This window comes from Cibotium barometz, chromosome 33 (genome assembly GCF_041138505.1).
Source record: "Cibotium barometz isolate CiBa-2024 chromosome 33, ASM4113850v1, whole genome shotgun sequence".
Taxonomy (NCBI): Eukaryota; Viridiplantae; Streptophyta; class Polypodiopsida; order Cyatheales; family Cibotiaceae; genus Cibotium; species Cibotium barometz.
The window spans coordinates 6,153,072-6,225,160 of NC_141078.1; the positions used below are offsets into that span (position 1 = coordinate 6,153,072).

General features: G+C 41.7%; 2 protein-coding genes across 4 annotated transcripts; both read left to right on the forward strand.

The window, feature by feature from the left end:
- Nucleotides 1–23,104: 23,104 nt before the first annotated feature.
- Nucleotides 23,105–24,599, forward strand: LOC147619228 (putative pectinesterase/pectinesterase inhibitor 51). Its single transcript, XM_086773411.1, has 2 exons — nucleotides 23,105–24,251; nucleotides 24,451–24,599. Exons 1-2 carry the CDS (start codon nucleotides 23,105–23,107, stop codon nucleotides 24,597–24,599), a joined length of 1,296 nt encoding a protein of 431 aa, XP_086629537.1.
- Nucleotides 24,600–29,436: 4,837 nt separating this feature from the next.
- LOC147619229 (pectinesterase-like) lies at nucleotides 29,437–32,158 on the forward strand. 3 transcript variants are annotated; one of them, XM_086772870.1, is made up of 3 exons: nucleotides 29,597–29,748; nucleotides 29,856–30,845; nucleotides 31,029–32,153. In XM_086772870.1, the coding sequence occupies exons 2-3, from the start codon at nucleotides 29,978–29,980 to the stop codon at nucleotides 31,856–31,858; spliced, it is 1,698 nt and encodes a 565-aa protein (XP_086628996.1). In that variant the 5' UTR covers nucleotides 29,597–29,748; nucleotides 29,856–29,977; the 3' UTR covers nucleotides 31,859–32,153. The 3 variants fall into 3 exon arrangements, with proteins under 3 accessions (XP_086628995.1, XP_086628996.1, XP_086628997.1); XM_086772871.1 differs by having other exon boundaries at nucleotides 29,622–29,748; nucleotides 29,898–30,845; nucleotides 31,029–32,154; XM_086772869.1 differs by having other exon boundaries at nucleotides 29,437–30,845; nucleotides 31,029–32,158.
- The last annotated feature ends 39,931 nt before the right edge of the window (nucleotides 32,159–72,089 follow it).

The following is a 72,089-nucleotide window of genomic DNA, read 5'->3' on the forward strand; positions in this document are numbered from 1 at the left end:
AGGAAGGTCATCTTACAACAGCATGTTGGTATAACCCTAATTATAGGGGTAAAGTTCCTCCAAATGTAGTTAATCGGGTGCCACAACAGCTAGTTGTTGAAGCTAATCCAGAAATACCTGCAAATCAAAATGCACCATATAATAGGCCGGCAAGACCATTTTTCCCAAGACAGAATTGGCAAGGTCAACAAGGGAATCAAAGGGGACCTCAGGGAGTCCTGCAATGTGATTACTGTAGCAAGGAGGGCCACATAATTGGGCTTGCTTGTGAATTATGGTGCAAACATAGAGAAGATAATATAATGAAGGTAATAGAGGCCAAGGACCCCAGCAAGGGTAGCAGCAGCAACCCCCAGCACAAGCCAATGCAATCTTGGTGGAAATGATACATAATCCAAAAACTGAAAGTAGGAGTAATGTTTTAATTCCAGGAGATAGGCAGCAGCACGAGCAACAAGAAGAGGATTCAGCATAAATAAACCTGGTAAGTCAAATATCTGAGGTGTATGATCTACAATGTGATTGTTCTAAATGTATGGTTGTTGAAGATTGTGAAAAAGGGGAAACAATAGAAGCTCTAGCAGTAACTAGATCGAAGGCTAAAGGGCCTATAAAGTGGGAAGACTAGGAAGTGGTAAGAAAGAAGGTGTCCAATCAGATTGATAAGCTGCAGAAAAAGAAGGTGATGGAAGATCAGGAAGTGAATGATCAGGTGTTCCAGCAACAAGTAGATTTAGTTTATGAATCACAACCAGATGAGGGAAAGGAGAAGGGGTCTAGTGAGTTGTTTAATGCATTGATTCACGCACCCATTTAGATTTCATTAAGTCGGTTGTTGAGCATGGTACCAGCCTTTAGGGAACAATTGTTGGTGAAGTTGCAGAAGACAGAAAAGAAGAAACCTGTGTCTCATATGTCCCCAGTGGTGGCAATCTCTCAAGCAGATCCTGCAGATGTAGACTTCACAGTTCCAGTTATAAAAGTGGGGTTTAATGGGACAAGTTTTGATGATGTTTTTCTTGATGGGGGATCTGGGGTTAATATACTACCAGAATCTACCTATCTGAGCATGCATTTGCAGGAGTTGGAACCTGCACCATTTCAGGTTAAAATGGCAGACCAAAGAAGGCTGCAACCCTTAGGACTATTGAAGCAATAGGAGATTGAAGTTGCAGGACTGTTATTTTGGGTGAACTTTGTGGTAATTCGTATGCTGGACACTGACTCTTCTTACACAATGTTGCTAGGCAGCCATGGTTTAGAATTGCTAAATTAAAACAGGATTGGGGGGACAATACAGTTATAATCAGGCAGGGCAAGAAAGCGGCAAAGTTGCCTCTGCTCTCAAAGAAGGTTCTCAAACAAGCTCAAAGGACATTATGGGCTCAAGGGATTAACTTGGCAGAAGAAGTGGAGGATGATGAGGAAGAAGAATACTTGAAAGCAAATCCCTCTGTGGTACCCGTCTTTGAAGTCGATGTTGCAGATATAGTGGAGAGATACCAAGAAAATGGAGGAACCACAATGCATATTCAGCAGCATGTGGAGAGTGAGTCAGAAAATCCGACAGGTGAGTTTAAAGAGGGACAAGCAGTAGAGGGTAAGGCATTGAACCAGATTATTGGAAAAGCCCTACAAAAGAAGGCAAAACAGGAAGATGCTGCTAATGAGCAGGAAGCTATAATTGCAGCAGAACATAATTATGAAAAGAACTTCAACAGATCCAATAGGGTACAGGAAGATGAGCTTCAGGATATGAACTTGGGGATTGAGGAAGACCCTAAGAAAATTAAAAATGATAAAAGTAACACTTTTGATATAAAAAATTTATCTTTTATGCATACTTCTATGCATGAAAATTAAAAATGCTAAAAGTAACACTTTTGATATTAAAAAAAATATCCTTTATGCATACTTCTATGCATAAAAATTAAAAATGATAAAAGTAACACTTTTGATATAAAAAAATTATCTTTTATGCTTACTTCTATGCATAAAAATTAAAAATGATAAAAGTAACACTTTTAATAAAAAAAATTATCTTTTATGCATACTTCTATGCATGAAAATTAAAAATGATAAAAGTAACACTTTTAATATAAAAAAAATTATCCTTTATGCATACTTCTATGCATGAAAATTAAAAATGATAAAAGTAACACTTTTAATATAAAAAAATTATCTTTTATGCATACTTCTATGCATGAAAATTAAAAATGATAAAAGTAACACTTTTAATATTAAAAAAATTATCCTTTATGCATACTTCTATGCATGAAAATTAAAAATGATGAAAGTAACACTTTTGATATAAAAAAATATCCTTTATGTATAATATAAAATTTAATTTCTCCATGATTACAATGAAATTCTTCCAATTAATCTAGGATGATAATTCCTAGAATATGGTAGGAAGTCCTCTTTTTATGCTTTGAAAGAAATTATTTTATGCGTAATTCTTTATAAAATTTTTGCCATAGCTCCGTTGCTATGACTGATAAATCTCAATTTTTCTAAGGGATAAAGCTTATCATTAATGAAATAATTAGAATGAACTCTAATTGGATCATTAATCCATAATGGATTGAATCATCAATATACATAAACTAAAAGCATAGAAAAAAGCCATTAATTTGGCCTCAAGCATAGCTTAATCTTGGATTAAGGAAAAGCTTTATGAAAAGCTTCATTTGGATTGAGAATGGGTCATGAGTATGACCATTTCTTGAGTGAGAGAGAGCATCTTACAATTTTCTTGATTCTTTGTTCACGGGTAGAGGCCCCCAACCAATCAATTGGTTTAGTATGTTGATGGAGCCACCAATGGGGATTGAAGAAAGCGGGAAGTGTCAAAAACTAATGAATTATTAATGAATTCATAGTTCTTGGTTTAGGTGGAGTAGAGTAACAATGCATAAACACTATATATTTTTCAACAAGGGGGAGGCTTCTATTTATAGGAAAAATTGAGCTCCTAACCAAACAAACTGATTCTAGAATTTTCTAAATCAGTTTGGTCAATTTTTGACCATTTTTAGGTCAGTTAAGCAACTTTTTGGAACTAGACTTGAATGAGGAGAGAGGAGAGATGAAATATCTCAATTTTTATGAGTTTAAAACTCATTCAAGCATGTGAAATATGCACCTCCTTTAAAGAATTCCCCTTCCTTACATATGTGTCAAAATGGAATCATTATACCCAAAATATCTCATATTTTTAATATTGCTCATAGTTTTTTTACTAATAAACCTTGTACATTTTTAACTCTTCATCTTATGTGAAATATGCACCTCCTTTAAAGAACTCCCCTTCCTTACATATGTGTCATTATACCCAGAATATCTCATATTTTTAATATTGCTCATAGTTTTTTACTAATAAACCTTGTACATTTTCAACTCTTCATCTTATGTGAAATATGCACCTCCTTTAAAGAAATCCCCTTTCCTTACATATGTGTCATTATACCCAAAATATCTCATATTTTTAATATTGCTCATAGTTTCTTACTAATAAACCTTGTACATAGTCAACTCTTCATCTTATGTGAGCATTTACTCATTTTTGGGTATCTTCTTTTACAAAATTGGATTTATCTACATGGATTGATCCAATTGGCCCATAGGAACCTTAATTGGACCATAATCTAATTTTTTTTGAAAATCTAGACCCTTAGGCTAAGGTCCTTTATACCCATTTCCAATTAATTCCAATTGCACATTGGAAAATTCTTTTTGAATTTCTGTTTCGGGGGAACTTATTTTAATAAGATGAGTTATTTTTCTATCCAAAAATATTCATAATCTGAATATTCTCTCTCTAGAATAATTTTCTCTCTCTCTAGGCTAAAACACTTAGAAATAAGATCTTTTATATTTCGGAAGAGGGATTTGATTACACGAGAAGATGCTGGACATCTTGAGAGGCTGGGGAGGAATCTTACAAAAATCTTTTGTACCAGTAGAAAAACACAAGCTAATGCCCACTGTATGGATAGAATTTACTCAAGATGATCACCAACTAGGAAAAAATAGAGCATGGGTAGAATCCAAGGAGAAAATCAGAGGGTTTAGATGAAAACCTCCCTATGAAGGTCAAACCACATAGAGGCAAGAAGCCTTGAGCCCCATACCTAACAAGTGTTGTCCTTTCAACAATGTAACAAAAAATAGACCAGAAAAAACATCATTTGTGGTGCATAGTTTCAAGTCAGAACCTTTGCTAGCCTGTAAACTAGTTCAAGAAAACCCTTCATTCAAGAACTCCTCAACATTTCTACTAGTGTATACAGACACCACGTAACACTGTTATCTCAAAAGGATACCATGTCCTGCAAAAAGACCACTCCAAAACTACATGCCAAAAAGCAATCAGGTCCCAAGTGGAGCTGGAACCCAAAAATGCAGTAAATACCCCGAAAACTAAACAGAGGACAGAAGGCATCCATACCTAACCAATACAGAAGTTGGAGAGAAGACTCAGAATCTCACAGATAGACAGAGCAAAGGAGAAGTGAATCTAATTCCCAAACATTACCAAGACTAGGTGAAAACAATAAAGGAAATTTTTCCAATACAATTAGTCAGAAAAAGTCATGATGTGTTCTCCCAAGACCAGTATAATTCAGGTTTTGATTAGAAGGGTAGGCATTCTATACCTTCCAAATTTATTAGTTAAGAAACCTACAATAGATGTAGAAACCTAAGACAAGCATAATACCTTACACCAAGAACCATTTACTTCACATTTTACAAATCTATAGGCAGTAAATGAAAACCATTGATGATCAGAAGGTGACCCGAACAAAAATAGAGCTTAGAGAACTGTAAAATCTCAAGCAAGCATCAAGCCCATGCACTAAATATCCTAACAACCAATATCCATCATGCTTCTATCAAACCCAACAGATCATTAGCATCTGCATAATACTGCATCAACTTGCAATGAACCATTTAAAAATGTAATCCAAGTTACATGAGAACAGTCTCCCACCGCATGCAAGGAGTAGAGTCATGACAGCAAGCCAAATGCAAACTAAGTGAATCACTCACCTTAACTTATATAGGAGATGAAGTTCTTTGAAAGGTTTCCCTCCAGAATGTATGGTAGCATGTATCTACTAAATGCACCAGTCCACAACCACCACAAAACAGGCCATATCAGCAAATCCAAAGCCTCAACCTTCAAGTCATGAAGTGCTAAACACCAAGCAGAGCCCCACCCAAGACAGGGTATTTGTAGAAAAACCAGATATGGTATCCCGACTCCAAAAAACAAGAGAGAAACAAAACCACTAGCACTCAGATAATAAATGACAATCCCAAAATGGTGTTCATATTGCCAACTATAATAGACCCCTCCATCAAGGCACTAAATAAGTCATCTCCCCCTTAGTTTGGAGGGAACTGAGTAAGCAATACACAAGTAGACTAGTGAGTGTTTGCCACTCACCTCAAATTTGTCTTAATTTATAGCCAATCCTTAGTCGAGGCATCTTCATGCATCAAGAGCCCATGTGGCCTCTCATCATTGTAGGCATATAGTGGAGCCTTAAATAGAGCAATCCAAAAGCAGAAACGGTGCCATCATCTTCTCTAACTAGTGTTACCCATCTCCTCATTGTAGAGCCAGAGTTAGGTTTAATATGATAACAATAGAGTTACTCAAATTGTGTGAACCAATAAGTTATATTTTGGGACTCCTCCAAGTTGAAGTATATAGCCTAGTGCCCACATTAAAGTAAAAAGGTTATCCCAAGCAATAAATAAAAAAGATTTGACATTATGAGAGGTATGATGTGTGTATTCTGTGTGTGTGTGTGTGTGTGTGTGTTCTATAGCACTAAAAAAACGAAATTCATTTATGGTCTCCAGATGAAAATCCAAGAGAAAATAAAAGAAATCTCAACTCATACCAGAAAATGAATGAAATAGAAATTCTAACCTTTAGTCATTAAGTGACCTGATATTGGGTTAAAGAACATGTTCAACATTGCCCACAAGTTCCCAAAATTCTCAGAGAAACAGGTTAGAAAATTCAAGGGTCCAATAAAAACCCTTAGTTTAGAAAAATTAGGTAGCAAAATTGTATAAGTTAAGAGAGATATGTGTGTGTGTGTGTGTGTGTGTGTGTATAATGTACATTTTATTATATATATATATATATATATATATATATATATATATATATATATATGTTTAACCCTTGATATATATATATATATATATATATATATATATATATATATGTATGTATGTATGTATGTATGTATGTATGTATTAATTATATTATAAATTATTATTTAAATAAAAGTACTTTTATGGAAAGTAATAAATCTAGAGTTTAGGGTCTTTTTAGTTAGGGCCTTTTTTGTTAAGGATATCAAATGATATGTTTTTTCTTATGATGTTAATTACACAGGTGGCTCAAAGATTAGAGAGGGGTTGGGTTGTAACTTGTGGGTTTCATTCATAATAAAAGGGAAGTGGAAAAAGGGATAGTTCTATAAATCGATCTAAGAAAATATTATGTTTATGGTGTCGCACTTGCTTTTACGATCATGTGGGTATTCTTGTAACTTATTGCGAGAAAAAAATGTGCTACTTCCATTTCCAATAGAAAATGGAGACATTGTTTATCTTCATGATGCAATGAAAAGCTTCATTATTTAGCCTATAAAAGATCTAGTAAGAATTCAATTTTCACTTCAATACTATATTATTTTACATTAAAATTATGATAAGTTGACATTTTATGACTTTTGCTTAGGTATTAATACAAGGATCGGGAGGCAAATGCAACGATTGCAAGAAATTTGGTCACTACATCAATGAGTGCAGGAAGCGGCTATAGAAGGAGAAAAATAAAGACTCAGGTATGGCTATAGTTAATGTGCCAACATCTAATGCAGAAAATAAAGAATCTATAAACTATGCACATGATGATTGGGCTTTCATTGTGCAATGTAGTTTTGACCCTTCACATAAGAATGTATACATGGTTGTTTTACAGATGTACATATTTGGTATTTTGACAGTGGTGCTAATAAGCACATTACTTCTCATTGTAGTTTTTTCTCATCACTTGAATGTGCTCCATAGGGAAACACTGTTACATATGCAAATAACTCCTCATATCATGTAAAAGGAGCTAGTAAAATTGTTCGCACTACTGCACATGGTGGCTCAGTGTGTGGATGACATATATATTGTTCATGATCACAATGATGGCAATACAATTCTATTGGGAAGAGCATTTGGCAAGTCCTTAATAGGAGTGAGATATGAATTGTTTATAGATTTGGAGAATTGTCAAATCTATATTAAACAATTGATCAAATCTAGTGAGAGGAGCATTAGAGTATGAATTGTATATAGATTTGGACAATTATCCAAATCTATATTGAATGGTTAGTCAAGTCTAAAGATTTAAGAGAGGAGCATTAGACAAATACCCAATAAGGGTTAGCCTTAGAAAAGTCTCCAATAGGGGTGAGGACTAGTGAGAGGAGCATTTTGGGAAGTCCCTAATAGAAGTGAGCTATAAATTGCAGTTAGATTTAGACAATTGTCCAAATCTATATCGAATGGTTGGCCAAATCTAGTGATCAGACCATTAGGCAAATCCCAAAAAGGGTTAGCCTTAGGCAAGTCTCCAAAAATAGGGGTAATGTGTAGTGAGAGGAGCATATTTGCCAATAGGAGTGAGCTATGAATTGTAGATAGATTTAGACAATTGTCCAAATCTATATTGAATGGTTGGCCTTATCTAGTGAGATGAACATTATAGGCAAGTCCCCAATTGGGATGAGCTATGAATTGAAAATAGGGAGAGAAGCGTTAGGGAAATCTCCAACAATAAGGGTTAGTGTTAGGCAAGTCCCCCAATAGGGACATGAGGTCTAGTGAGAGGAGCATTATAGGAATGAGCTATGAATTATAGATAGATTTGGATTGTCCAAATCTATATTAAATGGTTGGCCAAATATAGTGATAGGAGAATTATTAAGCAAGTCCCCAATAGAGGTGAGGTATGGATTATAGGTAGATTTAGATAATTGTCCAAATCTACATTTAATGGTTGGCCAAAACTATTGAGAAGAGCATTAGGCAAGTCCCTAATAAGAGTGAGCTATGAATCGTCTATAGATTGTAGGTAGATTTGGATAATTTTCTAAATCTACATTTAATGGCTGGCCAAAACTATTGAGAAGAGCATTAGGCAAGTCCCTAATAGAATTGTATATAGATTTAGACAATTGTCCAAATCTACATTAAGTGGCTAGTCAAATATAGTGAGAGGAGCATTAACCAAGTTTGTGATCAAGGTTAACATTAGGAAAGTCTCTAATAGGGGTGAGATGTAGTAAGAGGAGCATTAGGTAAGTCCCCAATAGGATTGAGGTATAGTAAGAGGAGAATTAGGCAAGTCCCCAATAGGAGTCAGCTATAAACTATAGATAAATTTGGACAATTATCCAAATCTATATTGAATGGTTGGCCAAATCCAGTGAGATGAGCATTAGTCAAGTCTAAGCTATAAATTGTAGATATATTTGGATTATCCAAATGGTTGGCCACATGTAGTGATAGGAGTAACGGGCAAGGCTCCAATAGAATTGAGGTATGGATTGTAGGAGATATAGACAATTATCAAAATCTACATTTAATGGTTTTGCCAAATCTACATTTAACGGAGAAGAGAATTAGGTAAGCAAGTCCCTACTAATAGGAATGAACTATGAATTAATTATAGATTTGGAGAATTGTCCAAATCTACATTGAGCGGTTGGCCAAATCTAGTGAGATGAGCATTAGTCAATTCCATGGTTAGGGTTAGCATTAGGAAAGTCTCCAGGTGAGGTGTAGTAAGAGAAGCATTAGGCCAATCCCATTAGGAGAGAGCTACAAACTATAAATAAATTTGGACAATTATCCAAATCTGTATATTGAATGGTTCCACCCGCGCCGCCGCCACTGCAGAGGGTGGACGTGAGCACTACTCATCGGACATTCCGACCGATGTGAGCTCATCTGAGCACCATCATCAAAGTAAACACCCAGCAATATATTCTAAATCAACACACCATACAAGCTTCTCCCGACACAGAAGCCTTACTCGCACTCATAAGTCTTCGTTTACAAACGTGGAAATGGATTCTTGAATTTGTGGCTCAAGTGTTGTCGAGGCAGTAGGCACAGCTATTGGTTGGTCACCATTGGGACAAGCTCTTGTGTAGTTGTTGAATGCACGAGAGGAGTTGAATGGTTTGCTTGGTTCTCCATTCTTGTCAAATCTTAGGTGAAGCTGTTGGGGTTGAAGTCGATGGTGAGGCTGTCTTCACTTTGTTCAATTTTGGCAACCATATGGAGGTATTGCCATAATAATACCCTTGTTGTTGAAGCACGTTCACAGGCACCCATCTTTGATGAACATTAGGAGCTTTTAGTTGATGTCTTTGGTGCTGAGGTTTCTTTCTTTGTGCAAGCTTAGGGGACTTTTTGATGCGCTTGGGAATCCAAGCTTTAGTATTTCCTTGGTAGTACCCTTATGCTTGCAGTAAGATTTCGGTGCCCACACTTGTTGAGATGTTGGAGTTCTTTGAGGCACTTGCATAGGCTTTTGTGGACGATGTTGTGGAGTACTTTTATTTTTTCTTAGCCTCTGAGTTTTGCATTGAGGAAGAGGCTTTGATGATCGAGGTATAACCAAATTGGATTGGTGCCTTCATAGTAGCTTGGAGCTACAAGTAGCTACTTCTCCACCCACATTTTGATACCATTTAGATATCTTGATCTTGGCTGCCTTGGTGGAGTTTTCTTTGTGGATGAAGTGGAAGGTTTTGGGCCCTCCTTGATGTTGGTTTACGTTGAGGTTACAGGTTTGAGACTCATGGGCGTTGTTGACGATGAGGGTAGAGTCTCTTGTTGGAGAGTGGCTGTCGATGATGATGACGCTCTTGAGCATGCAGCCTTCTCCTTTGGTGAGGTTGGTCGATGAAGAGGCATTGGCTATGGAGCTTTTCCCTTGAGTTCCTTGTTAGATGGATGCGCTTAGGGAACTTCTTCAGGAATTGATGTGGATTGCGCGATTGTGGCATTGGACTTTGTTGGTGAGGATGGAATTGAGGAGGTAGATGCTTTATATCGGAGTCGGTCGTTGATGAGGATGGTAGGTCATTGTGTGGAGGGGCTTCCGAGGAAGAGGCTTGTAACTTTTTGCATTGAACATCATAGAAATCCATTAGGGTTGGATCCTCTTCCTAGCAATATGGTATTGTCAACTTTGTGTCGTTGACCATCCCTAACGCTAGCAAAGCACAGTGGTGCTTGGGCAGCAATAGTCCATTTATGCCCCAAGATCAAATCTACTTCCAACACATAACCATAAAAAACTTACAAGTAAGGGGGTTAGTTTCAATATACATTGTATGTTCAAAGTACCCCAAACATGGCATGTTCAAATCTTGTGTAAATGGAATTCTTTTAGGATGAGCCAGAGTATTGGTTGACCTAACAAATCCCATAACTCGAGGGTCATGAGATTGTGCTCTTGTGCTGGATAAAGTTGTGCTTGAATTGTGGTGAGTGTAGTGAAAAGTTCTAATCCAACCATAATTCTTGGGATATTCTCAATAAGATATGTTGAAAGTTCCAGCTCCTCTAAGGTCTCTTCCTCCTGTAAGCAATTTCATAATGCCTGGAGTGTTCAAGGTGACTGTTTACATGGATTCATCAATTGAATACAACGAGTCACTTACCCAAGTCCCACAAAGGATGACATCATACTCAAGGGAATCTGGGGTAACATGGAATCTAAATTCCACATTTCCAATGATTGCACTAGTCGCATTGCTAAACTAACCTAGAACTTCAATGTTTTGTCCATTGGCACCTCTTGCAAGACCATTGTCCTTAGGGATTATTTTAGGTTGTCCTAATGACACCCAAGTGTCTATTGTCATGATGTTATGAGCTCAAGGGCTAATCAACGCGCGTTTGCGCTTAACATCATTTCCCGTAGGGAAATCCAACCATACCATGATAGAATCTTCAAAAGGAACCATGAATGTTTCAGTTTTTGTTTCAGTTTCAGATCCCGTTTCGGTCTCATATTCCCATTCACTTTCATCCTCTTCTTGGCTTTCAGCTTTTTCAAGAGTACCCAATGTCCTCTGACAATTCTAACTGAGATCTGTTTGGAAACTTGTGAATCCTCAGAGTCTTGTTCTATATAGCTCTTGATGTCTTGGTATAACTCATGTTTAGCCTTTAAAGGTGTGAGGGCTGAAGCTATGCTAGCTTCACCAGAGAAAAGCACTCCTCCAAATGAGGATTTGAGAGACTAATTTAATTTCGTAAGGGATTCATCGAATTTCTCATGTGTTTTTTCATTCGTGCAATCTGCCTCGTGCTGCAATCTGCCTCAAATGACTCTTCTTGGCTTATTGAGTTCATTTCTGTAGGAAGTGTATCTTCCTCTTGGAAGGGAAGCGATACTCCTCTGGTTCTTGTATTTTGGTTGCTTTTTTAGGTTTGACATTATGAGGTTCAATCACAACTGGTGATCCTGTATAACACTCACAATGCTAAGCATGCTCTCCTGAGCTTGCTTTTTTCTGTTATGCATATGTCATGTGATCATGATTTTCAGTTTGGGGTGGTTGGGCGGGTTCTAGTTTCTTGATTGGTCTATGAGGTGCATCTACTGATGAACCTGAACTTTTTTCATCCTCACTAAGTGACATAATAGAACTTATATCATCTTCTAACTTTCCTTGGATCGTCAGGTTTTTATTAGGTTTGCCTATGCGACGAGAACAAACTTTCTTTCAGCTTTTGTATCTTGTGTCGTGCATGTGGGTGTTGTGGTTTGTGTGGTAGCCTTTGAGGTGGATGCTTCTACATCATGTGTAGCTTTTTGCTCTATTAGGATTAGGTTCTCGAAAGACTCCTTTCCCTTGTCCTTTATTTCAACCTTGGTTTCGATAGTTTGTTACCCCTTGTTTTTCTTGGGTTTAGAAGGTTTTGCTTTCTCTTTTGGCTTCTGCTTTAAAGCATGCACTTCTACCCTTTTCGAAGTATTTTTTTTTGCATTCTTTTTACTGTAACTCGTACCTTGGCTTGTAAGTGTGTAAGCACATTCAAGGGTACCATGGACAATTGCCCGTTTTGTACACTTAAGATGTTAAGAGTCGTATTCTATGTGATAGGTTGCAGGAGGGAAGCAACTCGCCTTGGGCAATCTTGGAATATGTGATCGATGCCACATCGTTCACATATGGGTTGCAAGGTGTCAGTGACTGTAGGCATGGAAGTATTATAAACTGTGTAGACTGTCACCTTGTGAGGTCCACGACAATAGAAACACTAAAGTGTTTACTTTATTGCTTCCTAAGCAGTTTCTACCCTTTGGACTGTTTTTGCTTAGGGCATAGGAGATGGAGGTTTTGGGTTAATTGTAGATAAATTGGAACATCGGGGTGTGTCATGACCAAAGGTTTTATAATATATGCAGTATAGATAAATAGGCACCTTGTACAATGGGAATTGGGATGGATGTAGTGATTGCACTGAACACAAGGCATTTCGCCCATCACTTGGAGAGGCATTAAGGATGGTTCATTTTGAAGGATCTCATCCTCTCTTAGAGATGTCGGTTGTAAGCTTTTAAGCAAGGCTGCATAGAATTCGGGGAATGACAATTTCGAGATCAATTTTTATTACAGCCTCGGGAGGCTTGGCGTGTACTCATCGTTCGGTCAAACGAGTGTCTATTTGCCCTAATAAGCTTAGGCGCTACACGCATATGAACGACCTCTTAGAGATATTTTTTCAAAAAAAGTGCATGCCAGTAGTATCCCAGATGAAAGAGGAGGTCTCAAAACCTATTTTCCATCACTGTCTCAAGATTTAAAAAAAATTCGAAAAGATTTTTCCTGTTTCGCAGCCCATTTTTTAAGGTGTTCCAAAAGGAATTTGGAAAAACTCTGTATGAGAGAGTTGAAGTATTTTTGGAGTGATACAATTTTGGCTCTTTAAGTTTTTCGTGATTTTGTCGTTTAGACCCTCAAAAAGTAGCCCGAATATGGTTCGCAATCATTTTCGGGCTGTTTTGGGCGATTTTAAGGGCCGTTTTTTTCCTCTATTTTCAGGACGAATTTTGAGGCTGCTGGTCAGAAGCCATAATGATAGATTTTGCCCTCGGACGTTCAAGACCAATTTCGAAGAGCTCGATGCTGGCTTTCCGATGAACACTAGAGCGCATTCACCGAATTCACAGTTTAGGAAATACGAGCCTCCAAACAGGGCTTTTTTATAAAAAATTGACGGACCATCCTTCACGACGTGAACTAGCAGGATACAATTCACGGCGTAAAATGGACTTCACGAAAAAAAATAAATTTGATTTTTTTTTTTTTGCGTTGGGGCTGTTTCATAACGTGAAATAGTAGGTACGGTTCAGAACGTGAACCGCTTAAGGCGTGAAACGCCGATTTTTTTTTTTGGCACGAAACCTTAAGGCATGAACCGTAAATCACTTAAGGCATGAAACGTCGATTTTTATTTTTATTTTATTTTTGGGTGTGAGACCTTAAGGCGTGAATCGTGAACCACTTAAGACGTAAAACCTTAAGGCATGAAACATCTGATTTTTTTTTATTTTTTTCGTGGACTGTTTCACGACATGAAACAATAGGTACGGTTCACGATGTGAAACACATGGCTCACGGATTTTATTTTATTTTATTAGAGTCTAGAGGAAAATTTGAATTTCCTTTTTTGGGGGGAATATTTTTTTAAATTTTAAATTGGGAAGATATGGGCATTTTTCCAAAAAGGCAAGTGGGAATTAAAAAAGTCAACACTTTTATGACACTCCCTTACACCCTTCATAAATGACTCCCAAAATGGACAATTTGACAACTCATTGGCATCTTTTCATTCAATGCTCATTAGCCTTAATGAGTTATGTAAAAAAGTGATTAAAAATTAATCAAAAATTAATCCTTCCACTAATCTTTTTCTTTTTAGACTAATCAAGGACTCTACTAATTAATTCACACCATTGAGCACATCATTGAATAGAGCATGAAATTGCTAAGCTATGTGCATCAACTAATGTGTAAATTAATCTATAATTGGAGATTAATTGAACTCTTAAATCCTTAGGAACATTAAAAACCAAATTAACAATAAAAATAATGATTTAAGCTAAAAATTAGGTAAAAAAGAATTCTTTATAAAATAAAAAAGAGAGCTATTCTACACCAAATCACACACAAATCTCCATCAAAACCACATCTTTTTCATGGGAAACCATTAATCAAGACAATGGGCAACAACGAGTAATGCGTTAATTAGAGAAAAATGATGGAAAAAGCCAAGGGATGACTCCTTGGTAATTGCACCAAAAATGTTATGGCTCACCCTAACCCTCCTTAAAACACATCCAACAAGAGATTACCTAGTGAACTGCAACTATTGTGAGGATCTTTCTAATGGCCGAGCTTGTAACCCTTAAGGTCTCCAAGCTCTACAACTCCTTGATAAGCAATTCCACCGTGTCTCCCGCGAATTGTCACACCGCCGCATTGCACTACGTGTACTCGTCCCTCCTCTCACCTCACATCACTCACACACACTCACTAGTATGCATTAGAGAGAGAGATTAGCAAGAGCAAGACTCTTATTGCACAATGGGAGAGTTCTTGTATTATAAGAGATATTCACTTATATGCATGGCCATAAGTGTTCACACTCACTTAAACTGTGGCCAGCCAAGCACTTTAGGCTCATAAGAGGCCTAATGCTATTACAATAACTTCTCTCATAATATATCCATGAAGTACATCACTTGGGACTTCATCCTAACTTACTACCACACACTCTTGAAGCGGGAATTGCCATAGATATTACATTGGACCATTAAGGGCATTCGTCCAAATTATAGATTTGGACACCATTGCTTCATATCTTGAATGTATGACCTTTTGATGTATCCACCTTGACTCCTTGATATAAGATAATGGTAGTAGCTCTTGTTAACCCTAGGAATGGGTTAACAAAATTGCATAGATAAAACCATAGAGAATGAATCAGAGAATTGCCATCGTATTGCTATTGTGTTCATGCTCAAATACAAAGAAGATAATGGTGGTTATGCTTTATGCACGTATGTGGGAAAACAAAGAGGTGTGAGTGAATGCAAAACATGAAAAGTCGTTGGTTAAAGTGGGTTCACACACGAACATCTCTAAGAGTGCATACACATGGTATAATAAAAGTGCCCACTAACAAATTTTTAAGCAAGGTTTTATGTAATTTTTGCATGGTAAAACAAGCATTACATTGATGGGAGTGAATGCATAAAATCTTACTTTGATCAATGCCACTCAACTTAAGTGAGAGCTCAAGAAGATCGGATATGTGTATGCATTACAGCTTTGCAAGGATGAGAGCAATGATGCCATTAAGAAGGAATTGCACAAGGACATAAAAAAGTTGTTTGATGAATATAAGGACAACATGCCTAAATGTCTACCACCAAATAGAGATCATGGGATAGAGCTTGAGCCTAATGCTAGGCCTGTCAACAACAAGCCTCCATATATATTGTCCAAAGTGGAGAGACATGAGGTGGTCAAACAAGTGCAGGAACTGATGGACATGGGATGGATGGAGCCATCTCCTTTTGCATCTCTGATGCTTCTTGTGAAGAAGGAGGATGGAACCTTTAGAATGTGTGTGGATTACTGTGATTTGAACAAGGCTTTCATCAAGAATAGGTACCCTATATTGATGATCTTTTGGATGAGTTAAAGGGTGCACATTTCTTCACAAAGATTGACTTGAGGTCCGGCCACCAAATAAGGATGAAGAGTGGTAATGAGTATAAGACAACATTTAGGACCGAAAAGGGTCTCTATCACTACTTGGTTCTGCCATTTGGGTTATGCAACTTTTCAAGCCTCGATGAATCAAGTATAAGACGACATTTAGGACCGAGAGGCTGAGAGAGGTCTTTATCAATACTTGGTTATGCCATGAGGGTTATGCCACTTTTTAAGCCTTGATGATGAATCAAGTTCTTCAACCATTTCTCTACAAGTTTGTATTGGTCTTCTTTGACAACATTTTGGTGTATAATAGCAAGGTTGAAGAAGAGCATTTGAGGCATGTGCACATGGTTTTTAATGCCTTGCATGCCAATAAATTGTATACCAAGGAAAGAAAGTGCACATTCATGGCTAGTGAAGTGGAGTACCTTGGTCGCAAAGATGGCATAAGAGTGGATCCTGAGAAGGTGGAGTGTGTGAAAAAGTGGCCTATTCTAACCAATACAACACACTTGAGGGATTTCTTGGGACTTTCTTCATTTTACAAGAGATTAATTGAGAATTATGCGCACATAGACGCACCATCGACTTAACAAAAAATCTCAAGGAGACATTCTTTTGGGATACAATTGCAAATAAGAGTTTTGAAGAGCTCAAAATAATGCTTACATCAGCCCCTATTTTGGTGTGTCCTGACTTTTCAAAGCTATTCAATAAGGGTGGATGCATGTGGAAGAGGCATTGGGGCCATATTGTATCAAGATCATGCGGTAATTTCATATGAGAGCCACAAATTGGATTATAAGGAGATGGAATTGCATGTCTATGATTAAGAAATGATTTCCATCTTACATGCAATCAAGAAATGGCACCATTATCTCTATGGGAGACGTTTCTATCGAGAACTGATCATAAGGTGCCTAAATAATTTCTATCACAACCGACTCTAACTCCAAAGCAAAGAAGATGGTTGGTTGTTTTGCAAAACTATAATTTTAAGATCACTTATACAAAGGGAAAAGATAATGTAGTGGCCGATGATCTTTCATGAATGTGGGCTTGTTAATTAAATGCAATCTTAGAGCTACACAAAGATTGGATTATGGATATTCAAGAGGAATACCTCTTGGGATGAAGAGTTGTTACAGGTGGTGCGGAAATTACAGCAAGGCACCCATGAAGATTTGCCTCATTATTATGAGCTCAAGAATAGTATCTTGTACTATAAGGAAAATATTTATGTTGTGCCTAGTTCATCATATAAGAGCAAGGTGATTGAGGAAATGCATGCAACCCCTATGGTAGGTTATTTTGGTCTCTAAAAAACCTTCGGACAAGATAAGGAAGAGTTTCTTTTAGAAAGGGATGCGGAGAGATATGCATGCATATATCACAAGGTGTTTGTCGTGTTAATTAAACAAGGATCCAATACATAAGTAGGGAGGTTTGCTTTAGCCCTTACCTATTCCCAAGGGAAAGTGGACACATATTTCCATGGATTTCATCACGGGACTTCCTTGCACAAGGAAGGTTGGGAAAACATACTTGTAGTGGTGGACCGATTGATAAAGATGGCAAACTTTATTCCTACCAAGTTCATCCATTCGACATCTATGGTTGCAAGGCAATTTATGGAGTTTGTATTCGAGTTGCATGGAATGCCTTGTGAGTGATAGAGATGCCAAGTTTAGGGGTTCATTTTGGAGAAACGCTATTTGAGCTACCAAGTTGACTCCTAGCACTGCTTATCACCCAGAAACGGATGGGCAAATGAAGAGAGTCAAAAAGTGGGTGGAGACATATTTGAGACATTTTTGCCATGATACTCAACATGCTTGGGATGAGTCGTTACCTTTGGCGGAATTTGCTTACAATAGCACTAGTCATGTAAGCATTGGAATGTTGCCTTTTGAGACTACTTATGGGTACAAAGTGAATGTGCCAATGGTGATCAATAAGGAGAAGACTACAAATCAAAATGCAAAGGATGAGGTGGAAAGAATGCAAATCCTCATACAATAATGCAAGGATGGATACCAAGTTGACTTCTAGCACCTCCTATCACCCGGAAATGAATGGGCAAATGGAGAGAGTCAATAGGTGGGTGGAGACATATTTGAGACATTTTTGCCATGATAATCAACATGCTTGGGATGAGTGGTTGCCTTTGGTGGAATTTGCTTACAATAGCACAATTCATGTAAGCATTGGAATGTCGCCTTTTAAGACTACTTATGGGTACAAAGTGAATGTGCCAATGGTGATCAATAAGGATGAAATTGTAAATCAAAATGCAAAGGATGAGGTGGAAAGAATGCAAATCCTCATACAATAATGCAAGGATGGGAACCAAGTTGACTCGTAGCACCGCCTATCACCCGAAAACAGATGGGCAAATGGAGAGAGTCAATAAGTGGGTGGAGACGTATTTGAGACATTTTAGCCATGATACGCAACATACTTGGGATGAGTGGTTACCTTTGGTGGAATTTGCTTACAATAGCACAAGTCATGTAAGCATTGGAATGCCGCCTTTTGACCAATAAGGAGGAGATTACAAATCAAAATGCAAAGGATGAGGTGGAAAGAATGCAAATCCTCATACAACAATGCAAGGATAATTTGAAGAATGCTCAAAGGAGTATGAAGCAATATGCTCAAAGGAGTATGAAGCAATATGCCGATGCCCATAGGAGATTTGTGGATTTTTATATAGGAGATTGGGTGCTTTTATGCATACCAAAATCTAGATATTCATCTCTTAAGGATAATACAAACACCAAATTGGCTCATAGGTAAAAGAGTTGGGCAAGTAGCTTATAAGCTATTGCTACTGGTAACCACATATATACATGATGTGTTTCATGTCTCTCAATTGAAAGCTTATGTGGGACCAATAGTACCATACAAGATTGCGAAAAGAGTTGGGCAAGTAGCTTATAAGCTATTGCTATCGGAAACCACACGTATACATGATGTGTTTCATGTCTCTCAATTGAAGGCTTATGTGGGACCAATAGTAGTGGGAGTACAAGATGAGCTACCTCCAATGAATGAGGAAGGTATGATTGAATATATACCAAGAAAGGTGTTGGATACTAGAGAGGCAACCACTCTTTGGTGGAGTACCTCGTCAAATGGAGAGGTTTACCCAAACGATGAAGCTTCATGGCAACCGGCCTGAAGCTTGGAAGGTTATGAAGGCATTATGGGTACATTTGGTGGATCAAATGAAGAGGCATAACAATGGTTTTTCTTGTTGGACTTTCCTGTAAATCACTGTTAGAGAGCTTCATACTACTTGGAGATCATGGAACTTGCATTTGGAAATGTTGGCAAAGGAGGTATCATCATGGAGAGCAAGTTTGGGGCTATTTTACATGCTTAAGATGTAGTTTTTTGGCCATTGGAAGTAATTTACAGCCATGGATCATTCGGGAATGTTATCACATGAGTCATTATTTTCCGTATACTTGGTAGACATAGACTTGAGTACTTTTATGTGGATACCCAACCCATTTGGAAGCCTAAATGTTAAAAGGTTTTGAGGACGAAACCTATGGGTGGGGATGGTTTGTAATAAAGTGCTAAAGGACTATCGTCTTGGGCATGGCCCAATGTGGGTGCCAAGGTATTACTAAGTGTGAAAAGGGGCCAAGGTATATAAGACAATTATAAGGCCAAGCTGTAAATAATCACTTTTATCATCTTTACTCAATATTAATCAAGTCTTGCTCATGCAAGCTTACATGGTGACCTTCACCCATGTATTGGACTCCATGTAAACGATGTCCTGTGTTCCTGACTCCATGTTAACGAGTCATCTCCTTCCTCCCTTCTTTCATGTAAAACATTCTATTACACATTCTCAAGAGCAATATGTTAAGAAAGAAAACCTTAAATGTAAAGCTATATCTTTTGAAATTGGAGGTTATGTACTTTTGAGAATTGAGAAACGCAGTCTTAAGAGTGTAGAAAAATTCGAAGCTGTTAAGCTCACCCCAAGATTTTATAGACCTTTTAAGGTGATTCACAAAATTAATGATGTTACTTATAGACTTGAATTACCTTCTCATTGGGAGATTCACAATTCATTTCATGTGAGTTTGTCAAAAACTTTCAGGGGACCACTTCCACTCATCTTATGTATGAGGAACCAAGTCTTATTGAGACGATGAGGAAGAAGTTTTGATTTGAGATACTATCATTGAGACCAACATATTACATCGACTTGTACTGGAAATCAATATATCAAATACTTGGTAATTTTTCAAAATCATCCTCTCATGAAGATGTAAGATGGGTGCCTGAGAAATATTTTCGTGCCTTCCTGGAGATCCTTTGTTCTTTTCAATAACCTACAATTGAGGGCAATTGCAAACTCAAGTGAGAGGGAGTGTTATGAGAATATATTTTAAGCTCTCTTAAAAATATTATTCTACCCTCTTAGATAATTTGGGGATAATTGGATTATCTTTGCATCATGCCAAATCATGCTAATATCATGGCTGATGCCATTATAAATATTAATATGTTTGGTGTATATTGGCATATGATTGGGGCCTCCACCAATGTTTGTTATAGTTGGTTTGTATGAATGGAAGGGTGATTCCTAGGTTACTTACGCCTGGCAAACATGTGTGTGGTGATGGTTGTATACTTATGGAATGCTTGTTTACCAATTTACTGCTGCTGGTTATTTTACTTTTATTTTATGGGTGAAGAGGATTTAGAAGATTGAGAAGGATGCGCACAATATTATTTGTTGACACACACTTTTGTAAACAAGCTTTTTATATATATGTGCTAGCTTGTGCACATTTGGATTTATTTTTGAAGCTTAGACTTGAACTTTAATACTTTTGTAAAGCGTAATATGCTTTAACCCTAGCCTCAATTTATGGACACTTTATTTTAAGTATAAGAGAGTGCCCAATTAAAGGCACCTTTGTATTTTTGGAGGCTATGGCCTATTTTGAAATGGAAAAATTACGTAGATAATCATATGTGGGGAGAGGCCTATTTTGAAATGGAAAAATTACGTAAATACTCATATGTGGGGAGAGGCCACACATATGAGGGGGAAAGATTGCACCCAATATTGAGTCGTTTTCATGAGCTAAGTATTTTACAAGTTATTTATTCAATTCTTCAATATGTTGAACTTGTGGTTTTTGATGAGTTGATTGGGTTGAATAATATATTTTCATGCAAGTCTCTATTTTCTCTATTTTCCTAGGAGTGGATCCGTGTCATTTATCTTGCAAGTTGCAATCACATCCATAGTAGGTTGTGGCCATTTAAGACTTGATGGGAATTACATGGGCTGTAAGGAATCATACTTAATATTCCTTGATGGCACAACATACAAGAAATCATAGAAAAAGATACTTTTTGATGCTAAGAAGCTACCATTCTCTCCCTCATACAAGAAAATTTCAATTTTAGCATGAAAAACATCTAGCTTTTTCACATAAGCACTTTACTATCATTGTTCACCGCTGATAGATATAATGCTAAAAGACATACAAGACATACCATGTTTTTATCTAAAAAATTCAAATATAAAAACAACGTGCTAATTAATTAGGAAGTCAAATTCTTACCATTAGGCTCATGCTTTACAATTCAATTGTTTGGATGTAGGGAGATTTCTTGGTGTATATACACATGTTGGATTAATACCTCCATTATTGTACTCCCACCAATATTTATACTTTTAAAGTCTACTATTTTACCTTTTCAATGCTCTTTTCCAATCTCCTTTGTCCTTTGTCTTGACTTTGAAAAACCTTGGCTGCTGGGTACATTAGTACCCATTCAAACTTGTTGTATGTGTCGTTAATCCATCTTTCCTCATCATCTCTTCTGTTTTGGACCTCAATATAACGTATAGAACTTATAATCTTTATGGCATCTGCATGTACAAAAGGAAGAGAGTTTAGAGCTTCTTCCCCATCTAAAAATGAATATGCACATAATGGATATCACACCTAAAATAAGACTAGGAATTAAAGATATAAATAATGTAATATGTGTTGCCTTCTTACAGAAAGCCTAAAAAAACCCCTAAAAACTTCTCACTCCAAAAAAATTATACAAACATCATGGAAGATTTCTCCAAATCTAAATTCTAAACTTAATTAAAAACCTAAAGAGTGTTACTCTAAAAAACTTATGAGCACCAAAACTTCAAAATAAAAAGCTTAAACTTACAACATAGCACACATTATCAATAACTTGGAATCTACTAATCAAATAATGATATAAAAATCAATAAGGTGTAGATCAGACATAAAGACTTGAAGGTTAGTAGAAATCAACGTACTTATAAATGTTTCCTAACAAAAGAAGAAGAAAAGAAAAAGCTATAGTAGAGTTCAATTGGGAGTAGGAAAAAGGGAGGGCAGAATGGAAAAAGAGGAAATGTGGAAAGGGGGGAGGGAAACGAAAATGAGGAAGGTAAAAAAGAGAGACAAAATGTTTGATTTCTTTAGCAAAGTCGATGGAGGTGAGAAGAAGGGGATGGCACAAATGTTTAGTGTGATGACCAAAGAGACACGAGCATGGGATTGTTTTCTATAGAACGTAGTGGTAGACCACCAAGCGGCAATACTAGAGGTAGCGATAGAGGTTGAGAGGGGATGTGCTGGTGAGAAGAAGCCTTTTATGGAAATTCATCTTTTCATGAACACCACCATGAGTGACACAATAGGTTCACCATGCTGAAAATGTAGAAGAATAGGGAGTAGTGCATGGAGAGTAGCATTGATGGGGAGACATAACGAATTCATCACCCACACCCCCTTTTTTGACTTGATCACTTGACCAATTCTCTCTTTGCCTTCTTTGAGCATTTCGATGTTATCATTCAATAGTATAACAATCCATGTATTTTCATAATATTGTTATTTTAAAAAAACATGATAAGCTCTTCTTTAGGGTGGCTTCACAAACATTTATGGATGGTGAAGCCCCCCAAACAACATTATCTGGCATGGCCCATCTCCAAGCATCCACACTTGCTTGTTTGTTCTTGGCTTCATAAACCACACGGATGAACATAGTTTATCTATTTTGTCATTTATCAATTCTTTTAACAATTTGAAGTAAACCCCACGTGGTCAGTGAATCACTTTTTGTAATAACTCTCTAGGCCCCATTTTTTTTCATGGTCACATGATGATCGAGGGGTTCTTGTTGCCGGTCACACTTTTTGTTGAGCATGGCTATGACTGGGGTGAGAGGGTGCGGTGGTGGAAGGCATGCAGCTAGGGTTTTGGACGCACGGCAAGAGGAGGGATCCCATGTCTCTCATAAGCAGGTGCTTAAGCTTCCGCTTCCTTAAACTCTCAACCTTGTTAGTGATCTCTTTGATGACACTGATCACGTGCATTGCATTACTCCTTCCCACTTCCACAGTTAAGCATGCCACCCACTTGATCATCCTTGCTTGTAATGCTGCAAGCTTCCCTCAGGCTTGCCAGTCTTCTCTCAGCTTTAGCCGTTTGGCCCTCCAAGCCAAAACATCAACCCGCCTAGTAATGGTTTCCATTCAGCTGGCTGAGCAGCGCTTGCAACAATGCTATGCCCAATCCAAGAACCTCCTCCTCATGCCTGCTCAGAACCCAGACCTTGCCACTGCGGTGCGCAATTGCGAGTATCTTCTTCGCTGGGCTGGCCATATGCTCAGAAAATGCCAAGCAATGCCTGGCCTCACTAAAATCAAGAACATGGAAGCATGGATGAGTGCTGCTCTCACATGGGAGAATGATTGCTACTCTGCCCTCGGCCATGTGAATGGGACCTATCATCTCAGTCAAGCAACCCATCATGTCAGTCATGTAGCCTCTTATGCCAGTCAAGCAACCCATGATGCCAATCATCCGTCCCATTATGTCAGTCATGCAACTCATATTGTGAGTCGTGCAACCCGTGATGTTAGTCATGCAACCCATCCTGTTAATCATTTAATGCAACATGTCAACATTGCCATAACCCTTACTAGCAACGGCCTCAGTATGTTGGATGCCTATGATACCTATGGTCCGAACCCTAGCGCATGGAACCCTCCTTCCAAAAGTAGTATACCTGGCTCACAACATTTTCAACTTGCAGATAAGTGGGTATGGCACACCGATGGTGTTGGTAGTTTAAGTCCTGCAGTAACTGTTTCAAAAGATGGGCTTGGGGACTATACAAGCATTCAGGCGGCTGTGGATGGTGCCCCAGAGAATGCAAGTGAAAGGTATGTGATATACATCAAAGAAGGTGTGTACAATGAGACTGTGAGGATTCCCTACACTAAAACCTACTTGGCTTTTGTGGGAGATGGGATGAGCAAGACGGTCATCACAGGCAATAGAAATGCACAAATGCCAGGGGTAACTACTTATGATACTGCTACCGTGGGTAACTCTCTCTCTCTCTCTCTCTCTCACACACACACACACACACACACGCGCGCGCGCGCGCGCGCGCACGCGCACGCACGCGCACGCATGCATGTTTGCACGCACACATGTGCATGAGAAGCTGGAGTAATGTTTCATCTTTTACAGTGGTATTTCTGATCCATTGTTCATGCTTTGGGGTGCTTTTTGATGTGTAGCTGTAGATGGGGATGGATTCTTAGCTTGTGATTTGACTTTTGAAAACACGGCACATCCGGAATTGCATCAAGCGGTTGCATTGAGAGTGGGGTTGCGTTTCATGGCAATAGTATACGGCCTCTATGTGTCTGGGTCTTCATGTTCATGATTAGCATGATGAGGTCTCAGCAAGTTCATCCATAGATGATAGAGGAGACTAGAGCTTGACCAACATAAGGAGCATCATACAGAAATTCTGCAAGTCTCTATTGATCTGTTTGGAGGGGCAGCCACTTGGTGCGGTTTTGGATATTACACAACACTTTCTTCCACCTCACAACATTACCTCTCCAGAAGATAAATAAACGCATGAGGTTGATGAAAGTGTTGTTTGTGACTTCTGAGCCCTTCATGGGAGGAAAGTGTTGTGTACATTCTCAAAAAACTATGTGGCCTGCCCCTCTAAACAGAAAAATGCAGGCTTGCAGAACCTTTCTATGTGTTGGTCAACCTTCACTTTCTCTCTTCTCCATCATCTTAAACATGTAGTTGATGCATCAGAGCAACCATCAACTCATGTGTGGCCCGCATGCCACACATGAGAGAAAAGGAGCTCCTCAACAGCGAGAGATGCCTGGTTCTTGGCTTCCAAAGAGCCGAGTCCATAGGTGGACAGAAATGCTATGCAGTATACACCCAATTCAAATGGCAAGATCACTGCAAAAAAACTGCAGAAATGTTTGCAAACAGACATAACAGTCGGAGTAGAGAATATCACATTTGTAGCAACCTTCATAGGCTTGGAAATTGATGAGGCTCATCATCATTCTGCAAGACTGCTGATGCTTATGGTTCAAGCAGAAAAGTAATGCCAGCAGTCTTCTCATGCTAAAGCAAGAGCATGAGCTTGGAAAGCAATCAGTATACAAACACACAAAGAGACATGGTTGAGAGCAATGTGGTTAGAAATGATAGGTATAGTAGCTTTTAGGATTGCTGAGCAGGTATTGGATTTCCTTGAGGCCAACTAAAAAGAGCTCACTAGTACATACTGTCTCTGTCTGCGTGTGGAACAAGAGCAGAAAGTACTTATTGGGATAAGGTATGCTAGTTACATCACCTCTCTTTTTTCCGATAGAAATATATATTTATTCATTAGGAAAAAAATCTTAATTACATATCCTTTACTAAAATAAGAAATTACTTATCGGCCATCAGAGGCAATCCTGAAATTTGAAGCCTTCAAAGGGCATCAAAGCCCTTCAAACCCTCCAGAGAAGGCCGCTTTGAAAATAGGGTTGCAAAAGAAGGCCACTAGTTTGAAAATTTATCTGGATTTTACATATAAATATATATATCATGTGCAAGACATGTGCAGGCTAATTCTCAGGATTAATCTGAGTATCTGGTGGGCGATCGGGTGCCGGACATCTCTAGAAGCATGTAGAGAAGGGGCACAGCCCATAGGGCAGAGCCTAGAGCTCTTATTGTGTGCATGGGGGAGGTGTAGAACCACCCCCAAGGGGCCAGGAGGGCCCCAGGCTGTGCCCACCAGCCTTGGCTTGGGCTGGAGGGGATGTCGGCCAGTCCTATGGCCTCTGGACAATCAGCCGACCCGACTGGGCCCTAGGCCTTGGAGAGCCTATCGGCCAGCTGTGGGACAGCCCAAACAGCCAGCCCAGAGGCTGCCCAGCAACCAGCAGGTATGCTTGGGGTGGCCAGCCATGACAAGGTGTGGTGATGAGTTTTATTAGCATTTAATGCTATTTAAGGGTATTTAAAGCCCAACCAATATTCATGTTTGCTATCTCATAATTCACAAGGGATTGCTGCATTCCAAGGGCCAGGACAGCCAAGGGAAAAGCTTCAATCAAGGTGAAAAGTGCAGGTGAAGATTTTGTCTTTATTTTCTAATTTACATCATTCTAATAAAACAAATAGACCATTCGTGGTGGGGCCCTACAGAGGGTATTTGGGACCCGATACTGTGTCCTCTTCTCCCTCTCCCTCTCTCTCTCTCTCTCTCTCTTTTCTGCACATCTACTTCAGTTTTGTGCGTTATATTCGTCGTGAAAGATTTGTTGAATTCTGAGCATTGAAATTACCGATTTGACCACAAAGCTTCTGCATGTTACATTGGTATCAAAGCTTCCTTCAAGTGTGAAGATTTAGCTAGAAAAATTAAAAAAAAGAAAGAATTTTTTTTTCTCACTTGTGTGGTTGGTTTCTAGACTCCGGTGGACCACCCCTTTCGGTGTGACTCTTGTCCCTTGAAGGACGGTTGGTTTTCAACTTCTAGAAGCCTTCAGAAGTCTCCCACACGCATAGTGGATGGTCAAATTGCGCTCCGAAAGGAAGTGCATTTTTTTGCTATGGCGAGCCATGACGACGAGAGAGAACCATCACCTTGGGACCAAAGTGCACTAGGCAGTCCTTCGAGGGTGGCAGGCATGAGTGTACAGGAGATGTTCCAGCAGATGATGCAAGCAATCGCAGAACAGGGTACCAAATTGGAAGAGCAGAAGGTGGAGATCTTGGCAACAACGATTAATTAGAGAAAAATGATGGAAAAAGCCAAGGAATGACTCCTTGTAATTGCACCAAAAATGTTATGGCTCACCCTAACCCTCCTTAAAACAAATTCAACAAGAGATTACCTAGTGAACCGCAACTGTTGTGAGGATCTTTCCAATGGCCGAGCTTGTAACCCTTAAGGTCTCCAAGCTCTACAACTCCTTGATAAGCAATTCCACCGTGTCTCTCGCGAATTGTCACACCGCCGCATTGCACTACGTGTACTCGTCCCTCCTCTCACCTCACATCACTCACACACACTCACTAGTATGCATTAGAGAGAGATTAGTAAGAGCAAGACTCTTATTGCACAATGGGAGAGTTCTTGTATTATAAGAGATATTCACTTATATACATGGCCATAAGGGTTCACACTCACTTAAACTGTGGCCAGCCAAGCACTTTAGGCTCATAAGAGGCCTAATGCTATTACAATGACTTCTCTCATAATATATCCATGAAATACATCACTTGGGACTTCATCCTAACTTACTACCACACACCCTTGAAGCGGGAATTGCCATAGATATTACATTGGACCATTAAGGGCATTCGTCCAAATTATAGATTTGGACACCATTGCTTCATATCTTGAATGTATGACTTAATTAAAAACCTAAAGAGTGTTACTCTGAAAAACTTATGAGCACCAAAACTTCAAAATAAAAAGCTTAAACTTACAACATAGCACACATTATCAATAACTTGGAATCTACTAATCAAATAATGATATAAAAATCAATAAGGTGTAATAAAAGATCAGACATAAAGACTTGAAGGTTAGTAGAAATCAACGTACTTATAAATGTTTCCTAACAAAAGAAGAAGAAAAGAAAAAGCTATAGTAGAGTTCAATTGGGAGTAGGAAAAAGGGAGGGCAGAATGGAAAAAGAGGAAATGTGGAAAGGGGGGAGGGAAATGAAAATGAGGAAGGTAAAAGAGAGACAAAATGTTTGATTTCTTTAGCAAAGTCGATGGAGGTGAGAAGAAGGGGATGGCACAAATGTTTATGCAGTTAGTGTGATGACCAAAGAGACACGAGCATGGGATTGTTTTCTATAGAAAGTAGTGGTAGACCACCAAGCGGCAATACTAGAGGTACTGTTAGAGGTTGAGAGGGGATGTGCTGGTGAGAAGAAGCCTTTTATGGAAATTCATCTTTTCATGAACACCACCATGAGTGACACAATAGGTTCACCATGCTGAAAATGTAGAAGAATAGGGAGTAGTGCAAGGACAGTAGCATTGATGGGGAAACATAACGAATTCATCACCCACACCCCCTTTTTTGACTTGCTCACTTGACCAATTCTCTCTTTGCCTTCTTTGAGTATTTCGATGTTATCATTCAATAGTATAACATGCTACAAACAATCCATGTATTTTCATAATATTGTTATTTAAAAAAAATGATAAGCTCTTCTTTAGGGTGGCTTCACAAACATTTATGGATGGTGAAGCCCCCCAAACAACATTATCTGGCTTGGCCCATCTCCAAGCATCCACACTTGCTTGTTTGTTCTTGGCTTCATAAACCACACGGATGAACATAGTTTATCTATTTTGTCATTTATCAATTCTTTTAACAATTTGAAGTAAACCCCACGTGGTCAGTGAATCACTTTTTGTAATAACTCTCTAGGCCCCATTTTTTTTCATGGTCACATGATGATCGAGGGGTTCTTGTTGCCGGTCACACTTTTTGTTGAGCATGGCTATGACTAGAGTGTCACCTTGGATTTGTGTCTCATCCGTGTGATGGTTGCGAATGCATATTTGGCCAGACACCTACAAAAGAGTTAAGTTGATTGGATCCCTACATGTTTGAGTACTTGATGATGATGATTGACATTTGTGAAAGAGCTGTTAGATAATTGGACAGCTTAAGCACCGCTATACAAGGCTAATAAGTAGGCATTGAGTCACCTAGTTTATGGTTAAAAAACAAGGAAGGTGGTTACCCAACCATCCAATATGGCCACCATTAAAGAAGGAGATATGGTCAAGCGCATTGGATCTATTGTGGATGTTCTTGTAGGAAAGGCCATGCTAGGTTGTCTAGTTGACGTGTTGGAGTACCTATTGATGGGAAAGGTAGGGCAGCTGTTAGACATCTATGGTTGAAAGAGGCTTTTGGGGGGGTTACTCTATTAACCCCCTATGTAGCATGTGCATTCAAGGGGTATAAAAAAACCCCCTACTTTACGGATTTTTGAAATTAAAAAGTGCTCCTTCTATAACACTTTTTATAGAATCCCTTATGTAGTACCAAAATTTTTATCATTTCAATTAAAAATCCCTTTTCGTATGTAAATTTTCTGTAACTCTACAAGATGAAAATACCCCTTCTGTTGAACTCACGTGTTATCTTACATATTTTTGAGTGACGTGCCCCCCAGAAAGAGGCAAGGCTATAATTGCATACAAGCAAAGGGACTCACTAGAAAAGCTGCGAAGGTTGTAGGCATCCAATGGAAAATGTCAATAAATAGGTTACCTTAGTTTATGGTTGAAAAAAAGCAATGGAAAATGCACAAGTAGCCCAGACAAGCTCATGGGTCTTCACACGTTCGCCCACTGGCTGGACGTGTGAAGAGCTCTGAGACGGTCACTTCGCTTAGTATCATGAGGGCGTGCGCCCAGCCTTGGGTCGGATTGCTGTGAGAGGGTGCGGTGGTGGAAGGCATGCAGCTTGGGTTTTGGACGCACGGCAAGAGGAGGGATCCCATGTCTCTCATAAGCAGGTGCTTAAGCTTCCGCTTCCTTAAACTCTCAACCTTGTTAGTGGCATTATTGATCTCTTTGATGACACTGATCACGTGCATTGCATTACTCCTTCCCACTTCCACAGTTAAGCATGCCACCCACTTGATCATCCTTGCTTGTAATGCAGCAAGCTTCCCTCAGGCTTGCCAGTCTTCTCTCAGCTTTAGCCGTTTGGCGCTCCAAGCCAAAACATCAACCCGCCTAGTAATGGTTTCCATTCAGCTGGCTGAGCAACGCTTGCAACAATGCTATGCCCAATCCAAGAACCTCCTCCTCATGCCTGCTCAGAACCCAGACCTTGCCACTGCGGTGCGCAATTGCGAGTATCTTCTTCGCCGGGCTGGCCATATGCTCAGAAAATGCCAAGCAATGCCTGGCCTCACTAAAATCAAGAACATGGAAGCATGGATGAGTGCTGCTCTCACATGGGAGAATGATTGCTACTCTGCCCTCGGCCATGTGAATGGGACCTATCATCTCAGTCAAGCAACCCATCATGTCAGTCATGTAGCCTCTTATGCCAGTCAAGCAACCCATGATGCCAATCATCCGTCCCATTATGTCAGTCATGCAACTCATATTGTGAGTCGTGCAACCCGTGATGTTAGTCATGCAGCCCATCCTGTTAATCATTTAATGCAACATGTCAACATTGCCATAACCCTTACTAGCAACGGCCTCAGTATGTTGGATGCCTATGATACCTATGGTCCGAACCCTAGCGCATGGAACCCTCCTTCCAAAAGTAGTATACCTGGCTCACAACATTTTCAACTTGCAGATAAGTGGGTATGGCACACCGATGGTGTTGGTAGTTTAAGTCCTGCAGTAACTGTTTCAAAAGATGGGCTTGGGGACTATACAAGCATTCAGGCGGCTGTGGATGGTGCCCCAGAGAATGCAAGTGAAAGGTATGTGATATACATCAAAGAAGGTGTGTACAATGAGACTGTGAGGATTCCCTACACTAAAACCTACTTGGCTTTTGTGGGAGATGGGATGAGCAAGACGGTCATCACAGGCAATAGAAATGCACAAATGCCAGGGGTAACTACTTATGATACTGCTACCGTGGGTAACTCTCTCTCTCTCTCTCTCTCTCTCTCTCTCTCTCTCTCACACACACACACACACACACAAACACGCGCACGCACGCACGCGCGCACACATGTGCATGAGAAGCTGGAGTAATGTTTCATCTTTTACAGTGGTATTTCTGATCCATTGTTCATGCTTTGGGGTGCTTTTTGATGTGTAGCTGTAGATGGGGATGGATTCTTAGCTTGTGATTTGACTTTTGAAAACACGGCACATCCGGAATTGCATCAAGCGGTTGCATTGAGAGTGGACAGCGATCTTTCTGCATTTTATAACTGCTCCTTCCTGGGGCACCAAGACACTCTATATGTTCATTCTCTTCGCCAGTTCTACAGAAATTGCAGGATTGAAGGCACCATGGACTTTATCTTTGGAAATGCGGCTAGTGTTTTCCAAAACTGCCAAATCTTAGTCCGCCCTGGCAGGATCTCGTCAAGTGTAGTAACAGCACATGGGCGCACAGATCCAGCTGAAGTGACAGGTCTTGTATTCGAGGACTGCATTGTCAATGGGACAGAAGCGTTTATGATAAGCTTTCAATCCAATCCCAAAAAATACAAGGTTTATCTAGGGCGCCCATGGAAGATGTACGCGAGAACAATCTACATGAATTGTTTGATGGAGAGATTGATCAGTCCAGAAGGGTGGCGTCCATGGAGTGGAGCTTTTGCTCTTGATACACTTTTCTATGGTGAATACAACAGCTCAGGTTTAGGAGCTCATGCCATTGGTAGAGTCAAGTGGTCGGAACAAATCGCTCCCTCTGTGGCCATGCTTTTTACTGTTTCAAATTTTATCCAAGGGGATGAATGGCTTCCCAGTACCTCTGTCCCTTACAATCCCATGTTCAAAACAGAGAAAAATGCAGGCTTGCAGAACCTTTCTATGTGTTGGTCAACCTTCACTTTCTCTCTTCTCCATCATCTTAAACATGTAGTTGATGCATCAGAGCAACCATCAACTCATGTGTGGCCCGCATGCCACACATGAGAGAAAAGGAGCTCCTCAACAGCGAGAGATGCCTGGTTCTTGGCTTCCAAAGAGCCGAGTCCATAGGTTGACAGAAATGCTATGCAGTATACACCCAATTCAAATGGCAAGATCACTGCAAAAAAACTGCAGAAATGTTTGCAAACAGACATAACAGTCGGAGTAGAGAATATCACATTTGTAGCAACCTTCATAGGCTTGGAAATTGATGAGGCTCATCATCATTCTGCAAGACTGCTGATGCTTATGGTTCAAGCAGAAAAGTAATGCCAGCAGTCTTCTCATGCTAAAGCAAGAGCATGAGCTTGGAAAGCAATCAGTATAGAAACACACAAAGAGCTATGGTTGAGAGCAATGTGGTTAGAAATGATAGGTATAGTGGCTTTTAGGATTGCTGAGCAGGTATTGGATTTCCTTGAGGCCAACTAAAAAGAGCTCACTAGTTACATACTGTCTCTGTCTGCGTGTGGAACAAGAGCAGAAAGTACTTATTGGGATAAGGTATGCTAGTTACATCACCTCTCTTTTTTCCGATAGAAATATATATTTATTCATTAGGAAAAAAATCTTAATTACATATCCTTTACTAAAATAAGAAATTACTTATCGGCCATCAGAGGCAATCCTGAAATTTGAAGCCTTCAAAGGGCATCAAAGCCCTTCAAACCCTCCAGAGAAGGCCGCTTTGAAAATAGGGTTGCAAAAGAAGGCCACTAGTTTGAAAATTTATCTGGATTTTACATATAAATATATATATCATGTGCAAGACATGTGCAGGCTAATTCTCAGGATTAATCTGAGTATCTGGTGGGCGATCGGGTGCCGGACATCTCTAGAAGCATGTAGAGAAGGGGCACAGCCCATAGGGCAGAGCCTAGAGCTCTTATCGTGTGCATGGGGGAGGTGTAGAACCACCCCCAAGGGGCCAGGAGGGCCCCAGGCTGTGCCCACCAGCCTTGGCTTGGGCTGGAGGGGATGTCGGCTAGTCCTATGGCCTCTGGACAATCAGCCGACCCGCCTAGGCCTTGGAGAGCCTATCGGCCAGCTGTGGGACAGCCCAAACAGCCAGCCCAGAGGCTGCCCAGCAACCAGCAGGTATGCTTGGGGTGGCCAGCCATGACAAGGTGTGGTGATGAGTTTTATTAGCATTTAATGCTATTTAAGGGTATTTAAAGCCCAACCAATATTCATGTTTGCTATCTCATAATTCACAAGGGATTGCTGCATTCCAAGGGCCAGGACAGCCAAGGGAAAAGCTTCAATCAAGGTGAAAAGTGCAGGTCAAGATTCTGTCTTTATTTTCTAATTTACATCATTCTAATAAAACAAATAGACCATTCGTGGTGGGGCCCTACAGAGGGTATTTGGGACCCGATACTGTGTCCTCTTCTCCCTCCCTCTCTCTCTCTCTCTCTCTCTCTCTCTCTTTTGCACATCTACTTCAGTTTTGTGCGTTATATTCGTCGTGAAAGATTTGTTGAATTCTGAGCATTGAAATTACCGATTTGACCACAAAGCTTCTGCATGTTACATTGGTATCAAAGCTTCCTTCAAGTGTGAAGATTTAGCTAGAAAAATTAAAAAAAAGAAAGAATTTTTTTTTCTCACTTGTGTGGTTGGTTTCTAGACTCCGGTGGACCACCCCTTTCGGTGTGACTCTTGTCCCTTGAAGGACGGTTGGTTTTCAGCTTCTAGAAGCCTTCGGAAGTCTCCCACACGCATAGTGGATGGTCAAATTGCGCTCCGAAAGGAAGTGCATTTTTTTGCTATGGCGAGCCATGACGACGAGAGAGAACCATCACCTTGGGACCAAAGTGCACTAGGCAGTCCTTCGAGGGTGGCAGGCATGAGTGTACAGGAGATGTTCCAGCAGATGATGCAAGCAATCGCAGAACAGGGTACCAAATTGGAAGAGCAGAAGGTGGAGATCTTGGCCCTGGAAGAGTGCACTCGTTCTCAAGGTTCTCTTTTTCTGTCTCCTCCTCCCTCTCCTTCTGTTTCCCAGATTCCAGATCCTCTACTACATGATCCTTTTGAAGAGGTACGATTGCATCTGAGTTCGATGCTCGAGTTGCAGATGCGAGCAATGGAGATTTGACGACAGATGGAAGATTGTGTGGTAGTAGCCCGTGTTGCTGCACAAGACGACGCTTGGCGACACGTGGAACACGAAAGATACCTTGCGGCTTTGGATGCAAGAATGACACCAATGGCTTCCTCAAGTCATTTTCTTGAGAAAATAAACTTAAGTATAATGGTAAACTCGACCCCACAACTCTTTATTCCTAGTTGCATTAGTTTGAAGCTTATTTTGCCGCAATTAGAAAAAGTGATATTGACAGAGTGATCTTGGCTAGTTGGTACTTGGAAGGTGAGGCCATTCCTTGGTGGACCCAACGGGCTCATGCTCACATCAGATTAGGTATGGCGGCTTGTGTTTGGGATGAGTTTGTCCTCGACCTTAAGCGGCGGTTTCTACTGTCCCATTACCTTGAGCGACTCGAAGACAACTTTAGGCGAGCGCGTCAAAACGCGCAACCAGTCCTTTAATTTGCCAATAAAATTTCAAACTTATGTTTGTAGTTGGAAAAGGGCAGTTCTTTTATGGCCTTGTGACACGCAAATCCAGTGGGAGGTGCGTATGTTTAGGCTAGTCACCTTCAAAGACGTACTCTCGCTTGCGTAGAGTGTTGAAATGAATCATAATGGCGGAAAGCCCAAGACTTCCTAGCCTGCCACTCCCAAGGCAACTGTTGCGGGGGTGAAAGGCTAGAACTAGACATGATCTTTCCCAGGAGGACAAAGCACGGGAGTCTCTGGCTCCAAGAACTCGACCAATGCGCCCAAGCTTACTCCATACTAGAAAGCTCAGGCAGGCAAGACCGATGGTAAATTGAGTGCTGAGGAGACAACGCAGTACAAGGAGGGTAGGTGCTTCTTTTGTCATACAAAAGGACACACTTCTAGAGAGTGCCCTAAGAAGACTACCACGCCACAGACAACCACCTCAGTCTCCACGGCTTTCGTGGTGAGCCTCGCTCCCACACAAACCCCCGCGGGTGGTTGTTCCTATGTCTCCGGATCCCAGTCCTTCGGTTGGTGCAATTGTTAGTCAGGAGCTTGAAGATAAGTAGAAGGGCGCCCATGACGAGGAGTATGAACGCAATGAATTGCTCAAGACCTTTGGCTACATAGGTGGCCAAAGAGGAGTCGTCTTGTTTGACAGCGGCAGCACAGAGGATGTGGTCACGGAGCAGGCCGCTCGACGAGCCCGTTTCGTCTCGACTTTGGTGGACAAGAAGGTTGAGGGAGTTAGCACAGACATGACGACGAGCATTAAGTTTGAAGCTCAGAGTGCTAAGTTAGTCATTCAGGGCATAGAGTTTGTGCGTGACTTTATGGTTGTCTCTCTTGTAGGAGTAGACATAATTTTGGAAATTCAGTGGTTTCACAAGTTCTAGCCAAATATCGATTGAGATAGGCACACTTTCGAGATTAGTCGAAATGTGTCCAAGGTCCCAGTGACCATTAAGTGTGAGCCAGGAATCCCAAACTTTTCGCTCGTAAGTCATTTACAGGCTAAACGAGAAATCAGGAAAGGTGCACAGTGTGCGATGATTTACATCCAAACTGCCCAGATAGGGGCTAGTGCTTCAGAGAAGTACCAGGTTCTCCATGACAAGTTTCAGAAGATTTTTCTTTGGGACAAATTCCCTTCCCAAATCCCACCTGTCTAGATTGGAGGACCACAGAATAAACCTCCTCCCATGCTCGATCCCCCGAGCAAGTTTCCATACCGCCTATCCAAGGTAATGGAATCGGAGTTGGACTGCCAACTCCTGGAATTGTTGCAATGTGGCTTCATACGTCCAATGTGTCGCCATTTGCAGCACTGGTCCTGTTTGTCAAGAAGGACGGTCTTCTCGATTGCGTGTTGATTATCGTGCACTCAATAAGCTGACTATCAAGAGTAAGTTCCCAATGCCTTGAATAGATTATATCCTCAAGAAGCTGAATGGGACCAAGGTGCTCTCGAAACTGGACTTGAAGAGTGGGTACCAGCAGGTGAGGATTGTTAAGGGGGACATCCCCAAGACAACCTTCCATACGGAACGGGTCCATTATGAATTTGTGGTCATGCTTTTTTGGCTTGATGAATGCCCCTGCCACATTTAACCGCATGATGATGCGTGTGTTCAGGGACTTAGTAGGAAAGTGTGTGTTTATTTTTTTGGACGACATACTAGTATTTTCAGCTACCGCTGAGCAGCATGACATTGATGTGGAGAAAGTCCTGAAGTTGCTAGAAAGCACGTCAATGAGAAGAAGTTTGAATTTTATTTGTTCGAGGTTGACTACCTTGGATACATTCTCATCTCCATCATCATCTTCTTCACCCTCTGTTACTTCATGGTGGTCCACGGCAACCTCTTACATAGACCAATACCATGCCCATGTCTCCTCTGCCATCTCGCTAGTCGCACAGACCTCTGTGCCTTCCCCTTCTTCACCTCCATCTTTGTTGAAGAAATCATGGCACGTTGTCCCTCCAACTGTCCTCGTTGGGCTCCAAAGCACTACTTATCAATTCAAGGAGCGTGCTTTTTGTCTTCACCTCCAATGATGTACGTGTGTCCTACTGTCCTCGTTGGGCTCCAAAGCACTACCTGTCAATCCAAGGAGCGTGTTTTTCATCTTCACCTCCAAGATGTACATGTGGATGGGGAGGAAAACAATGTGTTTCCTCTATTTACCTTCATGTGAGAAGGGGACGAAGGTTCTCCACAGGGCCTCCGACATAGCCTCAACCTCTCTCTTCACCTCCTTCCCCCTTGTTGGTGATCCTGACGCGACAATGGCAATGTGTTACATATAGCTAAAGCCCACACTGAGCTTCTCGGAAAAGAGACTGCACCTCGAATGTCACCAGCCTAGACATTTCCCAGTATTAAAGGGGTCTCGTGGACTCCAGGATGTCTAAATATTTGGAAAATACAAGCTTTGGGAATGGGGGATTATCCTAGAATACAAAAGACCACACTCCTAAAATTTAGGAGTTACTATTTTTGGCCCGTCGACTCCGATGGAAATTCTGTTCACGTCATTACATCTGGAATTGAGCAGATACCAAGAGTTGGCAAAGTCCTTTGACAGAATGTCTACCAGTTGGGATATTTTTAGAGATAAAGTTTATGGAAGGACCCATCTCCTATTACCAGCCGAGGGAAGTGTTACATCTTAACTGCAGTTGATTACCTTTCTAGATGGGCGGAAGCAAAGGCAGTAAAACAAAATGGATCAAAGTGAGACAAGTGGCCTCACACTTGTCACTCAGCTATTCTGTGGCTCTCCACTTGTCATTGTAGCCTTCTCTTGCCATTTTAGCTCATGGGAGGCCCAAATCTATAAATTGGAGCCCTCTCTCTTCATTAATAGAGGCTCTCTTGCTGCACACTAGCCTCTACCACCGTTACAGGTTGCCCTAATGATGGCTACTCTCTTTCTCTTTATCTTGAAGGCTGCCCATGAAGAATACCGACGACTGTACTGAAGGCAAGGGTATTTAATCATTTATTATGATTTCTAGCCATTATACTTATTGTACCAACCTTTGTACATGTTGTACTAGCCATTGTACTGGCCTTGTACTTGTTGTACTTGCTGTACCACCCATTGTACTGACTATACCAACTTCTGTACTTGAGGTACCAACCATTGTACCTGCTATACTAGTCACTGTACATGTTGTACCAACATTTGTACCTGTTGTACCAACCATCGTATCGGCTGTACTAACCACCGTATCGACTGTACCAGCCACTGTACCTACTGTACCAATCACTGTACCAGTGGAAAGTTGTACTTGCTGTACCAGCTCTATTGCATGAAGACCCGTGGTTTTTGGGGAAGAATGAGTACCCACATAGAGGTATATGGATTATATTGTTGGCTCGGCATTCTACAGCCTATGTTTTGGCTCAGTTGCCTCGTGTTGGGTTGTGTTATGGCATTTGTATATGGATAATCCGGAATCTCCCGTGGGGAGAGTAAGGCCCTCAAAGCTTGTACATGATATTATTCTCCTTGGGTAATAAAATACTCCAAGGGGGGGGGGGGGGGGTGGCCCATTCCGGCCTGTATATGCGGTGTCACACGTGCAAGCTCCATTTTCAGCATTTGTGGATGTTTTGTCCAGCTTTTATGTTTTATGCAAAGTGATGATGGATATGTGTTAAGGCTGTGGCCATGTTTAAATGTTTTAATATGCATTGATGGTATCAACAAGTGTGTCAAAGGCCCTAGTCCCCCGGGCACCGCCGCGAGTTACATTGGTATCAGAGCATAGGCTTTCTTGGAAGCGGAGGCTTCCTTCTATCAATAAGGAAGAAAAAAGGTCTCAAGTGGGGACCACACTTACCAACATTGCTGTTACCAGCCGCTTCATAGCTTATGAAGCAAGAGCATGAGCAGTAGACAGCTTGTTGATCTAAGGATTTATGAATTCACAAAATTTTATCTTGGAAGTGTGGAGTTGGCTTTATGTGCACACGTTTAGCACTCTTTCCATATGGATATTGTGGATTATATTATCAAGCTTACAGGCAAGCTATATGGAGATATATCTTAGGATATCTTAAGTATCTTAAGGATATGGTGACGAGATATTTCTTTTGGCTTCATGACCAACCTGGCAAAGAAAAGCTAAGTATACTTTGAGTTTGCAAAGTTAGTGCTTTTACTATGAAGTGTTTTTGATGTTCACTAACCCTTGTATAGCCATGCAAGGAGAAAGGTGGTGTTGTTTGCCTTGAGATGGTTTCAGGGAAACATTGTTTATGGCTCCCTTTATTGCAATGGATTATATCTATGGAGATTTCTTTCTTGGACGAGATTTATATAGATATTGGGCTTCACAAGCAATTTCTATGAACGAATCTGTCCGAGTTTATAGAGAAGAAATCTTTGGATATCTCATGGATATGATGCTTTTATGGATAAAGTCCACCCCTACTCCAAGGGGTGTGGTTAGCACGGAATATGTGGTAAGAGGTACGGTATACAGGTCTATGGATTCCTGGACTTCTTTTCTAGGGATTTGGATCTATCCTCAGGTTTATGGATTATTCTTTATGGCTCCCTTTATTTGGGATGCATTGGACTTATGAAACTCATTGTTCATATACCCTGTGTAGTGTTCTCTTGTCCTACGTGCTCTCTTGAAGATTGTTTCTACCATGTGTGGGTGGAACAATAGAGAGCAGATGGAAGGGAACATGGGCACTTCAGAGGGTAGTGTCGAGCACAACATGCCGTGTGTAGTGTTCTCTTGTCCTACGTGCTCTCTTGAAGATTGTTTCTACCATGTGTGGGTGGAACAATAGAGAGCAGAAGGAAGGGAACATGGGCACTTGAGAGGGTAGTGTGAGTTGGTGGCCGAAATGCCTACAAACTATTGGTGGCCGAAATGCCTATAAACTATGTGTAGCAGAAATGCTTATGGAACACCAGGTTATCTATGCCTGTGAGTGATTGTTTTATCTTGTTACTTGAGCCCACCTCTCATCCAAGGTGTGTGGTCAGAGTACCGACATGGAGTGCAACATGACCCCTGGTTGGCATGGAACTTATATCTATGCCAAGGGTCATGTGGACCGATGCCTATTTGGCAGGAGACTTATTTTGTCTCGCCCATTTACTTGGGACATGGATTATGATATCTGGACTTATGGGACTGATTTGTCTCGCCCATTTATTTTGGGACACGATATTGCTATTATGGAGACTTATTTAGTCTCACCCATTTCTTTGGGACATGGATTCTTCAGATATATTGGATTTTTGAGACTGTCTCGTCTCGCTTCATGGGCAGCCTTCAAGAGAGAGAGAAAGAGAGTAGCCATCATTAGGGCAGCCTATAACGGTATTTCCAGCCACTATACCTGCTGTACTAGTCACTGTACATGCTGTACCAGCATTTTTGCTTGCTGTAACAACCATCGTATCGACTGTATCAGCCACTGTACCTGTTGTACCAACCATTATACCTACTGTACCAGCCATTGTACCAACTGTACTAGCCATTGGACTTGTTGTATCGACTGAATGGAGAGTTGTACTTATTGTACCAGCTCTATTGCATGAAGACCCGTGGTTTTTGGGGAAGAATCAGTACCCACATGGAGGTATATGGATTATGTTGTTGGCTCGGCATTTCTATAGCCTATGTTCAGGCTCAGTTGCCTTGTGTTGGGCTGTGTTATGGCATTTGTATATGGATAATCCGGCATCTCCTGTGGGAGAGTAAGCCCGTCAAAGCTTGTACATGATATTATTCTCCTTGGCTAATAAAATACTCCAAGGGGGGGTCGGCCCATTCCGGCCTCTATGTGGTGTCATATGTGCAAGATCCATTTTCAGCATTTGTGGATGTTTTGTCCAGCTTTTATGTTTTTTGCAAAGTGATGATGGATATGTGTTAAGGTTGTGGCCATGTTTAAGTGTTTTGATATGCTTTGATGGTATCAACAAGTGTGTCAAAGGCCCTAGTCCCCTGGGTACTCATCGCCGCGAGCTACATGAGCAATAGCGATATAGCTCTGGTTATCGCATTGGATGACCGTGGGCTCCTTTTATGGAAACCCAATCTCGCCACAAGCAACCTCCGTAGCCACACAACCTCGCAAGCAGCACCACAAGCAGCCCAGTACTCTGCCTCTGTCAACGACAAGGCAATAGTTGGCTGCCTCTTGCTGCTCCATGAAATAGCTCTTGAGCTGAGAGTAAAACTGTAGCTTGATGTAGATCTCCTCGTGTCTGGATCTTCTCCTCAATGTGAGTCACTCCAACCTTGGAGTCCAACTCGTTCCTTTGTTTCACCTCCAGTGGTGTAGAAGAGTCCAAGATCCTTTGTACCCTGCAGATATCGCAAGATCCGCAATTCTGCGTCCCAATGAGACTTCAACGGTGTCTGCATAAACGAGCTCAACAGCCCCACATGAAAGCTCAAGTCCAATCCACTTGACACCAATGACAGACCGTTTTGACGGCCTCGAAACCAACTCCTAAGTGTTATTCTTCTCTATGGCATCCAGTTCCACGTGCATGGCTTTCCTCCAAGTATCCTGTGCAAGGGCTTCCTTGACGGAAGTGGGCTCTTTGTCCCACATGATACGAGACATCAAAGCATAGTTTACTTGTAAAAGCTCCACTGAATGACTTTTGTCACGAACTCTATGCGATCTTCGAGGTCCGTCCTCTGTGGTCCATTCGGAGGGAAGCTCCGTAACACCTGGCTCCCGAAGGGTGTCTACCAACCACCTAGGTACTCAAAGAGAACGTGGAGCCTCTTGCTGCGGGGGCTCATCTCCAGCTGCAGGCTCAACCTCCTCAAGCTATCCAGCTGGAACAATCGACTGGGAATCATCTTAGAATCATCTAGGTCTCCAAGAAGTGGTGGCTCATCAACAGTGGAAACTGGAACATGCTCATCAAAAACCACATCCTTGCTGACGAGACGACCTCGTTCCTCTTTGGATCATACAACCTGAATCCCTTGGAAAGAGGAGTTATATCCCACAAAGACAAGCTTTTGGGACTTTGAGTCGAGCTTCCCCTCTGCTTCTTTGGAATGTGAACATATGCATCACTCCCAAACACACGAAAATGGGAGACATCTGGTTTCTTGCCAAAATATGCCTTAAAGGGAGTCATGTTTGGTATTGAAGTTGTCGGAGAACGATTGAGGATATGGACAGCCATAGCCATAGCCTCTCCCCAAAGTGGACGACGAGGAAGATCACGATGCTCCAGCATCGTTCTCGCCATCTCCACCATAGTCCTGTTCTTACGCTCAACTACTCCATTCTCTAACGCGAACCTGTATTGGCCAGCTCCCGCTTGATGCCATGTTCCGCACAAAACCGCACAAATGCATTAGAAGAAAACTCTCCTCCTTTGTCAGCCCTAAGAGTCTTTATCTACAAGCCAGACTCTCTCCACCATCACATGCCACTCCTTGAACCGAGCAAAAGCTTGGTCCTTCTGTGAAAGAAAATAAACCCAAGAGAATCTGCTACAATCATCAACAAGCAGCATGAAGTACAAAGAATCTCCCAAGGATGGCGTCTGCATAGATCCACACAAGTTAGTGTGTACCAACTCCAAAGGTTTCGAAGCCCGCTTGGAAGCCGGTAAGTATGTTACACATGTTGTTTTAATGTTTGAAATTCTAACCCTTTGATTTATAAGGTTAGGGGTTCACACTTATTTAAAAGTGGGCACCCCCTTTGGGCACCCACTTTGGGGCCAAGGTGGGGAGCCTCACTTTTAAGTGAGTGTGGGGGTGGGCATGGTCACCTACCCCCACTAATCCCCCACATGCATGCGTGGAAATCTTGAGTTGTATCTCCACTTTCAATTTTATTAAAAAAGGGCCCCCTTCAAGCGTTAAAGGCATCGCTTCTTCCTAACGTGGATTTTCATCACCCGATTCCACCATCCTTGTGAAGATAAAGAAACGGCGACCACCTCCTACTCTGCTGCTCCTACAGCAACCAGGCGGCTGAGTGCACTTCTACAGCCGGTCGCTTTCTTTTCTACACATGCTGCTGCTGCAGGTGGCTGCGCCTACAACATCTCCCCTCCTACAGGTGGGCTGCGCAAGTTGCAGCCAGGCGTAGCACAGGCTGCGAATACCTCATAGGCTGCAGCCCCAGGCGCCTGTTTACAGCAGCCAGGCATCCCTTTTTCTCGCAGGCGACTGTGTGCACCTCTACAGCTGATCGCTTCCCTTCTACACAGGCTGCGTTACATCCTCAGGAGGCTGCCTCCACATGGTGCTGCTCTTGTAGGCGCCTGTGTGCTCACATGCTGTGGTAAGGCTTCGCACCATCTATAAGTGGACTGCCCACTCTCAACAGGCGGCTACCTCTTCAAATCAACCGGTTCCTTCATGCTGTAGCCAGGCCTCTCCTTCCTTGCAAGTGGGTACTCCTCCTTTCACAGCAGGCGGCTGTGGACTCTTGCGGCGGTGGTACATCTTCTCCATTGGCGTTCTACAAGGGGACTTTGCATCTCCTGGGTGGCTTCAAACACCACAAGTATTGGTTTTCTATCAACCAACTACAAGTAAGTGAATTTCAGATTTGAGTAAAGCATTTAATGTTTAAATCTGATAAGGGATTCATCCCTCTACGGCCACACCCGTTCGGTGCCGGGTTGTCCAAGCTGTATTGGCGAACCTCGGTCCAAAGGTGCTGAGATCGGGAGAGCCAGGCGTTAGTACGAGAGCGCCTGTTTGTGCGTGGTCTCGGAACACCAGTGAGGCGCTCTCTGCGGAGTCCAGTGAAAGCACAGGACCGTAGTGATTGGACCACACTAGTGGTCGTTCTGCTCCGAGTTTTTCTTCATCGAAATCCGAGCCTATTTGTTTGGTACTGTTTTCATATGTACATGGACATTATCTGGTTCTCAGAACCCATGGAGCATTGTATTCATTAAATACTCCCAATAAATATATCATATATTGAGGGGGGGGTCGGCCCGTTCCGGCCCCAGTGCTGGTGTCCATCTTTCCATTTCTGTTCATTTAAAGTTCAAGTTATTTTAAGTTGTCCATTTCATATTTGTGGTTTTAAAGTTGTGCTATTAAGCGTGTGGGTGTCCAACTGAGTCTTTCCCACTTGACGGGATCGGTTTCATTGGTATCAGAGCACGGTTGTTTCCCTCTTCCTAGTGGGGAAACGAACCTGTGTACTGGACATCCCGCTTTTAGCAAACTTTGAACACAATGGACAGCCAAGGCAACCCTTTGGAAGTACCAAATTCGAGGGGTCCATCTAGTGCCTCTCGTGGGTCTGATGCCCTGCGAGGTAGACACAAGCCCCTTGAAAGGGTTATGGATAGTGAATCCAAAGGTCAACTGTCTCCAGGAAAGACAGTTATGCTTGAACAAGACCCTGATGCTATGAGGGCTGAAATGGAACATATGAGAAAAGTTTTGCAGGCTCAAGAGCAAGAATTAAAGTTTTTACATGAAGATCCACATCTGCAAAGTGCTATTGAAGCCAGGAAGGCTGATGCTATGGTTGATGTAACCTTTGAATCAATGGCTCGTGAAGTGGGCAAGAAACCAAGGGAGTTGGCACTTGCCTATCTCCTTCGCAAAGGTGATATCAAAGAGGGGGATGACGGAGAGCTAAAATTCAGAAATCCACCTCGTTTGAAGCATGGAGATCCCGCATCCCAGAGGCTAAAATCTTTTATGCAAAAGGAAGAGGTGACTGTCACCTCTCGTCATGCATCCTCTCCCCAAGGCACTAAGCCTGACAGATTTATGTATGCCAGTGCTCATGGAGGGCACGAAAGTCACATGCATGCAAGATATGTATCTCATGGTGACAGGTCTGCTTCCAGAAAAATTTTGCCTTCTGAGTTGTCTCATGGAGAGACTATGCCATATGCAGGTAAGTCACATGCATCTGAGCTTCGAGTTCGTGGAGCACATGCCACCGTGCCCCATGAAGCTTCTATGACGGCCCATGGAGCCCATGCAGACAGGGCTACCCCGTTGGATAAGGGGAAAAGAATAAGAGAGGACCATGAGCCTCATGCCAGGAAGCTCAAGGAGTTCAAAGCAGGTGATAAATCTGTCAAATTTGATGTTTTTCATGGTGAACATGATGCCTCTAAGGTGTTAGCGTTTGTGGCACAGTTCGACATTGCTTTTAGCGATGAGGACTTTACAGAAAAGTCAAAGGTGCGCCATGCTAGCATGTTTCTAAAAGGCACTGCTGTCCATTGGTGGATCACCGAAAAGATCACCAAGGATTCCATCTCTACTTGGAAGGAATTCAAAGACAGATTTTATGCTCAGTTCTTGCCACCCAATGCAGAGCAAACTCTCACTCAAAAGTGGGATAGGCTGGAACAAAAAGATAATGAGAGTATGCAACAGTATGTGAACAAATTTTGGAAAGTGTTGCTGGAAGTGACTCCCTTCATGCTAATATCTGAGGATGAAAGAAAGAGGAAGTTTCGTTCTGGATTGCAACCTGCTTATAGATCGGGTATTGAATTGCACCCAAAACATACGTTGCAACAACTCACAGCTTCTGCCCTTGCTACAGAGCAATTGGTGCTCAAGATCAAGCAGGATCAAGGAGGTTCCAAGGCGAAGGACAAGGCTGCCCCAAATCAGCAAAAGGGCGGACAGCCATCTAAAAAGAACTTCCAGGAGCCTTACAAGGGTGGTAAAGCTGAAAATTACACATCTAAAGAACAGGGCCCAAGAAAGAACAAATTTGGATTAACCCCGGAGCAAAGAGAGCAATATGCTAAGGATGGAAAATGCTTTTCTTGTGGTAGCAAAGACCACATGTTTCGGCAATGCCCTGATCGTAAACCAAAGCACGAGGACAAGCACACCAAAGCAAATGTTCATGCAGTTCCTGATGTGCAAGGTAATACAGGTCATGATGCAAAAGAGCGTATGGTTTGCAAGGCTTGGGGGCAAATCAAGGATCAGCCCGCATTATTCATGTTTGATGATTGTGCAACTGACAATTTCATCTCTGTGCAAATGGCAGCTGCATTGGGAATTGAGGTTGAAAACATGGGACCTCAGATTGAAGCTGAAGCTGCATTTATTGGCAAAGAGGTGCAGGTTACCCCTTTGATTGGGAAGTTGCGTATTCATATACAGGGCTATCTTGATAATGAGCATTTCTTAGTTGCTCCTCTGAATGGATGTGATGTATTGTTGGGCAAGCCATGGCACCATAGGCTTGAGCCCCGCAAAGACTACAAGTCCAATATGATTTCCTTTATGCATAAAGGCCGCATGCATTTTATTGATGCTGGCAAAGAAGGGGATTCCATCCCAGTTGTATCACACATCCAAATTAATAAAGCAATGAAAAAGAGTCTTTCAGCGTACTTGGTTTTTGTGCGTGATAGTCTTGTGCCAAATCGTCAAAATGTGGATGCTATGTCTAATGATAGGCTGAATTTTCTTAATGCATTCAAAGACTGTTTTGCTGACTCGTTGCCAGGTGAATTACCTCCCCAAAGGCCCGAAGATCACCGTATAGATCTTGTGCCAGGTAGTTCTCCACCTAACAAACCCGCATACCGAGTGAGTGCTCCACAACAAGAAGAAATTATGAAGCAGGTAAACGAGCTTTTAGAGAAAGGTTTGGTTCAGCCCAGTTCCTCACCTTACTGCTCTCCTGTGCTTCTTGTTCAAAAGAAGGACGGATCATTCCGTATGTGTGTAGACTATAGAGCTTTGAACAAGCTTACCATCAAGAACAGATTTCCTATTCCACGTATTGATGATATCTTGGATAAGCTTGATGGCTCAGCTTGCTTTAGCAGACTTGATTTGAAGAGTGGTTATCACCAGATCCGAGTGGTGCCACAAGATGTCCATAAGACTGCATTCAGGACAGCTTTCGGATTATATGAATTCTTGGTAATGCCTTTTGGTCTCACCAATGCTCCTGCTACCTTTAATCGTATGATGGATAGGATATTCAGATCCCATCGCAAGTTTACAGGAGTCTTCTTTGATGATATCTTGGTTTTCTCCAAGAATGAGCAGGAACACAGAACTCATTTGGTCACAGTGTTCGAAGAGTTGCGGAAGCACAAACTTTTCGTCAATGCCAAGAAAAGTGAGTTTTTCTTTTCAGAGATTCATTATTTGGGACATATTGTATCCAAGGATGGAGTTACAATGGATCCTGCAAAGATAGAGACTATTCGGAATTGGCCCGAATTGCAAAACGTACATCAAGTACGTAGTTTTCTGGGATTATGTTCGTATTACAGGCGTTTCATAAGGCATTTTGCTATGATTGCCACTCCTCTACATGATCTCACGAAGAAGAAAACTCCTTTCAAATGGACTTCAAAGGAACAGGATGCTTTCTCGCAGCTCAAGCATGCGATCATATGTGGTCCAGTATTGATTGTTCCTGACTTGCACAAGTCATTCGTGGTTGAATGTGATGCTTGTGGTGATTGCATTGGAGCTGTCCTAAATCAAGAAGGGCATGCAGTTGCATACGAGAGCCGTCGTTTGCATGATGCTGAGCTTCATATGGATATCTATGAGAAAGAGCTCTTGGCTGTAATTCACGCCTTAAAGATTTGGAAACACTATCTTCTTGGGGCTGAATTTGTAGTCAAGACAGATCATCAAAGCTTGAGATACTTTCTATCTCAAACCAAGCTTTCAGAGAAGCAAATGAGAATGGCGAATTTTCTTTCTATGTTTCATTTTCAGATTGTGCATACTCCAGGAAAGAAAAATGTGGTGGCCGATGCACTATCTAGGAGGCCTTATATTGCTGCAGTCTCAGTGGCCTCTCATGGAGATCTATCTGCTATGAGAGATTTGTATCATTTGGATGCTGATTTTTGCCATATATGGACTGATTTGATGGCTGGTCATTCACATGCCTCTTATGTTATCAATGAGGGTTATCTTATGAAGGATAATTGCCTTTGTGTGGTGAAGGATTTACGTCCAAAGGTTATGGACGAATGTCACGCTCCACCATATGCTGGTCATCGAGGTATTATGCCTACTACTCGCATGATTCAGAGGTATTTCTTTTGGCCAAGCATGCGTAAAGACATTGAGGCTTATGTGCGTGCATGTATCACTTGCCAAAAGGTGAAATTTGACAGGCAAAAGCCTCCAAGTTTGCTTCAGCCATTGCCTATTCCCTCGCAACCTTGGGAAAGTATCACGATGGATTTTATTATGGATTTGCCTAGATCCCAGCATGGGAATGATGCTATTTGGACTATTGTGGACAGGTTTAGCAAGCAAGCTCACTTCTTGCCCGTCAAGAAAACCATTAAAGCTGATCATATGGTAAAGCTTTTTCTTGCTAATATTTTCAAGCATCATGGTATGCCTAAATCCATTGTTGGGGATAGAGATCCCAGGACTACAAGCCTATTTTGGAGGGCTTTGTTTGATAATATGGGTACCAAGCTTGAGTTTTCATCAGCTTATCATCCCCAAACGGATGGCCAAAGTGAAGCTGCAAATTCAGCCGTGTTGGATTTGTTGAAGTGTTATGTGGCAGATCAAAAGAGTGCATGGGAGAAGTATCTTCCACTTGTTGAGTTTGCCTACAACAATACAATCCATGCTTCCACAGGAAAGGCTCCGTTTGAGATTATTTATGGCAGAGTGGTATTGCCACCCATCCTTCGTACCAAGGATGAGATTTTTGCAGCTGATGAATATGTTCGTGACTTGGATGTTGCCTTTGGTCAGGTGCGGACAGCCATTGCAAGATCTCAGGATAAGCATAAAATGGCTGCTGACAAGCATAGAAGGGACATGGAAGTCAAAGAAGGTGATTGGGTATTGCTGAAATTTGAGAAGGCTAGGCTTCGGAAGAGGCCAGGACGAGAAGGATCATATCCTAAGCTTTCTCCTCGCTATTATGGACCCTTCAAGGTGATTCACAAGATCAATGAAGTGTCATACAGGCTTGCTTTACCTAATCATTGGAAGATTCACAATGCTTTTCATGTGAGTCTATTTCGGAAATATGTGGGGCCAGATCCTGATGAGCCTGTCACAGAAGATCCGCCAGAAATTGAAGAGCTTGAGGAGATCCTCCAGCCAGAACAGATTGTTTTTCACAAGGAGAGAAAGCTACCTGCAGGAAAGCTTTCCAGGAGATACCTTGTGAAGTTTAAGAATTATTTGCCTATTGATGCCAAATGGGTAAATGAGGATTATTTTGCAGATTATCCGCAATTGTTGCAGGCATATCTTGAGGCTTTTAAGTTGAGGTCAACTCTTTACAAGCCCGGGGGGATGTCACCAATTGGCCGACCATTTGGTCCATTCCTAGTTTTTGGCGTCTCGTTCACTTGAGGCCAGGCCGGTGTCTCGTGTGAAGAGGCCAGTATTTTGCTGACATGGACGGGAGCCAGACTGGTGCCACCCGTGTGTTAGCAGGATGGTGTCGTATGGACGGGAGCCAGATCAGTGCCACCCGTGTATGACCTGGACTGTGTTCGATCCATGGGATTGTCACGCCATGGAAGAGCCAGTATTCGTGCCGTGTTTTACCTATGGGACTGTCACACCTAGGGAAACTCGTGCCTGGAACTGTGTCTTACCTATGGGACTGTCACTCCATAGGAAGACCAGGTTTTTATGTTTTATGTCGTGCCAGTTTTGTGCCGACAGATATTTTGTACATGTTCCATGAACGGGAGATATGTCCATGTTACTATTTGCACATGCACACATAATTTGCATGCTTGAAACTGTTTTCACATGACATGTATTTGTGTGTTTGCCTGCCTGACGTGTTACTTACTGAGCGGGGACGCCTGCCAGTGAGTCGAAAAGTCTGCCCTGTATTTTGACAAGTTTCAGTGCATGTGAACAGGTGGTAAGTATGTTACACATGTTGTTTTAATGTTTGAAATTCTAACCCTTTGATATATAAGGTTAGGGGTTCACACTTATTTAAAAGTGGGCACCCCCTTTGGGCACCCACTTTGGGGCCAAGGTGGGGAGCCTCACTTTTAAGTGAGTGTGGGGGTGGGCATGGTCACCTACCCCCACTAATCCCCCACATGCATGCGTGGAAATATTGAGTTGTATCTCCACTTTCAATTTTATTAAAAAAGGGCCCCCTTCAAGCGTTAAAGGCATCGCTTCTTCCTAACGTGGATTTTCATCACCCGATTCCACCATCCTTGTGAAGATAAAGAAACGGCGACCACCTCCTACTCTGCTGCTCCTACAGCAACCAGGCGGCTGAGTGCACTTCTACAGCCGGTCGCTTTCTTTTCTACACATGCTGCTGCTGCAGGTGGCTGCGCCTACAACATCTCCCCTCCTACAGGTGGGCTGCGCAAGTTGCAGCCAGGCGTAGCACAGGCTGCGAATACCTCATAGGCTGCAGCCCCAGGCGCCTGTTTACAGCAGCCAGGCATCCCTTTTTCTCGCAGGCGACTGTGTGCACCTCTACAGCTGATCGCTTCCCTTCTACACAGGCTGCGTTACATCCTCAGGAGGCTGCCTCCACATGGTGCTGCTCTTGTAGGCGCCTGTGTGCTCACATGCTGTGGTAAGGCTTCGCACCATCTATAAGTGGACTGCCCACTCTCAACAGGCGGCTACCTCTTCAAATCAACCGGTTCCTTCATGCTGTAGCCAGGCCTCTCCTTCCTTGCAAGTGGGTACTCCTCCTTTCACAGCAGGCGGCTGTGGACTCTTGCGGCGGTGGTACATCTTCTCCATTGGCGTTCTACAAGGGGACTTTGCATCTCCTGGGTGGCTTCAAACACCACAAGTATTGGTTTTCTATCAACCAACTACAAGTAAGTGAATTTCAGATTTGAGTAAAGCATTTAATGTTTAAATCTGATAAGGGATTCATCCCTCTACGGCCACACCCGTTCGGTGCCGGGTTGTCCAAGCTGTATTGGCGAACCTCGGTCCAAAGGTGCTGAGATCGGGAGAGCCAGGCGTTAGTACGAGAGCGCCTGTTTGTGCGTGGTCTCGGAACACCAGTGAGGCGCTCTCTGCGGAGTCCAGTGAAAGCACAGGACCGTAGTGATTGGACCACACTAGTGGTCGTTCTGCTCCGAGTTTTTCTTCATCGAAATCCGAGCCTATTTGTTTGGTACTGTTTTCATATGTACATGGACATTATCTGGTTCTCAGAACCCATGGAGCATTGTATTCATTAAATACTCCCAATAAATATATCATATATTGAGGGGGGGGTCGGCCCGTTCCGGCCCCAGTGCTGGTGTCCATCTTTCCATTTCTGTTCATTTAAAGTTCAAGTTATTTTAAGTTGTCCATTTCATATTTGTGGTTTTAAAGTTGTGCTATTAAGCGTGTGGGTGTCCAACTGAGTCTTTCCCACTTGACGGGATCGGTTTCATAAAGTTTATGGAAGGACCCATCGCTTAGATTGGGACATGTGGCAAGAAAGTGGACCAAAGTGAGACAAGTGGCATGACACTTGTTAGAAAGTGGATCAAAGTGAGACAAGTGGCCTCACACTTGTCACTTATGCTATTGTGTGGCTCTCCACTTGTCATTGTAGCCTTCTCTTGCCATTTTAGCTCATGGGAGGTCCAAATCTATAAATTGGAGCCCTCTCTCTTCATTAATGGAGGCTCTCTTGCTGCACACTAGCCTCTACCACTATTACAAGCTGCCCTAATGATGGCTACTCTCTTTCTCTTTCTCTTGAAGGCTACCCATGAAGAATACCGGCTGTTGGAGGGGACTGTTTTGGAGGCTTCCATCGCGAAGAAATATTGAAGGCAAGGGTATTTAATCATTTATTACGATTTCTAGCCATTGTACTTGTTGTACCCACCTTTGTACCAACCACTGTTCTGGCTGTACCTGTTGTACCAGCCACTGTTCTGGCTATACCTGCTGTACCAGCCACTATTCTGGCTGTACCAGCCCTTGTACTGGTTGTATCAGCCTTCATACCTATTGTACCAGCCCACTGTACTGGCTGTACCAGCCCTTGTACTTATTGTATCTACCGTACCCCAGAGCCATTGTACCAGCTATACCAGCCATTGTACCAGCTATACCAACCACTGTACTTGCTGTACCAGCCACTGTTCTGGCTATACCAACCCTTGTATCGGCTGTACTAGCCATCGTATACCTGCTATACCAACCATTGTACCTGCTGTATCGGCTGAATGGAGAGTTGTACTTGCTGTACCAGCTCTATTGCATGAAGACCCGTGGTTTTTGGGAAAGAATCAGTACCCACACGGAGGTATATGGGTTATATTGTTGGCTCGGCATTTCTACAGCAGCCTATGTTCCGGCTTGGTAGCCTCGTGTTGGGATGTGTTATGGCATTTGTATATGGATAATCCGGCATCTCCCATGGGGAGAGTAAGGCCCTCAAAGCTTGTACATGATATTATTCTCCTTGGGTAATAAAATACTCCAAGGGGGGGTCGCCTCTATGCGGTGTCACACGTGCAAGCTCCATTTTCAGCATTTGTGGATGTTTTGTCCAGCTTTATGTTTTATGCAAAGTGATGATGGATATATGTTTAAATGTTTTAATATGCATTGATGGTATCAACAAGTGTGTCAAAGGCCCTAGTCCCCCGGGCACTCACTGCCGCGAGTTACATGTATCCCCAGTAAGAATGTGACCAGAATACCTGCAAAGATCCTGTAAATTTGAACGGGAAGGAGTCATGTGCCTGGAAGCACCACTGTCTAGAATCCACTCCCGAGTATCTGTTGTGGAGAATCCTCCGACCTCCTCCTCCCTGCCTGAAGAAAATGAAACATCGGTGTCCATCACCTCCAGGTGCACAAAAGCCGGAGTCTTGATGATTGTTGCGCTGAGGAATCTTCACCCTTCTTGGTCTTTCGCTTGGGACACTTCCTCCAATAGTGGTCTTTCTTGCCACAATCATTACAGGTCCTCTCCGCCTTTAGTTTCTCGCGGTCAGCGACAAAATTCTTCTCAGAAGACTTCTCTGATGAAGCCTTCCCTTTGCCCGTGTTACGGCCTTTCCACCGTTGGCCAGTTAAGGCCTCCGAACCTCCACCTCGAGGAGGGTTCGTGAATTATTCCTCCTGGTCCAAGACCATGGGCACAAAGGGTCTACATCACCTTTTCATTCTTATACTGGTCATTTTATGAGACACTACATTGGCATATTTTAGCAGATATTATTCAGCATTTTTCTACCATTTTTAGGCATTTTATGCTACTAGTCTATTGTCGGCCTGCTACAGTTGGCCAACCAGCACTCTGGGTGAGTATATAAGGGTTGAACCCCCTTTCCCCCATTTCATCTCATTCTTTTGCATCTTGTTGAGGTTATTAGCAGCTTCTGCTTTTTACCATTTTATAGCACCTACAAGCTTCCCTTGTGCTCAGTTTTTAGTAATTAAACATCAATTTCCAACATTTACAAGTCTTGTACCTAGGCCTACATCTGTGTTTTCTATTTGCTTCACTTTCTTTCAGAGCCAGATGTAAAACACTGAAGTATTGTGTTGTAGCAAAGCGGGTTGTTGTCCCAAGGTGTGGCCTAATGTAAAGCGCTAAAGTACTAGAGCTGAGAGGCGATGATGATAAAGCAGATGTGATGTGGGGATGTGATGTGGGGCCCGACAACAGCAGATGGTACTACTACCTGATATATGATCTATGAATATGATCTATGATGTGGTGCACTATGATGTGGTGATGAGGCAAGACTATAAATAGTATGTGGGGCTGTTGGGGGGGTCGACCAAGCTAAATGAAGTCGGCCAGCAAAGCAAAGACCCACAAAACATGAAATAAAACCTAAAAATCTAGTAAAATCCCCTTTTTAGGGCTGGATAAAATGTTGTTTTCACACACCCCCTTCCATGCCAAAAAGGAGACTATGAGAGAAGATAATGGATGCTAGGCTCCCACAGTGACACACTAGAAAAAGGAATGTATCCCCCTCTAGAAGCAAAGTTTGATAAAGTTAGAGGGCGATTGTGATGGCAAAGGTGGTGAAGGTGAGGTGATGTAGATGGGTTAATCATGTCCCACAGTAAGATCTTGAAAGGGGCACTCCTCTAATAAGTAAGAAGTCACATTCCCTGTGTGCTCCAAATCAAAGTTTGGAGAATCAACTTCTGGTGAGAAGAATTGGTCCTCTAAGAGTGCGGGTAGACAATCCATGCTATGTGCTCTCGTCGAGGTCTTCAATCCCTTCTTTGCTCCACGATAGCTCTGATACCATGTAAGGGCAAAAGGATGAAAGGACTAGATGTACGAAAGATCAGAGCAAAACAACACAGCATGAAATAGGTGAGTGAGTCTATATATAATATTGAGTGAACATATGTACACAAGGTCCTCTGATGTGAGGAGACTCAGTGAAGAAGACCAGTGCAAAAGCAAAGACAATGTCGGGAGCTGAAGCATGGCCGGTGACAAAGGATCGCATATTGATGTGAGGCAAAGGCACTCCGTGAGGTAGTCGGTGTCGAAGGCTCGCATCGGTGGATGCAAAGGCACTCTGAGGTAGTAGTGAGCAACGGAAGGGATGCAGACCCTAGTGACAAGGGCGTTGCAGTACCTGAGTGGTGATGAAGACCACATAGGGCTACTGTCTCCCGAGTGGTACAAGCTCTAGTGAGGAGCAGGACAAGGGTGCTGCAATACCTGAGGGGGGGAGGTGAGGAGCAGAGAGGGATGCCATCCCGAGTAGTGTAAGCTCTAGTGACAAGGGTGCTACAATACCTGAGGGGTGGTGAGGAGTAGAGAGGGATGTGGTCCCGAGTGGTGGTGGTGCAAGCTCTAGTGACAAGGGTGCTACAATACCTGAGGGATGGAGAGGAGCAGAGAGGGCTGTCGTCCCGAGTGGTGTGAGATGGTGAGCAAAGAGTGGGTTGTCGTCTCGATGGTGTGATGTAGCAGAGAGTGGGTTGTTGTCCTAGAGAGTGAACTGAAGATAAATGCTGAAGTGTAGCAGAGAGTGGGTGTTGTCCCATGAGCTGAGGTAAAACGCTGGTATGCTCTACTATAGCAAAGAGGGCTGTTGTCCCATGAATTGATATGAAACGCTAATGTGATCTATATGGCAAAGAGGGCTACCATCCCAAAGTGTAGCTAGATGTAAAACTCTAAAGTATTGTGCTGTAGCAGAGCGGGCTACTGTCCCAAGGTGTGGCCTGATGTAAAATGCTGAAGTACTAGAGCTAACATGCGATGATGATAAAGAAGATGTGGTGTAGGGCCCGACAGCAGATAGTATCTGATATGATCTATGATGTGGTACACTGTGATGTGGTGAGGAGGCAAGACTATAAATAGTATGTGGGTTGCTGGTCGGCCAGGCTAAATGAAGTCGGCCAGAGCAGCAAAGACCCACAAAACATGAAATAAAACCTAAAAATCTAGTAAAAGCTAGAAAAAATGTTGTTTTCACACACCTCTTACCTTTTAAATGATGGCTCAACCTCCTATTAGCAGAATTTAATTGTACTTGTATTCCCACTTTGTTATCACTCCATTGTGGTCCTCAATTATTCGTTTGGCTATGGAGTATTTTATGGAGGAGGATAGGCTATGTAGGCACTCCATTGTGGTACTCAATCTATTTGCCTATGGAGTATTCTATGGAGGAGGATTGGCTATGTAGGTACTACGACTCTCTCAACACACCACTAATCTTTCTCACTTACATAATAGAAGGAAGGGGAAGATACACTCTACCACACATGAGTGTGCAAGTAAACCCAATCTCAATCAAGCACATGACAACATTAACACATGATGAGGGAATCATACATGAGAATGCAAGAGAGAGAAGAGTAGACTCAAGATTGGATAATGTGATTGTGTGCCATATACAATATCACATTTCTATTCAAGACTGTGTCCACCAAGATTAAGTGTCTAGGCACTACCATCGTCAATAATATCCTAATGAGCTTGAAGAAGCAAATAATGACCTAGGCAATGATATTAGGTACAAGCTTGAAATTGTTGATGATGTTTTCCATTTTATATGGCATCTTGTGCCCTTCTATCTCTTGGGGATTGTGATAGTATGAAAAATTGAATATCACACTAGGATGTTTCTCCTTTAGTTCATCCTTTTCCAATTCCACCTCCTCACCATGGGCATATTGTAAGGTTGATGCATGTATACTTGGGTGCATGGTTGTACACACTTCCTCCATCTAGGTTGTTTCTCTCCTATATCTTCTTTTGTTCTGAACGTTAGGGGCACACCTTTCCTCCATCTAGGTTGTTGCACTCCTGGGTATAAGCACATTAACGTGGTGATGATACACTTTTCATGTTAATAAGCATACAAAAGTAGGGCCTATTATTAACATACTCCAAGGTAGATTCTTTATAAATATTGGAAGGATTTTTTTTAAACATGTGTGATATGTCACTTTTGCATGAGAGCACTTCACTTGAAGTAATTATTACATGCAATGATTATTCTTTTCAACTTTTTGGTAAGCCCAGTCGGTTTGTCTATTACAACTATGTTTGAATTTTGAAAGGAAGTGGCAAAAACAATGAAGAAGGGAATGGGCTCCACTGCGGTAAAAGGTAGGCACGAAAGTACGCCAGAACCTCAAACAATAGCTACACCACCAAGAAAACCTGCTAAAGAGGAGGTCAAAACAAACAGTGGCCACGTCATAGGCGCAACCACAAGGCAAAAGAATAATAAAGGAAGAATGGAGTGAAACAAATCTCCACCATCAGCAAAGGGTAGAACCAATACCAAAAGGATTTCTTCTACAAAAAAGACGAGAGGATCATTGGGCCACTCCTCTAGTGTAAGTCTGTTATTTTCTCTCTTTCTCTGTTTTCATTGTTTTCTCTCTCTTTTTCTCTATTTTCACTTGTAGCTACATGCATGAATGATTTTACTTTAGATGATAGAGAGAGAGAGAGAGAGGGAGAGGGAGAGAGAGGGAGTGTGTGTGTGTGTGTGCACTCAAAGCTTTTTAAGGCTATTTATGTTAATAAGATAGCTTTGAGTGCTAGTTCGCACATTGATTATACTACTTCTATTCGAGCTTTATATATAGTGATCCTTGAACCTCTTCAAGTATGGCTAAGAATTCATCCTCCTTTGACACATCATCTAAGCACATGATCTTTGCCTAACTTATACAGTGATCCCACTATGATCCTCTTCAAATATGGCTAAGAATTTATCCTCCTTTACACACCATCTAAGCACACGATCTTTTCCTAGCTTATACACTTAACTTGTTGTAAGGTGCTGCCAACTTAATAAGTCATCGCATCTTATCCTTGTTTAATAGCTTATCATGTGGGAATCCAAAGGTAAGATATTTGCAGATCTCTTCACTCCATTCATGTACCAGTTGGTAAGTGGAAAAGTTACTTTTTTGCACCATGAGACGAATGGAATTCAATTCTCCTTAGATGGAACCTAACCAAATGCAAGTTCAACATCTTACCCTTAGGTGTGTATCTCGTGTGTATGATGGGATTCTTGGTATAGATTGACACAGCATAACTTCTCACAGAGGGACCATTTCCTTCATGGATCTGTATGAGAACTAGAAGCAAGGAATTGGAATAACTAGAGCTTCCACCCTATAACTTTAAAGGCATCTAAGTTATTGAAGGGACTCAGGAAGAAGCAAGCATTTTACTTTATTATGATTAATCTTGCAAGAAAAGAGTTAGATACAAAGGAGCTTGAATGGTTAAGTGAGTATGTTGACATATTTCCATAAGATTTGACTAAAATGCCCCTAACTTGTGAGGTTGATCATGAGATAGAATTAATCATTGGATCCTAACCAACTACAAAAAGAGCTTACAAAAAGATAGAATTATAATCCAACACCTCCTCTTTAGCACTAGAAAGGCGGTCCAATATTAACACGCTGAAGTAACACCTCCAAAGTAGCTCTCTGAAGTGGTTTGGTTAAGAGATCAGCCTTATTGTCCTTGGTAGAGTAGTAGGCCAGTCAAAGAAGTCCCAACTCAATCCAGTCGTGTACAAAATGATAATGTACTTCAATATGCTTGGATTGTGCCCGTATCTCACAGGATTCTGTGCTGCTAGAGCAATAGCACTCTGAGAACCTGAGAAAAAAGTAACTGAGGAAGTGTCAACACAACACAAATGCTCTAGTTTCTGATGAATCCAAAGGTACCTTAGTGGAGGAGAGAAGGTAGGATTTATACTTAGCCTCAGTGAAAGAAGCAGAAACATTCCTCTACTTTTGAGACCTCCAAGAAACCAATCCAAAACCAAGCATGAAGCAATATCTAGACGTAGACCTCCCGGTATCAATACAACCTGCCTAATTAGAATCTGTGAAGCCAACCGAATCAGCGCCACTAGAGTAGGTGATGCCATAATATGAAGTACCTCGAAGATAACGAAGAACTCTCAAAGCTGCCTGCCAAAATGAGACCTTCGAGCGTCTGATGAGAACTGGCTGAGAGGACACTCATAGCACAGGAGATGTCTGGACGGGTGTTGGCAAGGTAAAGCAATGAGCCAACAATCTGACGGTACTCTGTGGAATCCACCAAGGGTGTATCATCCTCCTTGGATAACTTGGCATTGGGATCCATGGGAGGACAAGAGAGAGGTGTACAATCTGGCAACCCATAAAGTGAGAGTAGCTTCTTCACATACTTCTACCGAGAAATCAAGATACAGTCATCTTTCTGCCAAACCTCCAGCCCAAGAAAATAATGTAGAAGGCCAAGATCAGTCATCTCAAATGTCTTTGATGAAAGCTTGGACTGAACGTGTGTGACCAACCCAGTATCTAAACCACAAGAATGAGGTCATTAACATACAAAACAATGACACAAAATCTCTATCAAAACAAAGCACATAGAGATTGTTGTCAGCATATGCTCTCTCAAAGCCAAGAGATAACAAGAAGGCATCAATCTTCTGATACCAGGCACATGGGTTCCTATTTGAGACCATAAAGAGCCTTCTGCAAAGCAGAAGATACACATGGGTGTCTTGTCCTTGAATCACAAAACCAGGAGTCTGATCAACATAAACTTCCTCCTCTAAATCTCCATTCAGAAAAGCAAATTTGACATCCATCTGGAACACGGGCCATCTAAAGTGTGCAGCCAGAGCCAAAACAATCCTGATGGTGCTATACCTAGCTGTAGGAGTAAATGTCTCATCAAAGTCTTCACCTGCCTTCTGAGCATATCCTCGAGAAAGAAGGTGCTTTGTAATTGTCCAAAGTACCATCTGCATGAAATTTGACTTTGAAAATCCATTTCACACCAATAACACAATAATGTAAAGGCCGTGGCACCAAAGGCCAAGTGTTATTCCTCTCAATAGAGGCCATCTCTGCTTCCATGACTTGCCGCCACACTGCGGCTGTGAAAGAGCCTCCTCTGGACTCTCAAGCTCATCGATCTCCTAGAGAGAACTCATGAGAGCATAATTCAATGTGTGATGAGATGTGGAAGCCTGAGATGAATGGTGAGGTCAAAGGGTGGTGGTAGAGATCTGGTTATGGGGCTATGCATCAGTGAGGCTAGAATCTCTAAAGAGTTGCTAAACCCACTGAGGTAGGCCAACCTTCCTCTCAAAGTATGAAGAAGAAGATCCAGCTGCAATAGAGGACTCATCCGATCTGCTGGGAGTGGGGAAGAAGTAAGCACTGGTGAGGGTAGTCCCAAAGTCAAAGCAAGACTCATAGAGGGACTGGGAGATGCAGAAGCTGGTGCAATAGGAACGAGAGGATGTAAAGTAGTAGTTGGCGGAGTTGCACAGTGGGAGGAGGAGGAGGAGCTGGACATGGAGGAGGTATAAGATCACTAGAATTTGTCGGGAATGGATCATCCAGAAAGTCAAAAGATGCATCAAATGGAGAGGAATCAATGCCAAACAAGCTCTCATGAAACCGAGCATCACGAGAAATGATGATGTCATCAACCTCTGAATCCCAAAAATGGTACCCTTTGGATCTCAGACTGTAGCGTGTGAAGATCATCCTCTTTGACTTTGGTGCGAGTGTGGTCCTTTTCTTATTTGGGACATGCACATAAGCAACACAACCAAAAACACTTAGATGAGAAATAGAAGGCTTGTGTCTTATAAAAGCCTCCTTCAGAGTCATCCCCTCAACCGCTTTTGTGAGAGAGCGGTTAATGCGATAAAGTGAGCTCAAATTCACCCTAAAAACCAGGAGGAAGACCTGCATGATGCAACAAAGCACGACCCATGTCTTTGACGGTCCGGTTCTTTCGTTCCACAACTCCATTCTGCTGAGGAGTGTAAGGAACTGTAGTATATGTCGGTGAATGCCCTTCGAAGTAAGGAAGTCATCAAATGGTACAAAATCACCACCATTATCAGTCTAGAGGAATGAAACGCTACCCCCAGATTGATTTTCCACCATCACGATCCAAGTCCTGAAACTAGCAAAAGCATCTGACTTGCGAGCAGAAAACATACAATACCCAGATTTTGGGAGTGAAATCATCCACAAGAAGAAGAAATATCGAGCTCCTCCAAGAGACTCAACCTCCGTAGGTCCTGCAAGATATGCATGTATAAGCTCCACCTTCGGGTTGCTCGATGAGTGGCCTCCTCTGGAAATGCATCTCGATGATGCTTGCCCATCATGCAAGATGAGCAGATGTGTGAGAGAGACCTGAGCTGAGGTAATCCACTGACAATCTACTTAGAATGAAACTTCTGTAAGGCAGCAATGGGTACATGACCAAAGTGAGAATGCCACAGAGAAGTATCTGCCTCAGAAACCAAAGCCTTAGGAGAAAAGCTGATGAATATGGGAATCGGTGTGAGGGATCTAGGAAGAAACATTTATGATCTTGTAGAGACCCCCATCATGGACTCCATTGGCAACAACCGAGAGAGTCTTCCAGTTGATTACTTTAATTACCTCATCATCAAAATACACATCAAGTCCCTTCTGAGAAGGTTTGTATACTGAAAATAGATTTTTGGAAATCTGTGGTACATGTAGAACATCATGTAAGGTGGCAAAGGAACCTAAAGAAATGTTACCAACACTGGTGAGACAGGAAGCGAAGAGTTCGCCGTGCCGATACAAACTGAAGAAGAAAGAGTCTCGTAGTCCTCCAAGATATGGGCCTGGTTGGTCATGTAGGCAGAAGCACCACTATCACCAATCCATTCCACCACTTCAAGTTTCACTAACCTCTTTAGGAGAAGTCAAATCTGTGATCACGAGGAGTGAATCCAGTGAAGAAGTGGATGAATCTGTGACTGCCATGTATGCCAATTTGGCAGATCCCTCCTTTGAAACTTTGGCTTTATCTTCAGTGTTGTCCAGCAAAGGCAGCACCACAAGACCATATGATTACACTATCAAATCTTCATAGGAACTCCCGTATCAAACGTCATATATATCTGATCTCAATACAAAAAGAGGCATATAGCCTAATACATACCCAACTCAAACATACACACAAAAAAAACTACTTCATTGTATATTAGCACATGCATGAATCCGGCAACACAAGATGAGAAGGATAATCCTGGCCTTATGGAATCTCACTTCACTGAGCATACACACAATATATAAAGAACACCGTTTAGATATTCAGCTCCAGTGTACAAGATGGCATCACCACTCTCCTCTTCACAATCTGTGTATCGATTTGGCCAAGTTTCCCTCTTTTCTTCTCATGCAGGCTTAGGCCATACACCAACAAAAATTTCAAGGAAAACAACACACCATTGACTAAGTATTTGACAGTGGAACTCAATCACTCTTTCCCTTTTCACGATTCTGCGCAGACTTCCAGAAACAGTCAGCTCTTAGCATCAATCCTCCTCAGCTTCGTGGTTTTTTTAATACCAACAAAGGTAAGAAACAACAAATCCAAAATGGCAACAATCCGTCTCTCTGGAATTCTGCCCGCCTCTTACTGTTTACGTAGGCTTTTATAGCCTCTTTGTCCTGCACAGCGTACGTCTTCCCACCATCCTTTTCCTTGTTCGTTGCACTACCTCACAGTCGTGCTTTCTAGCAAAGATTGGCTGCAGTTCGTGGGGTTGACAGCTTCTTCTTTCCAGTCTGTACCATGCAAGCATTCCTTTCATTCAGTGTATCTGGCCGCGCTGTCTCCTCCGCAGCAGTACCTGGCTCCTTCGGGAGTTCTTGGTCGCTGTCGTGCCCAGTTATTGGGTCTTCCGAGGTCATGCCTTAAGGAAGTAGCAAAATCGTTCTCACGATCGAGACGGCGAAGCTAATGACAAAAGTGTTTCTATAGACGACGAAGCTAATGACATGCTCGAGTCTCAGAGACGAGCATGCTTGTCTCTAACCCCGGCTCGAAAAACAAAACAAAACGTTGTCTCCTCCACCACCCAATGATGCGTGAGCCATGTTTCTTTACCACCTGTAGATTTCTATTATTATTATTATTTTTTAGCCATTGCTTTAAAGAAGTAAAAGGTTTTAGCCAAAGCTCTCAAAAAAATAATGGGTATTCACACCCATATAACTAATTGTCTTTGTCTAAACTACCAACGTGTAGAGAGAAATTGGCCACTGCCATTTTGGCATCTTATCGTGATATTGTGAATGCCCTATACCATCTTCATCATACTATGTGCCACCACGGAGCCTTCCTTGATATACATGGATCAATAAAAAAATGTCATCTTATTCCCCTATTCCCCTAAGAATACAAATTACATCATGCTATATGTACAAGAGTGCTGATCAAATGGCTAAAAAAATGCATCCTGACTACATCCCCCTAGCAACTAGGTTGCTCTATGGTTGAAATCATGGATAGGTGGATCAAAAAGAAATGTCATTGACATTCCTTTGTCAAGTGCTAACAAGGCATGGTTAAAGGAAATAAAAGGAATAGTTATCATGAAAAGAATATTTTGGCCCGATAGTTATCATGAAAAGTTCATGCAACGTTATTGAAATTGGCGGAATAGTTATCATGAAAAGTTCACGTAGCATTATTGTTACACCCGATCACCCTCCATGACTACGTGCTCTCTCTCTCTCTCTCTCTCTACTCATACTGAACATTGTGTTGTAGGAACAGAGCTCTCTATCTCTCTTCTCATATGGTTGCCTTGTAGATCTATGGAGATGACAGGTGAGCTCTTGTTTCTCTTGTGCTTGGCTTCTTCATCTTTGTCCTTGTGGCCCACAAGAGTTGTGCTACATTCATGAGCTCTTTCTATCTCTCTGCTACACACACATAAAGTGTGTCTCCCTCCACTTATCTCCTTGTGCTCTCCTAATGTTTTCAGGTTGATGAAACTTGAAGAGTATGGTTGGTCAGGGTCAGAATGGTCCAGTAGGACTTTCACCTCGTTTCAGGATGAATATTGATGGGCATGTAATCGAACAAGATCGATTTTTACATAATGTAGAAAACTGGCAAGGTTATTCTTGGTCAGGAAGGCACTGAGAAAATCAGGCAGTATTGGGCTACAAAGCAAAGGGAGCATCAACAAAAAGCCAAGGAGAGTCAAAGGGTTGAAGAAAATAGGTTTGTCGATGAGAAGGAAAGAAAGAAGATTTGTAGAGTTGTATAGCTAACTCCTGATATACAAGCAGATGAAGGGCCTCGACAAAGCTACTTGTACGCAAATATTTAAAGAACTCCTCCTTCATCCCAATTTCACGGATGTTCAACTTGAAGGATTGGGTTGCAAAGGAGCTGAGCTGGCCAACATTCGCAATGCTTTGACACACAAGTCAAAGTGCCCCGATCAAAAGATGAGCTTTTCTTGAAGAGGTCATCTCTAATGATGGTACCTAATGGTAAAGATTTTAATGGACATGGTGGCAACCTCAAATCTATCAACATTGCAAAGGTAGCAAAGGTTCTAGGTATCCACCAGAGAGTCCTCTGTGCGGCGAATGCTCGCCTACAATTAGAAGAGGATGGAGTCTTGCCCTTGCAAACATGCCAAAGACAGCAACCTCAAAAGAGCATCATCACACATGAGGTTAAAGACCTTGTTTTTGAATTTTGGACGTTGGAGACACAAGTATCCCCGAACAAAAAAGGTGTTTGTAGCAAGAGGATGGGGAGACGTGCTGTTGTAAAGCATCCCACACATTTTCTTGATGAGCCTCAGGTTCGTACTCTACTTTTATCAAAGCAAAATTAAAAGCAATCCTAGAGCACCACCTTAAAACACTCTCAAACTTGTATAAAGTAGACTTAAAGTACTTTACACTGGCCCTAAAACACCTTTAACAGATTTGAAGCACTTTTAGGTGGTCCTATAGAACTTTCAATAGTAGAAAAGAACTTGTAAGTATCTGAAAGTGATATTAAAGTACTTCCAAGTTGTCCTAAAAAACTTATACATGGTCCTAAAGTACTTTACACTGGCCCTAAAGTAATTTTAATATCTCTGAAGAACTTTTAGGTGGTCCTTCAGAACTTTCAATGGCACAAAAGAACTTGTAAAAAAATTAAAGTGATACTGAAGTACTTCCAAGTACTTTAGTACCACTTGGAAAAACGTTAGTATCACTTGAAAATACTTACAACACGAACTTTTGTGCCATTGAAAGTTCTGTAGGACCTTCTAAAGTGCTTCAAAGCTTTTAAAAATACTTTAGGGCTAGTGTAAATTACTTGAGGAGCATGTAAATTACTTGAGGAGCATGTAAATTACTTAGTGGTCCTTAAGTACTCTACATTTCTATATTTCAAATGACAAGACACATGACACCCTCTTTGTGCAACATTGCTTTCTCTTACATGACCAGTGGCTTAAAAATCAGGGTCTTACACACTAAAACATCATTGGGTGTGGTTCGACGGATGTGCAGCCCAGTTCAAAGCCAAGTGCCCTTTCTACTTTGTTGCTAAGAACTTTAGCCTAACTCATATAGAAATGTTATGGAGCTTTCTAGCTCTTCAAGACACATGGGCTCAGGACACATGGGAAAGGAGAACACGATGGAGCTGGAGCTGTCATTAAGAGAGAGCTTACACATGAACAGCTGAAACCAAATGGATGGACTTTAAAGTGTGTGGCTGATGTCGTGAATTTTCTGAGGGCCAGGTTTTGTGGCAATGAGGTGAACAGAGTCTTTTAGGAAATCAAAGAGGATAAAGTATAAAGAGATAATAAGTGGGAATGCAAGCGTGTGGGAGGTTCACACTCTATGCATTCTGTTAACGGATATTCAGCTACAAATAAATGTGCCTTGAGATGTAGGAGGCTCTCTTACTTTTGTGATCAATTTATGCAAGGAAAATGGAGAAGATGCTGGAATAAGGCATATGTAGATAGTTGGGAGTATCATACTATTGTCCCCATGGGTGATGGTGAAGGATCAAATGATAGCTCCAATGATGAAGAGGGTGTTGATACCCCCATGTATGCTGGTCACCTAGATGCCCTGAGTGACGCATTGTGTGTGTGGGAGACAACTTTGCTGTTAATGTGTCAAGCAATGGGAAGCAAGGTGAAGACCTTTACATTATTAAGTGCTCTTTGGAAAAGGAAAGAATACCCAAGGAGATGTCAGATAATTAGGGCAACATTCTATCGCCTAGTAGCTACAGGATATTACTATGAGAGAGTCCACGATGATGTGTGGGTGGTGCTTGTCAATGAGTTGTCAATGAACCTCCTATTCTCATGTACGCACACCTAGTGTGGGCCATCAACTTTCATACGGAGCCCATAATAGTAGAGGAAAATCTATTCAGGGTATCACTTGAGGTTGAAGAAAATATATATAACAGTATGCCTTTCATTAACTAGCTAAGTGCAAATTTGTACAATTGTCTTCTAGCAAGACAAAACTTCTTCAATTTTATGACATCATAGATTAGAAGTTCCACACTTACAGCTACATCATGATGTGTCTTTGACATTGGGTAGAATGAATGTCCAACTGTTTTGAGTCTGTGAAGCTTTGAATATTTTGACAGGTTGTCCAAAAACATGTATGATTTTGGGATATCAGTGGGGATAAGTGAGTTGCGGTGTGATTAGTTTTGGGTATATGATACTTGATGTTTTTCATGTTCTATGAATGGTGAACATGTGGGTTAACTGGTTCCACTCTAGATATGGGTGAGTCTATATAAGAAACTTGGGCTCTCTAGATCTAGCTAGTCTTCACTAAAAAAAGAACATCCAAACTTACAAAATCTTATTCTATGTGTCCATGGAAGTACCTTAGAGCACTTGACTTAATAAAGTATACAATACTTTCCACTTTTTACCACTACATTTTAATAATTTCACATTAGTTTACACATTAAAGTACATTTACAGTACTTATATTGATAACATCAAATTAGTTTCACATTTTAATAATTTCACATTAGTTTACACATTAAAGTACATTTACAGTACTTATATTGATAACATCAAATTACCCATGAAAAAACATTGACACCACGAAATTACACATTAAAGTACATTAATGCCAGCAACTTCTTGTATTGATACCAGCAAACTACAACAAGTTACATTATAAGTTTTTACATGGTCAACGGAACATATTTACATAAGGTATAAGGAGGGGTACATAAATTTCTCTTCACCTCCTTCTCTTTCTTCTCTAACTAGCTTGTTCCATATTGCACCATTCTTAATAAGGCATAATCTTTCCTCCTTTGAGTAGAGACTCCTGTACAAACTCTTCTTCAACCATACCCTAAACATTAAAGGGGTTCATTGATGCCTATTCCACATAATCAACTGATAACAGCCACTTATACAACCATGGCCCAATCTCTTTCATCATGAAACTTTTCTGCTGTGCTTCAGATTGATCCTCCATCTTTGGTACTATCCCATATGTGCCAGGACTATTTTGGATGCACTTTTAAAGAGAGTCATCTAACAACAGAGTGTTGGACTCGTTGAACTGCGCATACAACTGCCAAAACTACCTAAGGTACTTAAAAAAGATAGGTTTCCCTGTTGGAAATGTGAAATCTACAACCAAGCAAGTTTCTTGCACCATCCAACCAAACAATAAGCCTATAGCTCTTGGAAGGCATTTTCTCATCTTACGTTCTACATTGGAAAGCATTCTAGTGCTCTAGATAAACATATTGGCATACGTACTTGCTATACAGCCAAAAATAGTTATGCATCCTTCCGCACAAAGTACTTCACCATACGTTCTTCACCATACGTACTTCACCATACGTTCTTCGATAATCTCTCCATCATCAATGCTCAAATCTGGAGGATCACCCCTCCTAGGGTCAAAAGTCATCATCAACACATTGCTCATGTCAATGATGAGGGCTGGCTTTCCCTTCCAATCATCCTCTCTAAACTTCAAAGGCATCACATACTGTGGAAGCACCCTGTCAATCTCTATCTCTTCATTTTTTGGGGCTTGGACTTGTACTTTTTTTTGTGCACCTTAGCCCTATACAAATGTACCATATTAGAAAATATACATGCTTAATAATGTATGTTTATTACAAAAAGAACTATACTTTTATTACAAAAAGAGATAGCACAACATGATGCACAAGACACAAAAATTTCATTCCAATAGTGGGGATGACAAAAAGTGGAAAGTTCATTGCCTGATATAAGCGGATGGGGCTACATCAGAGGATCTATTGCAGTTATACAGCTTTTTACATGCTCTTGGCGTAGGAGGGTGTGCTATAGGTGGAGTGGGTGCAATACTTTTGGGGTCTCCAATCAAGCCATCTTCTCCCTTCTCAACATGACTAGAACTCCTTGCTCCTGCATGCGGGTCACCTCCTTGCTCCGTTGCATCCATGTGTGCTACTTTTTCTTTCTTATGTTGCTCACCTGCATAAAAACAAAAGATCATTAAACTCTATCTTACACATAAATTTACAATGTTTCTAGACAACATAACACGTCATACCAGCTTCAGTGTCGTTTTGCTTTCCTTTGCCTGCTCTCTTCTTTGATAACTTGACTGCCATTTGCTAAAAGGTATCCTCAGGGGGGTGACAGTAGTGCCATCAGAATGTAGTTTCAAAGAAGCCTCCACACTTGCTGCTATTGCATCGTCCAGATGTGCACCCTGCTCTCTAGATGTGTAGGTACATCCTCAGCAGCCTTCTATGTCTTCTCTTTTGTCTCAATAGAACTCTCGGTTACCTTATCTGCCTCTTCATAGTAGTACAAAAAGTAGCCCCTTGCACATACTATGCACTCTCTTCTCGTATATCAAAGCCAGGCTCCCCTACAACTTTGTTTCCACCGGATTTCGAGCCATCCTTGTCTAAATCATGTATGAAATGTTGCTTGGTAGCACTCGCATTATGCCCTACATTCAAAAGCAAGAAACAAATGTGCTTCTAGTAAAGGTATACATACGGAGCATAGAGTATAGTACAAACAAGCATACTTACCGAACACAGATGGCCAATGGGTAGACACCCATTGCCTTGCAAGCTCTGGGATTCCTTGACTGCATCCAGGCTCCACACAAGTCGATTTACCTCTACTTGCACTAGCAAAGCACAGAGGGTGGTATTGGTGTCTACATGCAAGCATGTATACACCAACCACATCCTCACTCTCCAACGATAGACCACAAGTAACACATTCCCCATCGATCGAAATGCAAAGAGCTCAGGATCGTGGGGTGTGGGGAGAATGTTGAATATCTCACCAAGCTTCAGTTGTTGAAGTAATGCCTTTGTAAATCGCCATTGGCTCTCCTCCGCATATGTGTAACTTTAGACATAGCAGCTTCGTGTTTTTTCTATGTGGGCATATTAAATAGAAACCATGATCAGAGAGAAGGAACACTTAAAAGAGAGGATGAGTTTCACTGTCTACACACTACACAGCATAGTGTTTATGAGACTTGCAAAGTTCTTTTAAGTGGTTTCAAAGTGGTTTGAAGTACGTCAAAACACTGCAAAGTGCTTTGCAGTGCAATAAAGTTCATTGGAGAAAAAGCACTTTCAAGTGTATGAAATCCCATACATTTTCTTGGAAGCACTTTCAAGTGCTAGAAAGCACTTTCAGGTGTGCTTCAAAGCACTTTGAAGTGCTTGAAAGGGGGAAGCACTTTCTAGTGCTATAAAGTGCTAGAAAGCACTTTCAAGCGTGCTTCAAAGCACTTTCAAGTGCTTGAAATCCCATATATTTTCTTAGAAGCACTTTCAAGTGGCTGGAAGGACTTTTAAGTGCGTGTAAGCTCTTTCAAGTTCATTTTTGGCACTAAGTGTTCTTTCCAACCCTTTGGAGTGATTTCCAGCGCTTAAAAGCATATTTTAAAGCAAAAAAAAATACTTTTAATAATAATATTTACTGAAATCCTAGTGTTGTTACCTCTAATGACTCCATATTTTCTTTCACTGGGGCAAGAGGCTCTTTAGGTCAACCCTGTAAAAGCTCAAACCCTTCTCACATAGTTGGATTTGCACTTCTAGCTTTCCGGACTCCACTAGGCCGGCAGGCCGTGGGGTTGCTTGTATTACAACCATCTGTTTTTTCAAACTTTCCAACTCTGACATGAACATTGCAGCTGTACTGAAAACACCTTCCAGTCAAAGCAGAGCATCTCTCTTACTTTCATACTCTACTTTTTTTGTCCTCGATGCTTCTTCCTTTTCAGCCAACTTGAGTTTCACCTTGGTAAGCATTGCCTCTGTGTGCCAGCCCTATATGTTTCACAGAAGTTTCTTTAAGCTTCTTCTCTTTCACTTCCTCCACGAATGGAGGAGGCTTGCCTTCTGATTGCTCCGACATTGAGCTCCTAGCAGTGAAATAAGCTTTCAATGGCCCATTGTCTTTCCTTCAATTGTCCAACTTCCTATTTAGGTCACCCATTTGGCCTTTCACATTCTTCAACACATTCTCGCCAAAAAGGGCCCATGCAATTTTGTGGCCCCCTCGAGATCATTTTTGGCCACTTCGCATTTTTTGAAACATTTTTCAAATGCGAAGCACTTTGCAAACTTTGTTGTGATTTCATTGTTCAGAGGAATCCACTGGTATACCTTCTGGTAAAGCAACTAGAACTCAACCATGCTCAAGAAAATCTTGCTGCCCTTTTGGTGGCTGGCATTGAAGACCGTCAACCACTGACTCTCTGGAATATCCTTGTCATTGAGATGTATTGGCAGCTTGCCTGCTGTCAACCTGAGTCCATAATCAGTGTTTAAATCCTTGGCCGTATAGCAAAATCATGTGAGGCAAGGATATTCAAAGTTAGAGGACCGCTTACCACTTCTTGCATAGAAAACCATAGAACATGACGAAGAATCAGGAATGATTGTCTCAATCAGAAACCATGAAAGAATAAGCCATTTAAAATAATATTAATAGAGAAACCTTACCTTGGGAAGGAGATTTGGATGATGAGTTTCTTGTTCTAGTCGACTTTCTTGTTCTAGCCGACTTTCTTGTTCCAGCCGACTTTCTTGTTCCTGCCGACTTTCTTGTTCCAGCCGACTTTCTTGTTCCAACATCATCAGGGGGCTGTGGAAGGTTTTTGTTGGCACACTTTCTCGGAGGAGTTTTCATTCTACACAAATAATTAAGGGAAAAGAGGCATGCTACATGGTTAGACCTAGCAGCCTACTAGTTCTCTAATGACTTTGCGAGCGAGCGAGCGAGAGAGAGAGAGAGAGAGAGAGAGAGAGAGAGAGAGAGAGAGAGAGAGAGAGAGAGAGAGATGTTGAGGATGCCACCCATGCTCTTCTAGTTGGATCGATATAACTACAGAGTCTTATTGAGGCTGTTCGAGCAAGGACCTTTTATCTATCAATGACGAGAAGAGAAGGGTGCAAGGGGCTAGGAGGAGCTCAAGGTATAGGGATGGGAATGGTGACAGGCCTCTGCACAGCAGCAGTTGTAACTGCCATCGCTGCCGAGAAGGATATCTCTCTTCTTTAAGCTTCCTAAGTAGGCGGCGTAGAGAGAGAGAGAGAGAGAGAGAGAGAGAAGCAGAAGAAGAAGAAGAAGAGTTTCACTACAGTAAGACATGAGATAGAGTGAGAGAGTGGAGTGGCATGAGACAGCGTGAGAGAGTGGAGTGGCATGTGTCCCACCACCACCACGACGTTTAATCATGAAGTTTGTTGAACTCCTAAACATTTTCACCCCTTTCTCAAAATGCCTCTTTTACACCCTTATAAAGAACTACTTGTGAAAGCCTTCATGAAAATTGCTTAATATATTTTGCCCACCCCTTAGCCTATACGGACATTCATGTCTTGCAAAAGCCGAATATCTGTTAAGTCCACAAGCCTATCACCTCCATAAACCGATCCAACCCTACAGGATCCAACACAAACTGCTCCTGTAAGTTGAGTAAGATCTGCAGCTCATACACACTCCTAGTTTTACTTGGGATCCAACTCCAAGAGTCTCCTTCACCTACATCTGGCTCTGGCTCTATCCCATTTTGAGACACCACATGCCCAAGAAGCTTGATTTTTGGTTGTCCAATAAAGCACTTTTTTGGATGCAGCTGTCCACCCCTTGAATTTAGCCTGTTAAATACTTGCTCCAACTTACTACAATGTTCATGCCTTGAATTGAAAATACAAATGTCGTCCAAGAAATCTTTAACAAAGTGATCCAAAAATGGTGTAAGTACTTTATCCGAGGAAGGAGCATTTGTTAAACCAAATGGCATAACCCTGTAACAAAAACACCCCTAAGGTGTGATAAAAGTTGTGTTCTTTTGATCTTCAATGCAATGGCTATTTGGAAATACCCAGAATATCCATCACATATACTATATCTCTCATGTCCTCCAAATTTATCCAAAATATCATCAAGAAAAGGCAAAGGATAATGGTTCCTTTTTGTAGCTGTGTTCAATGGCTTGTAATCTCACATACTCGCCATCTTCCGTCTTTTTTTGGTCTGATCACAACCGGATTACCCCAATCTTAATTTTAACTTGATAAATAAAACTGACATTTAAATGTTTATGTCCCTCTTCCTCCTTGGGTACTTGAATATGTTCTTGTCCTAGCCTTCTCAACTTTTGGAATATTGGTTTTACACCTTCCTTAAGTTCAATCTTGAGTGGTTTACCTGTAAATCCTCTTATCTCTTCATAAGAAGTAATAAAAAGATTAGGAAATTTGGCAAACATAGCAAGATATCTTACCTCTCCTTCAACGTAAGACTGGTACTCAACATCTTCTCTATTAGCTCCTGCTGTTAAGGTGTGGAGGCCTTTGGCTGCATTAGGTTCTCCATGGTTTCAAACCTTCCCTCCTCTTCTGCTTCATGTATGGCCGTAAGTTGAACTTCTTGTGGATCTTCTTCTCCAAATATGAAAGACACCTGCCCATTTTCTATCTTTGAATCATCACTCTCCTCTTCTTCACTTTCACTCTCTTTCTTCTCTTCTTCAGCACTCCTTTCCTCTTCCTCATTCAGTTCCATGGGATTTACCATGTCAAAGCTCATCCTTTTTCCAACACCTGTGTGTATAGTTATTATCCCCTTTTCCCAATTCTGAATGGCACCCATTTTCCACAACCATGGCCTCCCTAGAATGAGAGGATAGGCTCCCAATCCTGCTGGCATGACATGACAGTTGATTTTACAATGCACATTGAAAACTTCCACATCTAGGTTAGTCACAATGCCGAAAACTTTTACTTTAGCATGATTTGCCAATCTGATCCTAAAACCAGATTGAGAAGTAATCTTTAAACCAAGTTTTCCCATACAAGATTGGGTGATCACA

Coding starts and splice junctions, on each gene's coding strand:
- LOC147619228 (XM_086773411.1), top strand. CDS start 23,105: ATGCAGCTAGGGTTTTGGACGCACGGCAAGAGGAGGGATCCCATGTCT. Junction 24,252..24,450: donor TTATGATACTGCTACCGTGG/GTAACTCTCTCT, acceptor TTTGATGTGTAG/CTGTAGATGGGGATGGATTC.
- LOC147619229 (XM_086772869.1), top strand. CDS start 29,690: ATGCAGCTTGGGTTTTGGACGCACGGCAAGAGGAGGGATCCCATGTCT. Junction 30,846..31,028: donor TTATGATACTGCTACCGTGG/GTAACTCTCTCT, acceptor TTTGATGTGTAG/CTGTAGATGGGGATGGATTC.